Genomic DNA, 72,089 nt, shown 5'->3' with positions numbered 1-72,089 from the left:
ACTAGGACTGGAAAATAACGTCATCCTTGTTATGAGAAGATGAGGTGACTTCTCTAGATAGATCATATAAAAAAATATGGCTGATATTAACATATAGGAGTGTCTATTATCTTATATTTCTTCAAACATCCTTGTTCTTCTATTCTGTTTAGCAAAATGCAAGCCACTTACCTATCTACTGCCTTGTGTATGTTGTCAAGAATCACTCTGCTTATAGAGATTTGCAAATGAATGCATAAGAGAAGCTGTGTCATAATTTGACTCTGTCACATAATAGGGCAAAAGTGGTATGTGCCATCAAGGATGGGGAATTTTTCTGTGTGCTGTGTTGCACACTGCATTAATTCAATTAATTGAATTTTCAGAGTTTTCTTATGCTAACAGGGAAATGTAAAAACACACAGCCTAATGAATAGAAAGACTGCACACATTTTAGCAACTCATTGACTTTTACAATTCATATTAAATTTATTTCAAATTTTAAAGTTAAAACCTTTTAAGCAATAAAAAATATTTAAGGCATTTTTTTAAAAAAACAGTTTTAAAAATGTAAGCAAAGTTAACAGGAGTTCCTAAGTATTTGTTGTACCACAGCAAACAATTCAAGGTAAATGAATGACCTAGATAACTAAATCGCTGCTAGTCATTTAAGAGGAAAGAACAAAGGACTGCAAGCTAAAAGTGAAAGGGAAGGTGAAACAAAGAAAAGAAAGAGAAAATAATTTTTAAAAAGAAGGAATAAATACTAACAAAATGTTATGTTGTGTGTATTAGCTACATTCTATTTTTTACACAGTGTTTTATCTTTTTATCCAGTTTATCAGTGCATGAGTCACTTTATTCAAACCTTTGTTTTCAAATGTCCTTAACTTTATCTTGCTTTCGTCCTGAAATTGGAATGCTACTATTTCACGTGACAAAGTTTCTGTTTATGTGATAGTCTATTACTTGGCTGTGGGCAATTTTTGTCCTCTAATTTAAAAATATGATTTTTCTTCTACCCTTTCCATCCTGAGGCATTTGGTCTAGCTGTATGGTTAAAGTTGTCATTCACCTCTGAATCAAAAGATCAGTGAGAAAACAAAGTACTTCCTGAACTGACTTTACAGGCCAGACAGAAAAGATGACAGTAAGGGAAGCATCAGTCAAAGATAACATTTGTGTCCATGGCTGTCATAAAAAAATATCTTTATATAATTAGAAAAAAAAGCAGGTCCTTCAGTAAAGTTGGCTGAATAATTCATTGTGAATAAATTATCCAGCAGATGTACTCCCCACACATTGCTTTTTGTTTGTTTGTTTGTGAATGATTTGCGAACAGACCTTTTCTTCTGCTAATGTATTCCTTATTTGGAAATGTTCACCAGAGTCTTTGTGAAAATCAAAGATGGTTCCAGAAAGGTATTTTGTAGTAATGTCAGCATTTGGGGTTGGACATATGGTTCATCTAGCTCGGTGTTGTATCAGTGATCACTGTAAGAATGTTAGAGTGTAAGAAGATAAGATAGTCTTCTCATTGAGATTTTTCTCCTAGTAAACTCTTACAGATTGTGAAAACCAGTGATTTTCAACTTCCATGAAGGAGATTGCATCAAGGTTTCTTAGCAGAAGTGTTTGTATATTCAGTTGCCAAGTTACTTTTTGACTCGCTGTGGCTATGATTTTTCCTGTTTAATTCCACCACAGTAAGCAGACTTGCTTTTCCTATTAAATTTGCTACCTGGACCATTTTTCTGTTGTGGACAGTCATACCGTATTCATAGCTTTCATGATGGTCACTCAGCCATGTAGTCATACAAAAACAGGATGAGGAGACCTCAAGGGATTGTCTAGAATATCGTTGGTATCAACTGAACCTGCATGACTCCTAGCAGCTGTTGATTTAATCTATTTTTAAAATCCTTCAGTGATGGAGACTCCATAGTCTTTTTATCAAGCTGTTCTTTACAATTACAAGTTGTTCTTGATGTCTAATTTCAGTCTCTTACTGTTAAGGCTATTCATTCTCAGCTTTTGCCACTGGGCATAGCGAGTAGATTATTGCCTCCTTTTTTTCTGTCACTTTTTACATACTCCAGCCTTCACCCTTTCAGTTTTCCTTAATTTAAACAGCTTGAATCTTTCATTCTTTTTTCAGTGGTCCTCTTTGTAGATCTCTTATCTTTCCTTTCATTGTTCCCTGTTCTCACTCTGATGTGGTTCATGAAGTATGTTGACCAGAGCTGGACACAGTACTCCAGCTGAGGCCCTACAAAGTGGTGTAAAGCTGAAAGATTTGTTCATATTTTTTGCAAGCTGTATTCCACTTACACATCTCAGTATGATGTTTGCCATCTTCAGAACAGCATGGTATTTTTGATCATGTTCAGACTGTAGTCTAGTCTATCCCTTGGATCTCTTTCCAAAAACTGTTATCTAGCCAGCTGTTCCCCATCCTGTGTTTGTGAAGTTGATTATTCTTGCCTATTTCTAATACCTCGCACTTGTCCCTGTTGGATTCAGCCCAGTTTTCCAAGACCATTTCTCTAATTTACAATGATCATGCCAAATTCTAGGTCTGTCTCCTATATATTTCAGACACTCTCAGTTTCATTTCACATGCAGATTTAATAATCTGTTTGGGCTTGTTTGTTTGATTGTTTTGTTTTTTATTAGCTCTCTGTTCTGTTATACATATCATTAATAATGTATATTGAAAGGGTTCATAATCTGGATGGACCCTTTATAGATATCTGTAAATCTGCTTACGCCTCTTTTCCAAGCAAACAAGTCATAGCATATTTAGTCTCCTCCTCTTAAGTCCCTCCTCAAGTGGAAGCATTCAAAGAAAAATGAATTTAATATCTTCTTGTATGGAAACAACGATCTTTGTTCAACTTCTGTGATACATTTTCAGCTCTACGGGATCCCTTTTTTGGGAGTAGGTTGTAAAGAACACTGTAGATATGTTTGTGTAATGAATTTAGATACTATGTAATCCAGCTTCCTGTTTCATTCTTAATCTTTTTTCCTAAAAAGTCCTAACATATTAATATTTGTGTATCATACAGAGCAATACGGATGTTCTTAGAGAACTATCACAATGACTCTTGGTCAATAATAATTAATTTAGATCTCCATTCACTCAGCTAAGTCACTGGATGCTGTTTACTGTGCTGTTTGCTGTTGCCCTTGAATCTCTCTGATTAGTCCAAGTCCAAGCTACAGCAAGACAGCTGCACAGCTCAGATAGCTTTCTCTGAGCTTATGTGGTAAAAAACTGTGTTTATAGTGCTGAAACTCTCAAATAAAACCTCTCTCTCTCTCTTTTCCTCTCCCTTTCTCATATACTTAGTCATAGTTTATTACAATGAAATGACTACTTTCAAAGGAAAATAATAAAAATGAATATTACATAACAACAAAGAAAAGATAATGATCAAGTTAGTTTTCCTGATATGAGAAAAGATCCTCCCAATATTTCTAAAAGAAGAAACTATCTTCAAGTACAGTTACTCAGTTCAATCAGGTTACACGTGCATTTAGAATTAGATTTATTTATTTATTGACAAATTCTGTTTGGATCTTGTCCTGAAGGTTGCAAGCTGAGTGGTGCCTGTCACGTGTGGGAAACAAAAATACATACTGTCTCCATAACGTAGTATATGCCACCAATCAGTGTACTTTAAAATCTAACACTAACTAGTTATGGAGTAAAATGAAGAAGAATTACAGGAGCAGTGAAGGGAAAACTCCACTGTTATTCAAGAGTTCAGGATAAGGTACTACATACTGGACAATCTGCAACATATAACTAAACACATAAATTAGCAAAAGTATTATGTATATAAGTATTTGGTTAAGTTTGACATTATCATTGCAGAGCTTTTACAGTAGGAATTAAGGTTCATTACAAAAAGCACAAAAAATTTTTGAATTATGTGAAAAGTATTACCTCTCCACAATAACTTTTCCAAACAAACTGTATACGTACAAATGTTTAGATCTTCTGTCTTTTTATTTAATAACGTTCATAGTAAATTGCTGTATTTTCAGAGTGGCTGAAAATACATTTGATTCTTTTTTGAAGTCAATAGTGGGCTTAAATTACTGGTACAGATTTGCAATATCTTGTTAAAAGAAGTTGCTAAACTGTTTTTGTATCTTTCTGTCGGTGCCTTCTGCTTTCTCATGTCAACCTTTTATGAAGTGTGTCTGAGGAAATCAGTGAGTTTGCTTTCATTCAGGGAAGGTTAAAGCCAAAGTGCTAATTCTCTACTTTGCTTTCCATCTGTTTTCAAAATCCCTTCCTCTAAGTATTTGTTCCCCTGGGAAATACCTTTTGATACGATATCCCAAAGGAATAAACATCACTACTGTGACTCTTCTGGTGCCTGTATTGGAAAGTTCTTCACATTCAAAAAATAAAGAAGTTGTTGCGCTACCATTCATGTTACCTGGCTACTCTAAAACATATCATCTCCTATATCTGGATTTTTTTGGCCATGACCAACACAATGTTTGGCAGAACAAGATGAAAGGATCATTTATCTTGATGTACTGCCTCTGCTGTCATCAGGTCCTTCACACTAGTATCTTCTATATTTGCCAACATAGATATTGCATCTCAACTAACTAATTCACTTACAGTAGCTTCCATGAATATGTAAGAGAAAATTAGTATATTCTGCATTGAATGACAGCTTTTCAAATAGCTTGTAAGTGTGAGGCTCATCTGATTAAGCACAGATTTTTACCATGAAACTACATCTAAATTAATGATCTTAGCCTTTCTTTATACTTAGTGGACAGTAGTTCTTGGGACCTGGTATGAGCAGCCTAAAGTTAGAAATATGAATATCCCAGGGTAAATCACTTTTTGTGAGCTCAGTAAGCACAGTCTGGCTTTTAAGGAGAAAGAAAGGATGAATGTCATAACAAGACATTGTCTGATATGTACTGAAAATCAGTATACTTTAGGGGGTAGTTTTAAGCATAAGTGTACCTGTAGATGAAGAAGTCTTCTTATGGAATTCACACACTATTAAAACCAAGCTCATGTCTGAGTAAATTACATTAACACACCTGTATTGATTTACAAAAAGAAAGAGTTTATTAAGTGCAAGATGTTACATCATGGTTTAGCCACATTTATTACTTTTAGGTAGACTAGTTTTATTTTATAAAACAAATGTAATAATTGCACTCTGTTTTATCTGTGCACACCTTATTTGTAATGATTTCTGAATTGTGTGACTGTATATTTCATTAAATTAAATGAGAGTGTTTGTTCATGTCTATTAATCCACCTGAGTCCCCAAACAATAAGTGATATTACTTTAAATATAACTATATAAACTCAAAATTGTCATTGTTTTTAAAAGAAAGTCTCAGTGTAGAAGACTGCATAGAGGGTTATTGATCATTAGAGAACAAGTCTTAAATTCACATTATAAAAATTTTCAGCGCTGTTCTTTCTTTTCTTATGCATGCTGTTGTGCACCAGCTTCCTACTTCATTGGCAGTGACATTGGTTTTAAATTCCCTCCGTTTCAGAACCACCTTGCAATAACATTTTAAAGCATTAATTTCAAGACTTATTGATTATGACTGTACCAGGTTACACAGGTCTGGTGAATAGTTTGGAATAATTTATCCTTACAAGTGCAACATTTAAGAGGTTATAGTTCACCTTTTCAGAATGTAAACACTAAATGAGTTGCTTTTTCAGAAAACAAACAAACAAACAAACAAATTAGAAGATGTGAGTTGTAGACATCTTTGCATTCCTGTGACTGATGATCACGATTAATCTGTGTTCATGTTACTGATCCTGTTATCTTCCATTTGGGTTGAATTGGGCCCTGCCACTGCCTCACTGAGAAGCTGGTAAAAGCAAGCTAATTCTGAGACTGCTCCTCCATGACAAACACTACTTGTAATAGGAGAATTCAAAAAAAAAAATTAATGTGAGTTTATACTGAAATAAACCAGCTCTATTAATCTTAAGTGGAAATGAGTGGAATGAAAGGAGAATCTCAATGCTTATGACTTTGGAAACATGACTGAAAGCACTATCACTATTATTAGCAGTAGAAGCTCCAGAACCATTGAGTGCTACATCAGTAATAACTTATTTTTAGAAATCTCAGTATGTGTGAGGTACTAATAGACTTGATTTATTCTAAGAACTTCGGAATGATTTGGCATTTCCTTATCCATCCTTGGCAGCAAACACATCAAAAATCCTCTTATCAAGGACTGAAGGACTACTTTGAAAATACTTTTCAGTATATTGTACATAAGAATCAAATAAATATCTAAAAATTTCAAAAGTTAATTTAAAATATAGGCATGCAGTATCTAAGAAATATTGTTCAGGTGAATTTAAGAATTTGACTTCAGAAACCAAATCAAGGATACTTCAGTTTAAATTTGTTGTTCATTGCTTTCTTGCTTTTCAACATCAAACAAATATGTCAAAATATTTCACTGTGATTTTAAGGAAGAGTCAGATCAAAAAAAATGTTGCCATAAGATGATTCCCTCCATCTCTTTAGCAAATGTATTTATGACAGGATTTACTGGGTTTTGGATCATCAAATTCCCTGGTAAACACTGAGTATTCACTCATGTAAAGTGAAGCAAACACTGGATACTGATGTAATCTATCACTCACCAGCATAGTATCTATGTACTAAAATCATAGCTTTCTATGTGCTATTTGTCTGTTTCCCCATGGCTATAAATTAAAAGAAACTGAATTCTAAAGATAAACGTCTCTAAAATGGGTAATCCAGTGAACAACCAAAAACATTAAAAAAATATTTTCTTTCTGACATGAAAATGACAGAAAGGGTGAAGTTGTGAAGGTGTCAAATTCATTGTGAAGTCACCAGCTCTGAATGAGACCATCCCTGAAGGAAACAATTATATATGAAAACTTTTCTAAAAATGTTTATTTTAAAGAAATCATCAATATGCTTATCTGTGATAAGAAATTTATTTCAGATCCACAGCTTTTAATATACTGATTGTAGCAGGTAACTTTTTCTAAATTAATAATTTAGTGCAAGAAATAATACAATAATAAATAAATAAAATCCATCTTGGTCTACCTTAAAATTTAATATGCTTGCTTCATAAAAGTAAGGATTCTATGGGACGCTCCTTCAAACTACAAATAATGTATGCTGGCACACCATGTAATCTCAATGGTAACATGTTTGTTTACTATCCCCTTTTAGTAGAAAATCCCCAAATGCAAACAAATTTCTGACACTATCCAGTTCATGTAAATGCAAAATCTTGCTAGAGTGTCATCTTCCAAAATGCTCTAGTATTTAATCCACTCTGCCTGTTTAGTCATTTTTATGGAAATGCATCATAGCTGGTTTTCACAGCATAACTAAACTATATTTTACTTTGAATCTTAAATATCATTGAGTAAATATATTAAAAGGAATGCCTTGCACTTGATAACTGAGCAATCAAAAATGGAATAAATGGTGTGTCCAGCTAGGCACATTTTATTTCTTTGTTTTCTAATCCTTTTGTTGTGCTTCATTTTGTAAGTCCTCCGTACGGCTGAATAAAAAATGTTATCAATAAAGGCAAGCCATTAATCCACCCATGACAAAAATTAAGATATATTTGTCCTTTAAGGCTGACTGCCTCTGTTCTGTTCAGCTATGGAGGTCAATAACCTGTAAGTGTTTAATGAATATTGCTATAATGTTACTTTCATTATTGAATTAGAGATGGCTTTGAAGAAGACATAATGGTTTGATCTGTTTTGTTTTATATTTATTCAACTTTAGAAAATGTATGAGTTATATTTCTTCAGTTAATATTTTGAAAGAACATGAATATTTACATAAGATTTACATAAGAAAAAACATTTTAAATTAATAATAAATAACAATCTTTCTGTCTGTTAATGAAGACATTTTTACTTTTGTGGATCCTAGCAGATCTGAAATAGATTTATTACTGTAGACTATTTCACAGCCCTAGGATTAAATTATTACCATGTGATTTTATATAAATATTTTATATATTCATTATTTAATGTTAGTTAGTCTTTATTATAAGTAGATTAAGAAAATGGAAAGACCAATTGAAATCACAAAGATGTCACTGGTAACAGAATAAGAAAAGTTCAGACTTAAGTTCCATTCAGAAAATGAACTTAAACCCAGATATAGAAGATCTGTTCTTCAAAGCACTTAATGAAAGCTCAGAAAGGCATAAAACAAGCTGCATCAGTTCTAGCAAATGTGCAGTTAACATATCTGAGAACAGGTTTACCTCTAGTTGAACACTTTTACAGTGGTCTAAAGAAACTACCCTCATTAGCACTGCTCTAAATATATGAGGCAACATATGGAAGAATTATTCTGGTCCTCTAATAGTCACTCCAGTTGTACTGAGAGACAAGATGTTGGTGTCTCAAATTGCTCTAGATATTTACACTGCTATATATTTTGCAAGTTTCAGCAAAGAAGAAAAAGGAGGAGTTACCCTTTCTTCTGCCTCCACAAGTATATGGATTTTGAAAGAATAAGTTACATAGTAGTATTGATAGCAGTTTATTATAGTAAATATCACTACACAGGGGTTTTCTACAGAAAATCTGACATGACCCACTTTTCCTAGCAAAGCAGACATGAAACTAAATTTCTTAGAAACATCAGTTGTACAATTCAACTCTATCAAAAACCTTCTTGTCTGCTGAAAGTGAGCGATTCTTAAACCAGCCATTAGATAATAACTTAATTGTACAATGAGAACATACAGACATCCAAATTATATTTTAAAACCTCCTGTACTGTCAGTTCATGTGCAAGACTGCTTAGAGCTGGCAGCATCACAGTACAGGGCACCAAACAGATACATAACAGAAGATTATACATATGTTTAAAGTAAGCGTGTACAGTTCTCACTTCTTTTGTGTTTTCCAGAATTGCAGTTCTTTTTTTTATCTTTTTCCTTTATTCTCCAGCAATATATCAGATACAGGTTAGCGTAACTCATGGAACCACACAGAGGGATCTGTGTTGAAGCTATTACTGTCTTAGGCAACTCAGCAGTCATTTCTGTTCTTTTGCTTATATCACAATTTCATGGTTATATTTGTGTTTAATAGTTTTTTTCCTTGAATTAAAGTTAAGTATGTGAAAATGTTATTCTCCAACATGAGTCAAACTATCCTGAGATAAATATGCCTCGTAAATAACAGACATACATGTTTCCACTAATGTTAGATTAGAAATACAAATAAATAAGCAAATTAAATCACAGGAGAAAAGGAAAAAAAGGAAAAAAACAACCAATACCAAGGAACAATAAAATCAGAATTACCCTTGCAGTGGTCAGAAGGAGGTTTTACATACTAATATATCATACCTGCCCTCCAAATGTTATTACAAACACGTTCAAAGAAGAAGGAACAGGAAAGACAAAAGAAGTGCAAGGTCTCAGATACTGTTACTAACACTTCAACATTTTCATAACAGTTCTCCTGTTGACCATTGGATGTGTGTAATTTGAGTTAGAAAAAAATATAAATGGATATGTATTTAAAAAATGTTGCCAAACTGCTAACAAAATTAATGTGAAGTTCAAATTTGTGTGCATGTGTGTGAAAGGATAATAATTGCAAGCCAGTTTCTCAGCACTGTGACAGGTCACCAATCTACTCTTTGTGCAGAACTGTCTTTTAGAAATTGCTGTTTTATTTAGTAGAATATTTTCTAGCTGTTATGGTTGCAAAGAAAATATTTGTGATGTGAAAAGGGTATTAAATAGAGTAGTGTCTTATTTCCAGACATAACGCCAAGTGAGGTCCATTCATCAAAGAAGGCTATTAACCTTTATACCTAGAGCCTCACTTGTCAATATCCTTAACTTTCATTCCAATGATCATTTTATCAGAAAAATCTGATTCTTTTAGTCCCTCATTCCAGACTGCCAATCACATCTGCTGAAACATCTAGCTTTCTTGATGGCCTTCTTAATGTTATATGCTGTAAACTTAATGATCTTAAACATATGAAACTGTGGAAGAGTATAATTTAGACTGAAAAGAATAAGATAAATAACACTGCTTCTATTTTTGCTTGGTACTGATATTATTTTTTATATTGCTATGAAGCACCTTCATATCTGATTAGTCAAAATCTTCTATTCTTCAGTTAATGGATTCTGTCAAAGAATCTAGTCTGTCATTTTATAATGCCATACAACTCAAAATCTACCACCTACATATAAATTCAGATCCCTACAGTTTACAAATAGAAATGTGGTTTATACCTAAACATGCAACCAACTTCTACTGTGTGAAAATAGCGTTATTCTTTCTTAATGTGCCTAGTCACATCTTTTATTGTCATATTTCTTCAGTGCCTGGGCTTGTTTTCTCTTTAGATACACATATCTCAGTAATTCTAATCTGCTTTCTGATATACTTTATTCAGTCTATGGCTATTTAACCATTCTCAATTCATGGGATTGAATTCTACTTGTCCTAATTTAAGAAAAGGGATTTAGTGAAGCTCGTACATTTAAATTTAGGTGTCTATGGATAGTCTGGTTTCCTATTTTAGTCCCTGGAAAGCTGGATCTCAGTTTGATTGATCATGCATATATTTCTAAAGCCATTTCAAATACCCTGTGTTATCCATGGTAGATATGATTCAAGATACAATGGTATGAAAACTGATGCTCTTCTGCAGTTGATACTCTTCTGCTGCATGCCAGGAATGATATGCAAGAGCATCTCAAATAGCATTCACATTTAGGTGATTGAAATAGGTACCTGTTTTATTTAAGCATTGGAGTAAGAAAGCAATTAAACTGAATGAAATGAGATACCTACTATAGGAGGTGATAAAAGCTCTTTAGGTCCTGCTGGCTGTATTGACCATCTCTCCAGACTACAGTGGATGCTTAAGACACCTAGGGCACATAAGCACAGCTACACTGCATAACCATAGGCAAGCTAAATCTCACTTACGCTGTCTGATTCTTTTTTCTTCTGCAGACTCTTCTCCCAATGCCATTCTCCTGATATTTTTTTTTTTACTTAACCTTTTCCTCCCACAATAATAATCTTTTTGATCTATCTTTTCTCACATTCATTTACCATAAAAATAAATACTGATTTTTTTTTTTTGTTTCCATCTATTTTCCTTCCCTCCTAGTTTTCTGTTGTTAATATCCTTCTCACACAAATTGCCATAGGTGTTATCCGTTTGCTCTAAGTTAAATGTTTGCAACGTAGATATCAGCTCTAGAGATCCAGCTTTGCATCCCTTTGTAGTCAGTGTAGAAAGGCAAGCACTTTTAAAAAGTGGTTCATTGGACTCTAAGCAACTCTAAGATGATAATAATTATGATTCCAAATGCCTGTTTTTTTTCCACTAAGTATTATTTAGGAAAATTCTTTGTGAATACAATGTAAGAGCACAAGTTGAACAAGTTCTGGAAAGTTAGGGATTTTTCCTCTTTTATCAACATTATTTACTGCTTAAATCACAGATGAACAATCTATTTCTAATTTAATGACAATTATCTAGTAACACATCCACCAGTACTTTACTTTTATAGATACAATCACAGTGCTTGACTTACTAACCTCATGTGTGTTTTAAAACATTAGAAAAAATGAAAAAAGAAGCAGCACTTGTGTGTTGTTTGTGTGTATTTTGCTGTTTGTTTTGGCATGCTGAAGAACAGAGGAGCCCAGGGAAACCTCACTCATCCTTTGCAAACTTGCCACTTTGCTGCCAATATTTGATCTCCAATCTTACATCTTGTTTATTTTGTTTGTAGTGAATTATCATTATGGCATTGTGCCTTTTGAACAGACTTCATTGATATAAAAATGTGCTCTGATCAGGCCAAGTGAAAAATATGTAATATCTTCTAACAATGATTCCAGTGAGAGTTCTTTTAGGACCCTTTTTGAAAATAAAGAGATGGTCATAATTCCAAACCAATGAATATTCAGCAGTATAGCCATTGTTAGTCCAAAATAGCTTGCAAGTTAATAAGAATGAAAACCAGTTCTTGATAAGCTTTTGATTATGATTCTTGAAGTGATCCAAGCAATTCACTCAGAAGAACCAAACTTGTAATTTGCTTACTGGACTACAAGTGGGCATACATCTCTTGTGGCAAATCCCAGCTAACATAGTGAGTAGTTTTAACAGTGCAGAAAACATAGGAAGTCATACAAATTGTGTGCAGAAGAAAGAGATTACAAAAAGATGTTAAAAACAGTGAAATCATTCAACACAATTATTAAGGTGTATTGGTAATTTCTATTTACCCCTATGTAATGTACAGTTGAGAATTCAACAGGCAGTTTAAAAAACAAAAAGCCTCAAATCCCTTTTAGTTTGTTCGAATATACATTGCAGTTTGCAGTGATGCATTAATCTACTTCCGCAATACACGGTAAGCATATGTCATGGAATATATTCATTTAGTTTTTAATTCAATGTAATAATTCAATATTTTTTCATGTTCTATTACTTTAAGGAGACTTTTCAAGAGGTTTGTGTTTGACCCACACTGTCCGTGATTCAGGCTGATTGTCACATGCTCTGGTTAAAGTGCAACCAGTGAACTCTAGTGATATGTAATCTGGAAGCATCCCTTAGATTAAGGGAAGGAAATGTCTTTTTTTTCTTTCCCCCTTAGTTAACTTATGCTCTGCTCCAGACTTTCTTGTCTCATCTCCTCGGTGATGCACAATGGAGCAGTGAGGTTATGGCAGGTGTTGTCAAAACCATTGCTTCAACCCCAAAAGAGGATGGTGATACTGTCTTTATCATACCTAAGGATAGAGATGAAGGTCACAGTTCAGTCTGATCCCAAGTATTTTGGAGAGAGCATGCATCTACTTGTTACAGCCTGGTTACAGACAGCTGTAACGATGTAGAGAAAAATGTAAAAAATCAAAACCATTCTTAAGAAAAAAGCACACTTGTTTAGAATTACCTTTACATGTACCTATATGCAATTTGTGATTAGGCATCACTGATTTACAGATAAATTATGTATTTACAAGGATAGCAGGAAGCTTTCATTCTAGTAGCTTAATAGAAAATAAACTATATTACTTTAAATTCATGCTCTAGGTTTTAGGACAATATCTGTCTGTCAGTAATTACTCAGATACTTGTATGGGGAGTAAATAATTTCATATTTACTATCTGTGAGATCAGGGTGTGTGTGTATGTGTATTCTTCTGAACCATCTGGCACCAACTGACCTCCATGGAATGACCAGTTAAGCCAGGCAGTAGAGTGGCTGAGCCAGGTATATGAACCCCTGGGGACCAACACTGTGTAACATCTTAATTAATGACCAGAATGATGGGCCAGACTGCACCCTCAGCAAGTTTGTAGATGATACAAAACTGAGAGGACTGGTTCATACACCAGATGGCTGCATTGCCATTCAGAGAGACCTCAAAATGATGGAGAAATGGGCTGACAGGAACATGAAGTTCAGCAAAGGAGAATGACCAGTCTTGCATCTGGGGAGGAATAACCCTAGGCACCAGTACATACTGGGGACCAACTGTCCGGAAAGCAGCTCTGCAGCTCTGTGCCCTTGTGGCAAAGAAGGCCAACTGCCTCCTGGGCTGCGTTAGGAAGAGCATGGCCTGAACATTGAGGAAAGTGACCCTTTCCCTCTGCTCAGCCCTGGTGAGAAAGATCTGGAGTGCTGGGTCCAGATCTGGGCTTTGAGTCAAAGTTCTGTGAAGATGATTAAAGGACTGGAGAATCTCTCCTTGAGAGAGCTGGGCCTGTTCAGCCTGGAGAAGAGAAGGCTCAAGGGGGTCTTATACATGTGTACAAATACTTGATTGGGGAGTAAAGACAATGGAGCCAGGCTCTTCTCAGTGGTGCTCAGTGACAAGACAAGGGGAGATGAGCAAAAACTGAAATTCAGGAAATTCCACCTAAATATAAGGAAAAGGTTTTTTACTATGAGGATGCCTAAAGACCGGAACAGATTCCTCAGCGAAATCATATCGTTTTCATTGTTGGGGATATTCTAAACCCAACTGAACATAGCCCTGAGTGACCTGTGGTAGCTGTCTCTGCTTGAGCAGGGTTTGGAGTAGTCAATCTCCAGAGGTGCCTTCCAACCTCAACCATTCTTTGATTTTGTGATGATACAATGAGTTTTAATGATAAAACTGATCTATCTTTTAACACTCATTGTTATTGTCCTATCCACAAACAAAAAGAAAGAAATAAAGAAAGCAACATGCAATGTATTTTTTGATCTGAAATACAGGGGTAGACTTCTGAAATTTTGATGCAAAAACTTCCAGTCAGTGCAACAGAATCTTGTCTGGGAGTTTTAATTGATGACAGTAACAAAAAATCATTGTAATGGAATTTTCTTCACCGTAGCCTGTATGGTGTTGTGCTTTATTTTTGTTATAAAAAGATTGGTGATACCACTTCACTGTTTTAGCTACTGCTGAACGGTGTTTGCACAGTGTCAAGGCCTTCTCTGTTTCTCACTCTGCCCCCACCCAGGGTACAGACTCAGGGTGGGCAGGAGGTTGGGAGGGGACAGAGCCAGAACAGCTGACCCAAAATGACCAGAGATATTCCATACCATATAACAACATGCCCAGAAATGAAATGGTAGTGGTAGTGGGAGTTTTTCCTAAAGTAGCCATTGCTTGGAGACTGTCCGGACATCACTTAGCTGATGGAAGGCAGTGATTGATGGCCTTTGCATCACTTAGATTGTGGGGTTTTTTTATTTCCCCCCCACCCCTTCACTTATTAAGTTGTCTTTATCCCCACCCACAAGTTTTTCTTGATTTTGCCTTCTAGTTCCCTCCCCCATCCTCCTGGGGGAAAGTAAGAGAGCAATAGCATGGGGGCTTACTTGCTGGCTGGGTCGACCCACCACAATCATTTAGATCATTTAGAATAATACAGATATGAACTCACATAGTAATAAAACAAGAATCAAGGCTAAAAGCAACTATTGTAAACATGTTAGCATTTGAAATTCTGCCTTGTTAAGTAAAGACAGAAATACCATGAAGGTTTCATGACACATGGAGCTGTATTTTGTAGCTGCTAGAGTAAGATTAGTGATATAAATGACTCTCAATCATTCAGATTATTTAGATATCATTCACAAAATTACAGCAGTTCCAGACTTGTGCTGTTTGAATATCTTATGATAGTATCTTATTTAATTGACTGCACACAACCTAAAAGTGGCAGTTTTGCAAAATTGCTTTTCATTTCACTTTACGTTTTTGTCTGAGAGGCCACAGAGCCATGAACAAAAGGGCAGTGAACATGGTTTGAAGAAAATTACAGGAGACAGTCTTACTTCTGCTATCATCCGAGTTTTACTGGTACTGCCTAACACTCATGGGGGAAGCAAATTCATTAAATAGGCATGAAACTTACGTATTACTTAGCATGAGCAGCCTACTTGTTAGGTAGGGTTGATTTGTTTCTTTTGGTCCTCTCATGCCTGCACTCCTTGCATCCCCCTAAATCACCTATTCCCTGAAAGGATGTGCAGCTCAGCTCGACTATGCGCTCATTTGTTTGTCTTCACCTGGTGCCTGAGGCCAAAGGACTGAGTTGCATTTTTCAGTTAAGTGCAATTGCATGTGAGAAGTACAGCTATGGGTCCATCAGTTCAGGACAAAGCTGGTTTTGTAAAGTAGATTTCAGATCAAGTATCTTACAGCAGATTTTTTTCTGTGTGAACTTTGTAGATATTCTGGTTCAAAAGTCACATTAAGAATATTTGATGATAAGAATATTCATTAATGCAAACTACATTGCTATTGTATATAGGCCAGATAACAGCACAAAATATCCTATTTTATTGAAAGGCTGGACCTGATGCCAGCTTTCTAGGCACTGCTAGAAATGAAGACAAAGGTCTCATTTTCAGAAATGACAGAACTATCCTAACCAGATGCAGCTGGAACAGGACTGATTTCCCAGAGGCTACTTTAGCATCCAATAGTTGAAATTCAAGGCACGCTTTTGAAAATTTGGGCTAGAAGATACTAACCCCATTTGTCCTTGGTCTTATATTTGGACCTATCGCTGAGTAACATGTAACTGGTGGGCAGGTGTAGGACTGTTTCTTTATTGATGCTGCTACTGTTCCCTAATCCAATAGCAAAAGGCACATGTGCATCAGCTCCTGAACACTGCCCTGGATGTACTAAGTATTCACCACCCTAAACGCTAGTTTGTGTTCAGCTCAGGATTTATCAAGCATTAGGTACTTTGCTTAGAATGAGCATTCAGAGATTAATTTTCCCATTAAAAGTAATTTAATATAAACACTTTGTAGCATTTGGGTAAATTCATTGCTTTTTCTAAGTCTTCTGCCTAACTGACTAGACTATATGAGACAATTTAAGAAAAGCTATTGTATGAGAGGGCAAATCCACTTATAGGAATTCAATTCTTTTTAGTCACCTGTATGTTCACAAGACATTTTTAGATACCTATGCAGCTCTTACCGGTAAATTTGAAAAATTCAGGACCAAAGAGTTTTTTCTTGACAAATGGTTAAGTTTTATATTTCACCCTTATAGTCACTCCTACCGAGCTTCCCTCAGTGGTAATGCTGAAATAGTTCTGAACTAGTAAAATAAACCTTTAAAAAGTTTCAAGCAGATTTTCTTGATTTAAAAATGATGATTTATGATTATGTGAGCTAGGTTTAATATGCATTAGGAATTCAAATGCTGTTGCAATAATTTTTTAGTAAAAGCTGCTTTTTAGAACTACCTTTGCACATTCTCTCCACAAGCAATAATTCTTCATCTATAGAGTAATTTATTTCTTCTGGTTTTAATATGTTACAGATGAATGGTTGTATGTCTTTCCTGTTAGAGCATTACAAGACAGGCCACTTTTGCATTAGGCTGGTACTACAACAGATACCTGTGGTGCTCTTCATGGTTCATGTGGTACTAATTTAAATGGGAAGTTGCACATATTTCATTGAAACACTTGGTAAAGCCAGCTTTCACAGAAGGGTGCAAATGATGGACTGTTCTCTGTGTGCAGCTGAACTGCTCTAAATGTGTCAGTGAGGGTTATGGATCATTTCATTCACCCATCAGCTCTGGTCCGCTGTGTGTACAAATCACAGTATAGTGTCATCCAACAGAACATTCCTGACAATACTAGAACATTTATAGTACTGCCATTTTTAATAGGAGTTCTGCAACCCTGTTTAAATAGTATTACTTCTTTAACTCTTTAAACTCTGAATTGGAAGTGATTTTTGGTTTCCCTCTCTGTTAGTTGTGGTGTCCCTGGTTTGGACTCTTTGCTCATTTTTCTTGGCTTCATAGCCACTGGGAAAGGAAATAAGAGACACTCAAGGTTAAAGGTAAGTTGCAGCTAGGACCTACATTCAAGAAACTTTCAGTCTCCATAAATGATATGTTATTTTCTGTTTTTTCCTCAGGAGTGATCTTTGGATAATTCAATATCCCCTGAGCATACAGTCCCTTTAAATATCAAACAGTCCACCTTCATTCTCTGTCAAGAATTGATTGAATTGATGATAAATGTTACCTGATTAGTGAACCCTTTGTCTTTCCATTGTCAGGATGAAAAACATTTTTGACAGTGGCAGTATAGTATTTTCCCATTACCTAGACTTTACAGTTGAGAAAAGAAAGAAACTTGCTGAAATTTAAAAAAAACTTTGTCAGTGGCTGCTTCTTATGGATGGGAGAAACTATAGCAAGAAATTCAGTATAATTATGATTATTGTAAAAGCAAAAGCATGTATTTGCATTTAGGGAGTGTCCAACTGTTTTAGCACTTAATTCTTTTATCTTCTGCATTAGAATCAGTCCTTCCTAATCCTGCATAATAGACTGACAGAACTTGCACACAGAAATGCTACTGATCAGACATACAAGTATACACATTCTGGCTCCCTTTTTAATGTAATTGCAATTCAAAATCAAGGGTTCTGAGTATGCATTTTCTCCTGAAGAACTGGTGACTTATCTAGATGCAAGGGAGATGTTCACACTGGTGAAATTAAAGTATCTTACTCAAGATACTGAAGTTATAAACTCTTGTTAAACCAAAACCTATAGTCACAGGAGATTGACAGGCTCCTAACTCAGACTTTCAGGTTTCTCCATGGTCTATAGGAAGACTTATCATCTGTGCTAGGCATCAAAACTAGCTGTTTAAACTTACACAATGTGAATGTCTCCTAGTTGGCCAATTATAGATTTAGAAGTCTGTATTTTAGAAATAGAGTTTGAGATGTTTTAGTACTCAGCTTGACATCTGGTAACTTCCCAAATCAGTTTATTATGTCATAGTCCTTCAAAACGGGGCTAATTTTGGACCAGTGTTGCTTCACATACCTCCTTTCTGAGTTTATACCAGGCACTATCGTTCTGCATATCTCCTAGATACATGGGAAGTGCTCTGAAAGCATCACTCTTAAACAAAACAAAGCAGAAACCAGAAATAATTTTTGAATTGAACAACATGGGATTTTTCCTGAATGTGACTAAAAGTGCAAATCCATCCTGGCTGAAGATAATAACAGCAGAAAAATTTGTAACACTACTAACCATTTTCATCACTTGAAAGCAAAGATCCTGGATCATCTCTGGCAAACACTGTACATGTAAGGATATTAACCACTGAACAGAGTTACTTATTATCCAACTATCTACATTTGCATTGTCTTTAGTGTTTCAGACAACCCTCCATGCTCATGCACATTACCAGTGTACCCACAAATAGGACCATGACGTCTTATGTATTCTTTTATTATTATTTTTAATTTATCATTGCTAAACTTTCACTTAGCTCCTTCACAGAAACTGAATATTTTCAGTGCTTTTAGGTACCACATTAGAGATAGTTTTGGGGGGGCCACTCTCCACAGCCACATAATGACATCTTTCTTCTCTCTTGTGGGATGCAATGGCAGCTCAAGAGCTTAATGAAATAGGAAGAGGTGGACCAAATAAATTTAACTCCTTGTTCGGTTGTGGGATTATGTTGCTACTGATGATTATGCAGATTTCAGAACATCTTCAAAGGTAATTTTTCCTGTGGTAAAATCTACTTACTCTATTCTCATATTTCATGTCAGGGTAAGGGCCAAGTTCTGCGAAGTTTGAGCAAAATTCCTGTCATGATTTTAAAATTAGAGATAATTAGTATGCATTTTATTTGATTTAGGAGTATGGTATAATTACTCCTTGCATGCTCTTAATCCAGCAATAGCTTTTGCTTCTAAGCTTTTGATTTTTCTGTACATTTAAAGTTAAACACTCATTTGCTAAATATATTTGAAAAAATTCACACTGTAAAAAAGAAAGTTATTAAGTTCACTGTGAGGACAGTTTTGAATTTAGTTTTCCTCTTATGTATATGATAGAAAGTTTTCTCTCACTGACCTCAGTGAATGCAAGTGAATTACTATTTTTGCCTATGTAAATTAATGAAACTCCATCAGTGGTATCAGTAAGCCTGTCAACATAAAATAACTAAAGAATTTGACCATATTTATGTCTTTTGGCCCTGTGAGATTATTACTGGGTTTTTTTTATCTTTGTTGGCAACATCTCTCCTCTCAGAGCTAGAGGGCAAGGGTCCACTCTTGGCTTTTGCAGATATGCATGCTATGTTATGGAGACTCTCCAGCTTCTCTGTAAATAAACCCTAACAATACCATTCATCCCTTCTGTAAGTGAAAAGAAAAGCCATTATACTTTCCAATTTCTGAAATTAAAGTTGACAGACAATGGTGATATGCTCTGAATATATGATTGAAATTATTTGTGAGATTAAAAACCATAAATTACTCCACTTCACACCATGTGTAAATAATGTTTCTTTGTGCCCCTTCATTCAAGACTGTATGTTTGGGAACAGTCACTTTTTCTTTAAAAAAATCCATTTGTTAAAAATGAGACATGATTTCTTGCCAGGGAAGCTGACAGAGAAAAAAAATATGGTGATGGAGAAGATTCTTTTCATCTGCTTCTGAATGATCACTGTGTGATGCTGCTTCCTAAATTCCCTAGCTAAAAGCCAGCCTCACTACAGAAAAATTACTTATATCCATTTCCCAAATTGAGTAATGGCAAGCAGAGATTCTTGGAATATGTCTACACCCCACAATGAAAGGCTGTGTTAGACGTACTCTAGCACACGCTGAGCAAGCTGGTAAGTCTGTATAGCAGGGATATAAACGTGTCACGCAGAAACTATAAAACCACATTAAAGTAGCATAGCCCTGACAGACAGGACTAATAAGCCCATATGCAGTGCCTCCTGCTCCAAAGATAACCCACTCCCAAATTGCTTGGGTACCTCAGTGTGGGACTTCACACACAGACAGTCTTGTCAAATGCCACACAGGAATTTTATTCTCTTCCCTGGTTTCTGCTTATGGCTTCATCTTTACACTTTAGATCAGTATAGCTGGATATTTGAAAGGCTGTACAGAGATGGGACAAATCAAGAAAAGCATGAAAGAAAATTTGGCTGCAGGGGGAAGTTCAGCACTGCTCGCTGGTGCTTCTGCTTCTAAATGGCAATCTTTTTCATGGGGAGCTCCTATTTAGGAGACTTGCAGACTGGTGACAACTATGATTTTTCCTAAAGCAGCTTTTTGTTTGTTTTCTTCTACTCAGTGTGTACACATGTACTGTGCACCAAGTAATTGACCTATGTAAACCTGTGGAGAAACATGATTGCCAGAAACACATGGTTGTAAGAAATTTGACATTATCTTGAATATGTTGTAGTGATTATTTGACAAAACAGCAGTAATACAGGTTGTGTTTGACAAAAACAATAATGATGAAAAATGTGATTACAACTTTAAGGACCAGGCTACATTTCACAAATACTGATTGCTTAATTACCACTTTCCCATTGACTACTCTCTAACAATGAACATTTGTTTTCAAGTGAACATTGCAAGTTTCAAATTGATTAGCAAAACATTAAATGAGTTTTCCTTTTCCTGTTTTACAAGTGTTCATTTTTGAGTCTGAGTACATCGTATTCCTACATCTCACATGGTTATGCAATGTGCAGGTTAGAATTAGTGGAATTCCTAAGCCATGAGAGAATTGCAAACTCTTTTCCCATTGATATTCCACAAAGGAAGTGAACTTGGAAACTAATGTGGTTTTGGGGGAAAACCTGAATAGAGGCCTTAGTGGTGTTCAGTTTTCAGGAGTTGGCATGTTGTTCAGTTTTGTCCAATTATCAATAAATAAGAGGGATTAGCTGCTGGTAATGGTGCAGTGGACAAAAGATGCAGGTCACATGCAGTGAATTCAGAAAAGTGAGAGTGTACTTAGGAAAAAAAGCTTTTCTAAATTAGCAATAAAAAGAGATGATTAGGTTAACTGTTTAGTTTCTAAAGTAGATAAATCCTGATGATATGAATTCGCTGCTGAATTACACCCTGAGTGATATGTCAAGGTTCATCTAACTTTCATCTTCTTACTACAAAATAATCATTTAGCTCTTCATCTAACTTGCTGCACAAAAAGCCAAGCCTTTGGAAACCGATGAATATGACCTTGAGAACTGAAACCAAAAGAGAAGACAAACAGAAGTGAAACTTCAACTGGTTAAAATGTAGATTAATGACTTTAGAAGTTTAAATGTCACTCTGTCTATTCGCCTGAAATTTGTCCTGAAACAAAGAGTAAAAATGCTCAAGTCTTTAAGTATAGAATGTGAGCTTTAATGGAAGGTGTTCAGTACAGAAAGCATGTTGATTTATGTTATGAATAGTTCCCCAGCTTTTATATTCCCTCTTTCAAGTATCAATTTAAACAGTGAGGTAATCAAAGTTAATTAAGAGAAGTTTGGTATTTAGAGTTTAGAGATGCAGATGCTTTGAGACTGATATTTTACACTGTCCAGAAATCTGAGAAATGATAGATCAAGAGTGATTCATACTCACAGATTAATTTGGAGGCTCTGAGCTGGGGGTGGAAAAGCACCACCTACTGTGTACATGGACTCCAGTATTCAGTAAATCTTTGTCACACTAGTTCTCCAAACAAACAGCAGTGAAGGACACAGTAAGACATATAAGTGCTCAGCAACAGAAGTTTTAGAACATTATCTAAAATCTGACATTATACATTATCCCATCAACTGATAAATCCTACTGGACAACACATTCCCTATAGAACATTGTACACAAGGAGTTTCAATCCAATTCACTATATGTCTGAATGAATAATTTGTGGGAGGAGTGAGAAGAAAGATTATAGTATTTGCAATATATTTTCATTTTAAAATGCTAAGTCTTCTGCAAGCTGGCCTGCTGGATGCTCTCAGTTTCTCCTCAGTACAAGGAAATTGATATTTCGAGTTAGTTTAAAGCCCTAGGTAACATGACAGGCACAGAAATGTCCACTGGTAGTTCTGTTGTTAAAAATAACCAGCTTAGTCAGCTGCCTCTTAAACATTCTTTCATCATGCTTGTGCTGAGGGTGCCAGAAATGGAGATACCTCTGTCTGCTTTGTCTATTAGTTTTTGTCAACAAGCAGGAAAAGAAGGGAAAAAAAGACATGACTAGGCAGCTTGTTCCATGAAGAAAATAAGCCCCCAGGATCCTATAGATATTCTTTGCATGCCTTCTGTATTCCCAGCATAAACATTTAAAGTTTGAGGGCGTAGAGCAGATGAGTTGCTGGGGATACTAGAGCACAGCTCCCCCGTTTCTTCTTATGGAGCTGACCAGAGCCCCTGACATTTAGGGGCCATGCTGCTGAACTTCCAGGAGTTTACCACTTTCTCAATCAGCTACCATATGGTAATAAACCCAATGCACATAGCAAAGGATGTTGTTCATTTTTGATTAGAGGAGGTTGGAGACACATATTCCATTTTATGAACTAAAATACCTGCTGCAGTTGGCTTGTGGATTGTACTTTTCTCAGGTATATGGCCTGGAAAATGGCTGATCTGTGCCAAGTAAGTGATGTTTATCAACTTGCAGCTTTTTATGAACGCAGGGGAGAAAAATGTGTATAACAGGATTATAAAGACTTGAATCAAATCCAGACAAACTGTTCTTGTTTTCTAATCTGCAAACACATAAATACTGTTATAGCTCTGAAAGTAGAAAAAAAGTATAACTTTCCAAATAAAATTCTATTAAAGTATGTAAAGTTAATTAATGTAATAAATATGCCTGTGCTATATTAGGCAACAAACCTAACACTATTATCTCTTCCTATTTTCTTCCTGGGTAACTCAGTACATCAGTATTCTAAGGCCTTGAACTACATACAGTGCACTCACTTAACTATCACCACCCAAAGCCAAGTATTTCAGCAATGCACAGCAGTGAGTTATAAACAAAAAGTGATTATGATTATATTTAGTAAAGTTTGGAGCCAGGATTTTCTATTGCAGTTTTATAGCAGAAGGTAGTATAAATTCCTTATTAAGAGGCTATAATTGCTGGAAGTGGCATACCATGTTTGCTTTACGAGACTATTATTGTTTAATAAAGGTAGTAACAGAGGATATGACTGAGAAAAGTTAATGACACACATAGTTAAGAACTAAATCCTCTATAAAGTCTGCAGACCATGTCTTGTGATGTCAGCTAATCTTATCACTTCTTAGTCATGACCCACTGGCTTGTAGAGATAGCTAACTGATTCACTAATGGGGAGCGTAAATCCTTGGACTACCTTAAAAAGGTGGATATTCCATTAATTATCCCATGTATTTTGGAGAAGAAAAAATGTCTTACTTAATAGTTTGGGATGGATAAATTGCTTTTTGTCTGAGTGTCAACAATTCAAAGACTTGTCCTTTTTCTCACCTTCCTCTCTCCTCGTAAGTAGATTCACTTTTTACAAAGTATCATGCTTGAGACTGCAGCCAATCATCATCAATATCATCAATATCATAATTCTTTTTTCTTCCCCTTTTAAGGAACAGAAATACAGCTCATCATATTTTCCAGTGGTTTTTGGTGCTTATGTTAGCTTAACCGCACCAGCTAATGATCCACTCTAATGGATTCTCATTGTGCAACATTTTCTGCCACCAAGCCAGTAGGACTCTGTTGCGAACAGCGTAGTGCTCATTACAGGTAAAGGTATCCAGCTCTGGAGTTGCTACCAAAATGTCTCTCTCACTGGATGATGGTGTCACTGGGAGGCTGTCTCTGTGATCACGCACAGAAATGAGGGAAAGGGAAGGCAACATCAGTCTGCAAACCCCCATACTTTCGGAGGGGTCAGGGCACAGTTTGGTGACCTACAAGTACAAAACAGAAAAAAGAAGAGAGAGCTGAAGTGTCTAATGAAAGTTGTTTACATTTCAATTCATGTTTTTATCCTGATTGACTGAGAATTTCAGTCATATCAAATCCAGACTTTGTTTCTAGTGGCTCCTAAATCTCAATACCTGAGTAAGTTCTAAATTCAGTGCTTCCACAAAGTTTCCCAAACATTATCCTCACTAATGGGATGCACTTCATCAGTAGTTTGATTACTCACTTTCTGTTATTCCCCATTTCCAGATGTGCTAAATCTGACCCATACCTTTAGTAGGCTTGCTGTTCCAAGTTTCACAACATTGATTTTTTGAATTTAATTCTGACTGACATCACGGAACAGCACTAAAATGTCGTTCAATATTCATTAAATAAGATATCTAGTACATTGACAATATTTTAGTGATTTTGTGATAGCGACACCAATAATCTATGACTAGATTTTACCCTGTCTTGACAGGGAATGCTGGACTATATACCTAAAAGGAGATGGTCCATCGCTCGACTTTAGCTACTGCCAGCCATCTCTGTGTGGGGAGCAAAGGAATAGAAATGTAATTTCTTAATTTTTATTGTTGTTATTGTTGAATCTGAGAAGTTATTAAAGGTTTGTCGGGGCTCCCCTCTCCCTTTTTTTTTTTTTTTTACTACACTGTTTGACACTTCAGTACCAGTGGCTAGATTTTACCATGTTAAGAAATATTAGTGGTCATGCATATGCAAGTAGCAGAAGACACTTGCACACTTAATTCTCCACAATAGTCTTGGCAAGCAGTAGTTATGTTTTATCTTTCCTGTAACTAGACTTTGTTTTTATTACACTACATTTCTATTTACTTCTGAAATCTCCTTGAAGAGCTGGGTTAAATGAAAGGCAGAAATAGGGTCTCTGCTTCAAAAAGTATATGAAAGAAGAAACAAGCAGAGAAAATACATATAAAACAAAAAGCAAGGTAACAGAGACACACTTGTGTTTGGTTCCATGTGCAACACTGTGATATGCATGAGCTTTTCTGCTCATTTGTTTAGAAAGGGACAAATTCTTTTAGGCCAAATTCCCTCTCTTACACAGATGACAATGACACCTAAATATATAAGGGGTCTAATGGAACAGGTAATCTATTTCTGAAGTAATACAATAATTATTGTAAGTAGAAGTGCAGAATTTAGTGTTCTGAGCTTTCATTTATCGTTCATTATTCTTTTATCCTTATAAGTGTTTTCTCTGTGCTTATGGATATTCACATGCATTGTCTGATGTTCTGCTGTATATTATCTAACCTCTATCTTGCTCTAATGCACGGTGTGAAGAGCCAAGCCTAGAGAGTGTAAACAGAACCAACTCAACCAAAGTTAATTCTCCCAGAGCTAAAACAAAAAATGATAGGGATGAAATCATAAATAATTTTCCAAGGAGTTTTTTAATTAAAAAGAACATAAAATTGATTTTAAAAAATTAAATTCAAAATTCAAATTTTTGAGTCTTCGTTAAAGCTGTTCCAATAAAAACAATTAGGCATTTAAGGTTTCTGAACAGCAGCCTATGACCGCACTGCAGTTCATGCATCACCTTACATATCACCTGTCCCCCAAACCCTTGCATCACCTTTATCAAGCACCTTCCAGCATGTGCATTTAATTTGTAGCAGAAAAACATCCCCTAATCCCACCACACTGCATCTGTGTGAAAGATTTGCAAGCTGTGGATAAGCATGCTGTGATTGTTGATACTTGTGAGGCTGGAGGAGAGTAAGGAAGAGCAGAAGGTTTCACAGACCTTTAGGTGGGAGAACCAACACGTTCTCCCCTTATCAGTTAATCAGAAGAACATAGGACTGGTTCTGTGTGACTGTAGGCGAGCTATAAATCACTCCTGCAGCAGTAGGGGCTGCATAAAACCACTCCTGATGCATGTGTGCACAGGACAAAAGGCTCAAATGAAGTGAAAGTGTCAACAAAAGTGAGCAAAGGTTCAGCTCTGAAAGTCCGCTCTTCATCCTTGCATATTCATATAGGACAGTTCCTCAGCAACCTGATTAAAACCTATGGGTGTAAATAGCCAGAATGGTAGAGCTCTCTGCATAGAAAAGGCTTCAACCCAGAGTTTCTGAGCAACTGACAGTGCAAATAAGAGCCCTGCTGGATAAAGAGGGTTAGGTGTCAGATAGCTTTCTATGCAATGGGCACAACTCCCTGGCAAGGTGCAACTCTTTCCAAGCTCAAGATGTGGAACAGGGTGATGGAAGTCCTGACTTGTTGGTGCTCTGTGCTGAGAGGAGATCTTCAGCTCTGCAACCACATAAGATAATGTACCACTATTCTCCAGAACATGAGAAAAGTATTCTTTTTTGTACTAGTGATGTCCTTCTTCCACCCACAGAGCCATGTTTTAGTTCACTGTCTTGTGCTGGTCCCCTCTACTTGTCTCCTGGAATATCTTCTCTCCCTTCTCTCCTGCACAGGTAGCTCCTGGTCTTCTTGTTGAAGACCTCATCCAGGCTGTAGAAAGGGTTCCTGTACATGAGGGATGGAGGACATGAGTGGTGGTGCATGGTCCAGGCCACACTGTCTAGCAGAATATGTGCCATTGGATAGAGGAAGGGACCTGTACAGGTGTGATATCTCCAGACTTCATGTGCATGTACACTACGCTAACAAGGTATAGGTTTTCCTTTATTGTCCCAACTGGAACAGGTTAATTGCAGCCCAGAAGCTGTTTTCAACCATGTGAGCAATCAGGGAAAGCCTCAAAGTACAGTCAGCCTGTTAGACCCAGGCTATGAGCCATGAGGTTTACTTGCTGTAATATATATGCTTAGAGGCCTAAAGATTCTTTGATATAAGGGATGCTGGTATGTATGTGTCTGAGAGAAAATGGAAGTTTTTTCTTTATTTATTTTTTTTCTTTTTCTTTTCCTGAGTTCCCCCTCTTCTGATCCACTGATATGTGAAGACTTATATGTATACTGACATATATGGGTATACTTATATATAAATATACATATATATGGGCTTCCCCTTCTGTGACCCTTTCATGAACAATTTATGGGTAAGTTATATCCCTTAAAATCTCTGAACTTGACCCAGATGAGCATGGATAAAAAAATGAATAACTATACCAATTGGTCTGAGAATCCTGGTTTTGCTAAATAGATATTAAAGCAAAATTAAGATTCAATATTCCAATTGGAATGGTTTCAACCAAAAAAAGATCCTAATGCTGGAAGTCTAAATAATACAGAAACCCTTCAGAAAGACCCATTGTTGTAAAGGGATCTACACCTGTGGGAAACATCAAAGTCAGCATGTCTTTTCCTTTGAACTGCATTCTCTTTTATCCTCCATTTTTTCCTATATATTTATATATAAAAATCCAATATTGTTAACACTCTGACATCTTCCCACCAATATCATGAGTTAATCCAAGTCAGAGCAATAGATCAATGAAATATTCTTTGGGGATAATACTGCAAGCAGAGGGTATTTATTTACCTGTTCCTTTCCAAAAGCATGATGGCAGAATTTTTGAATGTTTCCAGCACAGGTCTGCTTCTACTAAAATCACTATTGCTTCAGAAATTCAGATAAATTTTGACTGCTTCTGAAAATCACACATGAAATTTTCCATTAGTGGAACTTTTTCTTACATAGTCCTAGGACTGAGCAAGGAATAAATAGGTATTATAAAAAATGAATTCAGAAGTTTTTCTTGTTCCGGGAATAACTATGGGTGGAGAAAGCCTGGGTCACATGCACGGTACAAATATATTCAGTGATATCAATTTCCTGAAGTGTTTGCCCAATAGATTGCTCATAAATATTAACATTTGTTCAGCTGTTTTCTCCATGTTAATGGTACCATTTTAGGGAATATTCATAGAATAAAGGCCATATTTTGACAATCTAGCAAGAAAATTATTCTAAGACTTTCAAATATAACATCCTTAAAATTAAGCTAAATATGCATTCCATATCCATAATCCCATTATTAATTAAACAGTATTATTGAAGTGTTCTTTTTCAAAGAGTCTAAGAAGTAAATTGCATCAACTTTAAGCCAAATTCTGCACAAAAAGTAGCAATGTATCCTGAAGGGTGACTATTCTTCTCAAGAAATCCATCAAAATCCCATGTACTTATTTTTTTTCTTGTAAGCACATGTAAACTGATAAAAATAGGAACTAAATAATCAAATGAAGATAAAATTTAAGGAATAATTGCCCATAATGAATAAAAAGAATACAATCTATAAAATCGGTAATACCAAAAGCAGGTAGGAATAATAACAATACCAAATGTATGAATTCTGAACACACTGTCAGAGCTTGTCTGCCATCTTCACATGCCACAGTCTTAGCAGGGCTACTGCAAGAACTTTACAGTTAAAAAAAATCCATAAAACTGTCTGTATAGCAATATTAAGGATGGGAGTCAGGCAAAAAATGTATGACAGTTTTCACTTGTTCTCTGTTTTGAAAATCTCTTTTCCCTTCATAAGGGGTATTTTGGACACGCTAATTTAGAATAACCTTGTAAGCCACCCTGTTGGGAAGTCACACTTTTGTTCAATGTTTGGTTGTGAGCAGTCTATCAGTTCAGATCTTGCAGGGATTAACAAGTGGAAACATACAGAGCATGCAGAGCAGTCTATCATCACAAAGAGAGCTTTTGACTCTGAGAGACTGGAGAAAATGGTATCCTTTTTCATAGGATACCACATACTCTATACTATATTTATTTTATTTCTCTCTGCTAGAGGATGATATACAGCAGGAGCTAACACATCCTGCACACCCCTCTTGAAGGTTTTAATGCACATCTTTAGGACCCTTGTGCAACAGCATGATGACAGTGGCATCTCTGTTGTTACCCACAAGCTCAACAGTGGTCACAAGTGAACATCTCCTTCGTGGTGGCCTGTGAAACACCAATGTTTTATCCATACTAGTAAGTTAAGAGAAGAGTGAGTATTCCCCGTGCTATGCACCTAAGTTGGAAGCATTAGAAGATCCTTCTTACTCTTACTTTCATTTATTTCCCGACTCCACCCCTTCTGTGATATTATAGACAAAATCACCCATGAAGACACAGTCTGTAAGAGTGATACCTCTAATAAACTCTTAATGAGACTTCCTCTGCACTCTCTGCAGAAAGAAAACATTATAAATATAGAAATTCCTTGCATTTATAGCTACCTGTGCTGGCTTTATTTTTGCTCTTCTGAGCTTTAAACAGTTCAGTTTGTGGTTCTGATATGTCTAATTACAGATACATCTCATTCCTTCTTGATTGGCAACATTTTCTTCAACTGAATTCAAAAATGTTGACCAGAAAAGCTTCACTCCTCTAGTGGACTGAATACTGCTCACACATTTGAATGCTTTCACCTGGGGCTCCTGAGGGTGTAAGCATAGTATCCAGTCAGGAGCTATTAAAGTACCTGTATTTCCAAAAAAAGGATGAAAGGTATTTATGATATTTGCTTTATGCCCTTCATGTGTATGACTGCAAGCTTTGTTAACTAGATCCATATATTTCTACTTTGTTGCTATCATTCTGTAATATCTACTGCACTGCTGCCCCTCTGTGCAGAGCTCTGATATAAATCATCTTTTTACTTTTAGCTTTACTGATGTGTATTTATGCATAGTTTGTGCTGCTACATATACACATATATGAAGTAAATATGTACACTTGAAAGGACTTTAAAGAATAAAATCCAAATTACATGAATCAATCTGCATATAGTGAAATCAGGCAATACTTCAAACTGAAAAGAACATGACCATAGAAATCTTTGTAAAATTTTTTTTTTTTTTTAATTCTCAGGAATATATGAAAAAGAACATATACATTTATGGGAATGTTCCTTAGCAAGGATAATAATATAAGAAGGGGAAAAAAGAAGGATCAGTGATTCATTGGAAACTATTTTTTATTCTTATGAAAAGAGAAAGTGAAAGAAAACACAGTAAAATCTCATTTACTCTGAAGAAGCATAGACTTGGCAAGGATATTATCATCAGGATTTGAATTTTCTTCCACAGTTAACTGGATTTCTTTTTGGCTGAAAAGGAATTTCAAAGCATCATTAAAATAAAAAAAATCTTAAAAAAAAAATTAATCTTAATTCTTTCAGAATTATTGTGACAATTAGAAAACACCTTTGGAGGTCAAGGTCAGCAACTTCCTTCTTTATTTTGGATAATCTAGAGGAAAGAGTAAAACAGGTACACATCATTATGCTTTAATACTTATGGATTATTACTATTTCATTTTCTCATGCTTAAAGAATTCTCACTATAAGAATACCTTTAACTAGGAGTAAGCCCTATGGAAGATTATGAGACAGACACATATTTTTCACACTTCAAGCACATTGCAAAAATTCAGAAAGTTTTGTTTAGTGTTCATTTTTAATGTTTGACTTCATTCTGAAATAACACCACCCTTTATCAGCTCCATATCACTAGATATTGTGAGAAGGACAGAACAGAAAGATGATTTTGTGGACAATCTCCCAAAATACAAAATATGATGGCTTTCCCGATGAAAACTTCCTCCAGATTCTGGAGACAGTCATGGTAAGGACAGCTGAGTATGACAATATTTCCCCAATGATGCAAATTTCCAACAGCTGGAACTGGTTTATCTCAGGATTAAGGAACTTATGCAAACTGATGAGCTGAGGAAAAAAATGTGGTTGGGTAAAGTGCTATGTATAATTCCAGTAATTTCAAAGCATTTGTTTAAGTTTTGATTGTTTGTATAAAGTTCTTACTCAGCACAGTTTCTAATGGAAGATCATTTTGAACCAGAGCCAAACTCAGAAGATATTATTCAAAATATCTAAATGGGATACTTGACCACTTAAAAAGTCTTCACTTACAAGTCTTTTGAATCAGGAGGTTGTTTGAAAATGCCTATTTCTTACACACAGCTTCTTTTCAAACCAATTGACATTTTCTGATGAAAAATATTACTGTTAAAGCTTGTTTTGAATGCAGAACTTCTTTAAGTCAAGAAATACAAATTACTTCAGATGGTGCAGAATTTATGTCACCTATTTCTTGAAGAGATTGTGATGGGATATCCACTTCCAGTGTTCAGAAAGAATACTGCAGCAAGGTTTACTTATATTTCATGCATATCAAAGGGTCGTGCTGCTGATCTGCAAGCAGAACTCTTCACTGACATCAATATAGGATGCATATGGGCGCAATTTTATGACCCCCGGTGTTGATATCAATGGTTGCTACTGTTACCTGTATGAACCTACAGCTCAGCCTGATGGGCTAATTGCACTGACTAATAGCAGGAAGTGTCTCATCTTGAGTTTGAACTCAGCACCTGGTTAGATGTTAGGACAGCATTACAGAATGAAAGCTTTTTCAAAAGAACCATTTTTTTAAGATGCTGGACAGCACCACAGATGTTAGGTCACATGAGCAAACATCCTAGGGTCTCCAACAGCAATGTCAGAGCACATAACAGTCACAGAACCTTCAGTCTTTCCTCTCTATAATGTTACTGTTATGGATACTGCATCCATAAAACCTCAGGAGAACAGTTAGATTCAGGAGTAAGACATGACTGGAGCAGATGCTGCACAACTGGAGAGAAAAAAGGGTTTCTACACCATAAAATGTTAGAGTTGGATTTTCTTAATCCCACTGAGAGGTACCTTTTTTTAAGTAACAGCTCTGACTAGAAAATGCATAAAGTACTACCTGTTCAAGATAACCTGGACAATGATCTAAAATTAGGTGCATATATAAATGTGTATACATATATGTAGGTATATGTATTTATGTGTGTATATATTATTTATGTACATAATCAGGTGTTTTAAATAATTTTTTAATATTTTAACCATATCATCATTAGTTACTATCCTGTAAAATTAAATTAGACAGAACATACAGTTATTAATGCAGAATATACTGCTTATCCAATCCCACCAGAATAGTCAGGCACTGGGACTTTAATTATCCCTATTGCAGAGTCTATTCAATCAGTCCCCGTATCCCCACCAACACTACCTCACCTGTCACTTCCACCTAACAGATGCACAGCTCTGCACAGGCACACAGAGAAACTCAGCATTTTCCACAATCAACCAAATAGCCTGAAGTGAAAGACAAACACGATGCCTGAAGCAATATTGCTTGATTAACACTGAATAGTTCTTTAAAGTGATCACATGAACTTTAATCTGAAAGATTGCTTTGAATTGTTAAGGGTGGAATCTGTTGCTATGAGAGTTGTCAAACAACTGTGGTGAATTTAATGTGTAATAGATGATAACCTTTGTCGGTTTTAATATTGAATTCCATGTTACTGATCCTAGTAAATAATCCTTACCTTCCCCTAGTGAATACCTGCAATATCCCAAAGCCCTACACAGTACGCAAAGACATTTTAGTAGAGCTTTTTTCATGTAAAGCACACATACTATATAGATCTGACCTCATCACTGGTTGCCTCAGGCTGTCTCCTGTATACCGTCTGTTTTCTTGATTTTCTCCTGAGGTTGTCATTATCTAAGGTTTGTAAATATTTCAGAAATTTGAGACTTGTATAACAATTGCCAATGCTATACTGCCGTTATACTGAACTTTCAGTAGCATTCAGACGTTAATTTTTCTCTATTTTCTCTATTTTAGTGCTGGATGATACAAACCCTACAATGCATGATTTAGCTGTAATCAAAATTACAATCCACTTACAGTCATTTTAACCAAAAGATTCCAGATAGACGTAGTTCTGATCTCAGTTAACAAATAAACAATATACATTGTTACTTTATATTGTGCTATTTTCTATTTGTCAAAGTGCTATATAGATTTTATGGATATTTTATGCAAGTTTATGCATGAAACTCAGCTGTTTGTAGAAACTGCTGACCTCTCCATTGAAGGGAAAAAATGCAGAACAAAAACTGAAACCTCTTTTGTCCTTTAGAAAACCGTAGGAATTTAGTATGGGTGATAAAGGACACGTGTACTTGAAACAGATTAAAAGAAGTACAAAAATGTTTCCTTCCCAGAATCTTAGTCTATATGAATTTCTTTGTATTAAAACAGCCATCATTTACTGAATATATTTGCTTTCATGTTATTATGTACATATACTTAGCATAGTATCTTGTATAAAGCAGAAACCTAAAGAAGCCCTATAAAATCTGCTTTGAAAATCGTGTGTGGCATGAATTTTGGCAGCCTTATCACCACATTCATTTTTGGAAGTATACTCCAATTTTTATATCAGATCCTGTATTGTAGCAATAATTTACTCTGATATCAACATTAGTATCCAATTTTCATATCAGATTCTTCATCCTAGTATAATTTACTCCAATATTACATTACTATCCATACCTGCCTTGTAAAAGTACATTATTCTACTTTTGTAGTTGCCTTCAATACACTTCTTCTTAACATTTGTTATGTTAAGACTGTAATGATATACCACCAAATGGGATAGAGAGAAGAATGTGTATAGTGAAAAAAAGATGTATTTTGATGATAGGGAGGCTTAAGAGGGTTGATGGATTTTTAAGATCCTGCTAAATATTATTATAATTATTTAATTAACTCATTTATATTAGGATCAGAAAGTTCATTTGCTTTGCACTAATACAAGCTTCACAGATAAGAGGGAGAATTCTTTGAGATTTTGCTTAGCATGTTTTTTATATCCAGTCATGTGGATTTATATACTTTATATGAAACATTCAGAAGTGGAGGCAATAATTTGTAAATGACATGAGAAAAAGAAATCGCAGTATATTTTCTTTTCAAAATATTTAGTGTCTACAATTCATCTGTGAACCGAGTAAATCACGGCTTCTTCAAGTGCAAGGATCGAAACCAATTACCATTAGTGACCATCGGGTGCAGCCGATCCTTTCTGTCCTGTTGCCTGAATCTCAATGATCTCCCAAGTGTGCCCATGCAATTTAACAGGAAGATCAATACACCGCAGCAGTTAGCAGCAGCTCTCTTGAAGTGCTTCACAAAACATGCTACATTTCTCTACCGAATAAATGTCAAAACATTCCAACAGCTACAATTCTTGGGAGAAATTGTTCTTGTGAAACATTATTGACATACTTTAACCCACATTTCCCGCTGCTCTCCAGCTTCCTACAGGCCAGTCAATTCTGATTTGGCAAGAGCCACATCGACACATGTCCCCTGCTGACTTTGTCTGTAGGCATGAAAGATATCACGATGCTGTGCAGAAGTCCTGGGTGTCAGGGGTCAGTGGTCTATCTCTGACCCAAGGTCAAGGTGACAACAACCTGTCTCCTGGGACTTGTCTTCATCTCTAATATGGCCTTGGAAGCAATCAATATCATTACAGAGCTTGCTTTTCTAAAAGACAGTGCCACCTGATCTAAGCATTTCAAGACTATGACTTGCAAGCCTTGTTGCTTGAAAATGTCTTCATTTTCCCATTATACTGAAAAACATCTGTATTAGATCTGGCACTGCCCTTTTTTCATCTGTTTAATGTGGTAAATTAAATTGATTCTTTTCACTTTTAAATGGCTTTCTGCAACTAGATTCAGTTAACCTGGACCTTCCTGGTCTTTTCTTGTATATGGTGGAAGTGTTATACATAGCTCAGTACTTCCTCCCAGCATCCAAGCTCTGTATCAGATTTCTTCTTTTTTGTTGTTCTTGCTCCCTCCTATTTTTCCCTATTTTCCACTAGTAATGACTTTCTTCTTTATTTCTTTCTAGCTTTCAGGAGAGGAAATCTCACTGCTGCATCAATATGCTGGATTTATATATATATACACACACGTATATATACACGTAAAACTCATCCTCAAATATATCTATAAAAATATAAATAAAATGCAACATCCTTACCAATTTTGTCAGGCCATAGAGGGTTATTGCATTGTAAGAAGTAATTACGCACATGAACAAGCTGATAACCACTGAGATAGGCACTTTTATCACCTGTTTACAAGAGCTATGGTAATTTCCAGTACAAGATGTTGCTTTCTTCAGAAATCTCAACCATGATGCCTCAGTACAAAATTCTGTATAGTTAAGGGGTTTTTGATGGTTTTTGGTGGTTTTTTTTCTCCTAAGGAAACAAATAAAACCCAAAGTAAAGCAATCTACGGCAGATCTAAGTGTTCTTTAGGAAGTATGTGTGTTTCTATTAGTTGAAGAGTGCTACAAAAGGCTAACACAATTGAGACTCACATGCAACCAAAACATTGAGGGAAGGAGAAGAACCCATATTATGTTTGTAAAATCACTCAGCTATCTCATCGCACCAGCTCAAAACTGGGCTTCAGATTTCCCCATAATGGACAGCTGACAGTGAAGACTGAAAACAAAGATTTAAGTCAAGAAGATTAAGGTGTCCTTACATCATGCCAGTATGGAGCCCTCTTTTGTCCTACCTAGATTGATAGATAAAAACAAACAAAAAACCCCAAAATAAAACAAAATCCAAAGTCATAAATATTTCTTTAGATGTGAGTTACAGACAGCCTAATATGTCGTGATGTACCCAGCACACTTCTGAGATCTTTCAAAACAGTAACATTTTCAGAGGAGAGAGATACATTTTTTTTTACTCTAAAGGTTACATGTTCCTCCACCGGTGTTAACACACAGGAAGAAAGTGTAGCATAAGGCTGCTCCTCTGGCTTAATCTCAAAGCATAAACTTGACTCTCAGTTTTATGTATAGTAAATGAACCCTGTAGATGCAATTTGGTGGATAATTCCCTGTTAGAAAATACAGATTCTACATCAGCTGTTCCCAGCTGCAGAGAGGAGCCCATGCAGAAGCTCTCCCGCTTCCTTCTGTTCATCCTTTTGTACCCAATTCTCTCCTTGGGTGTACAAGGCCAATCAGACAGTGTCATTCAAGTTGCAGCTGAGTGACAACATTCCCAATTTACACCCTTGTAAGAAGAAAAGGGAGTCAGACTCTTTGTCTACCCGCAGCAATTCACAAGGGTGTTACAATCTCCAGGTTCTGTACCTGCTGCTTGGGGAATTTCAAGAGAAGCAAAAGGGCTGGCACGATCTTAGGTGACTGTGTGTGAAAGTTGGCACAAGACACTCCTGAAGCTGAATATATCTGTAGAGGAAAAGTGGAAAATCTCTTGCTCCAGTGCAAGAGGAACTGCAAAATTACCTCAAATCTGCACCCATGCAGCACTCAAACATTAGCATACAAGCACTAGCTAGATGTTAAGGGCCCCAGCTAACAATCACTTCAGCTGTCAGTGTCTCCTCTTTCTCACATCTCCCACCTGCATAAGCCTTCAGTGCCTTTTATACATGGATCGGTCACCAGTACACTCTGTGCAGCCCATTCTCAGCATCATACAACAGCAAAGTGACCCCCTCCCTATTTACCTGCCAGCTGATGCTCTTTTACACATGAGGCAGTATAACAAGGTGAAAAGAAAAGGAACCTATCATCCCAGATGCAACAGAAAGCACAAAACTTGTGTGTCATATTTTAACATGGGTCTTGTATGGAAGAGTCTGCATAGACACTGTCCCTTAGATCAGAGCAGATGTGGGATGCCTCAGTCTTTTGCAATGCCTCTTCTGAGACATTCAACAGGTGAAGCACAGGATCAAATTTTTGCTTTTGGTACCTTGCTACATCTTGCTGCACCTTGCTGCACTTTGCTTCAACTGCAGTCTTCTGGAGCTCTCACTTCAGTCCGTCAAACCAGACAGCATAACTGCAATGCCTCTTACTTTGTACAAAGTGATAGCTGTTAGTGGAGCATGCTAAAATTTAACCCTACTTTAGGCTAGCTTTACAAAGATGCAGCTGCCTATCGAAAGTCCACTAATGTGAAAATCTGAGTCGTCCTTTTCCTCCTTTATACCTTGAATATTCAAAAACTGTCTAGAATAATTTCATTGCTGTTTCTTTCTTTTACAAACGCTATAAAAGTAACTTCTAGTGCGCAATTGGTAATATATGTTACAGACTTTTTCTCTTCTCTGAAGCAAAGGCAGCTGTTCTCCTTATCCTTCATATTTATTTTCCTCTGCATTGACTAGGGAAACTATCCAGACCTGTCAGGACAGAGATTACCAACTCAGGAAAAAAAAGAAAGGTAATTTTATGAAAGAGAATTAAAAGTTTTCTTTGTTTCTTTCCAATTTCAAATGAAAGAAGTCTTGTCCTTCCATTGAAAGAAACTTCAGGATATTCCTGTCTGGAAACAACAAAATATGATTTAATTGGGAACTTATACAAGTTGGTGGATATAAGTGCAATTATAGGACATAAATAAGGAAACTTCAATATGCAGTAAAATTAGGCAGAAGCAGCAGATTTATGTTAGTGGAGAAATCTGGATTGTCAAATACATTGGTCTGTAATGTTAGTTTTATGTTATGAGAAGAACTTTTTAGAGAGATAGAGGAAGGTAACAATGGAAAGTCTGAAAAAGGAAACCATTTAATAGAGATTTCTACTTTGAAAAAGTGACATTTGTGGCTGACATAGGAGCAAGGTATTTTACACTGCATCTTGGAATGTCATGTGGTGAGGGGACCTTTACATTCTCTCCACAAATTGATTGCCACATAACAAAAAAAGCAGAATGCATACAGGTATGTATGTTCAGTATTTCTTTAAATATATATATCTTTATATCTCAGAGGTTAAATAAAATGTAACAAACATTCCGAGTACAAACATCCACTTCTTCTCTGCTTTGGAGAACTGCGGGAAACAGTGAAGTCATCTGTGGTAAGGAACAGTCATCTCTCCCAGCATTAGCTGGAAGAAAGTTATTGTCTGTTTTAGCATTCTCATCATATATTTCACTCTCAAGACAGGTTGGGAATGTGTCTCCTTATCAGGACCATCATCATTTGTATTTTAAGACTAAAGTAGTTTAGTTTCAGAATCTAAGAAGTTACTGAGACATCCAGAGCTAAGCTCCATTAAACTCTTTGACCTAAACCCTATGAACAGCCATTAGTTCAGCAGGAAGAACATTATTGTGCCAGCACACAGTGTGAGTACAAATCCTCTTCCCCTTCTGCCTGCCTGCCTTCCTCACCCTAAAGTATTATGTTTTATACAAAAAAGCAGAGAACTATGTGAGGCCCTAATGGATTATCAAATGAAATATGATCACCAATGGTTATGTATTATAGTTAATGTTTCATTAGTTGCAGTAAGATCAGACAAAAAGGTTGGCTTTACTCTGTGGTTTTCCAACTTTGGCTCAGTTCTGCAGAAATTCATTGTTAATTTACCTCCTTGTTTTTCAATTGTCTTTCTACTTTCTCTTGTCTTTTGTAACACCCCACACCCCCACCCCCCCCATCTTCCTTATAGAAACTGGATTTTTTTACGGGAGACAGTGGAAGGATGATGGAATGAATTACATGGTTCATGAGAAGGACATTGCTGTCTTGATAGTGGGTGACATAGAATAGAATGACCCTGATGCCATGAATCTTGTTCGGGAAAGGGAATTGTGTTTACCTCTGATTTTTCTGTGATAGTTATCAGTTGAGGGTTTTCCTCTTTGTGGTGAACAAGTGTGAAAGCTCCTTTTAGGTGCTCTCTTTCTTTTCACAAACCCTTATTGTGGAAAAGAGGATCTTGGTTTATTCCACAGCTGAAGTGAACACCACAGAATTTTGTGTTGACTGTTTACCAAACACCCATCTGTCATGTCCACCTTTTGCAATTCACATTTTCTTTTCTCAGCACTAGACAGTTGCATCCTTTTGAACCTGTTGGGGAAAAAATTCAGACTTCACCATTCAGACAGGACCTACATCCATTCCAAGTGATAGGTATGTCACTTCTTAGTCTGCTGTTTACCTGCAGGAAAGATCAACACATGTAACCTGATGATCCCTAAAGTAAATGTTTTTTGCATTCACCATCTACATCCTGAAAACTGGACAATTCCGTGCTAGTGACACCAGGAAATGTCTGTACTCATGCAATCTACTATTCAAGCAGAGTATTTCTCAGGAAATCATCTAATCTGTGTATTACTTTTTTATCCTGTATTACAATGGCATTATACAATTATTACTACTTTACTGCTGCAGATCTATTAATGGTGAGAAACTGACTTCAGTTACAGGACTTTTCTTCTGTGTCTGTTAAGTGAGACTTGGGCCTGATTTTAATACAATCTTCTCTAACACCACTTTCAACAGGTGTTTCCTATTCTGTGAAGTGGAGAAGCCACAGCAAAACTCAAGAAAAGCAATCTGCACCCTGCCCTGGGACCCCTAGCTTTAATCAGGTCCACAGCATTGGGAACTTTAGTCATTTGTGCTTGGCAGTTTCTTATAAACTTGTTTTTTAAGTCAGCAATTGTGCTTCTCTATAAAATGCAGAATTTCAGAATTTGAGACTTATCACCTGAAAGCTCAATAATAGCCTGCCCTTTGAAATATCACCTTGTTCTGGATACTAAAATTTAATACTTTACTTCAATCAGAAGGGACATTGGCCTATGATGTTGTCAAGACCCATGATATAACAGATGCAGAAAGGCTGACAACAGAACAGCATGTTGCTTGTAAAATCAAGCAAAGGACTTTTCTCTTTAAAAAGAACTAAGACAGCAGGTATTTCTCCTCTTTTAACTGTTTTCAATGTTCAAATATTGTTTGAGTAATAGCATAACTTTGTAAATACATAGCTTTCTTCACTGTGAAAGACTGTCTAGAAAGGTTTTCTATGTCATTATTCCTAAAAAATATTGTTTACAAGTATCCGATTATTTTTCAGAGCATTCAACTGGTCAACACTGAGCAGTAGGTAGAGTAACAGATAGGTAGAATGGTGTTTAACAAATCATTATTTGAAGCAATGGTCCAGTGTGATGCTCTTTTCAACATTTCCTTTTCTACAGTAACTGGTTTTGTTACCAAAGATTGAGTACATTTCAGCATTATTTTTGAGCACTTTTCTTAATCCATTCAGTTAGCAATGTTCCACTCCAGTGCTGGTGACAATACAGTTGCTTCAGCAAACGATGAGGTCGGAGACATTTGCTACTGACTTCAGCAAAATAATCAGTTAATCAATTGAAAGAAGAAAAAAAACAGTTCTGTACTCATCACCATAGTATTTAACTGTCATATATAAAATGAGAGTCACATCAATTAGCTTTGTCTACTCTCTCTCTTCTCATCCTAAAGACTGAATTTCCCTGGTCTCCCTCTCCCCATTGCCTGTGGGTTAAATCCTTGGTGTTCATTCTGAGGCAGTCATTCCATACTGTCCTGAGCATGAGGCAAACTTTATTTCACAATTATATTTACCAGATAGAAATATCCAAGCATAATCCACAATCTATGCATAATTTCAGGTTCTTAACCACATTCTCACAGGGAAATTATGCCAGTCCCTTGGTCAAGCTGGGAGCTGGATTGAGAAAGCAGGAAGGAGACCTCATTTTTTGAGATCCTAGGTTTCTAAGTAGAATCCCCTGTGCAGCTCCAAATCTGCAGTTTATGGTTTTGTGCTGCAATTCTTAATGAAGAAATGCAGCTCAAAAAATTGTCACAGGGAGTGGGCAGCATTAAAACCTGCCTGGCCTAGGACAGGTTGTCCTTTCCCAGTAAATTCTTTTCTGACCCTGACAAAGCAGGTAATGAACTAACATGTAGACTAGCCAAGTGCTTCTGCTCAGCACACACACAGATTCTAGCTTTCAGTGAGCTCCCATTTATACTGGATTATACAGCCAGATAAGAGGAGTAAAGAACAGGTCAAGCAACTTGCCTTTGGTCACACAGCAAGTGAGTGGCTTACATTCCATCTGATGATGATTAAACAGACATTAAAAATACAGGAAATTCAGAAGGCTGAAAAATCACATAAGTGCTTGAAAGTACAAAACCTGACTGTTAAGAAACTCAATCTTTGCTTTGCCCCTGCAGCACTAACCATTTCCAGTTTCAGTTCTTTGTTCTTTCATATCTAAGTCACATATTATTTTTGGATCAAGATCTTTTTCTTTGTCCTTTCAGAAGTCTAAAGTCTCTGGCTACTGAAACCTGAAGGAACCAGTATACATATACAAACCACAGGTGGAGTGCTGAAAATGTGCATGGGATATTGGATTTCTGATTGCTTTAATGCTTACTGTCTTTGTTACTATACGTGATGCTTCATCAACATGCTCACCTTTGCTGTTTTCTAGTAAGTGCTATAATTTAATGATCTGGTTTTAGGGGTTAGAAAGTTTGTGTATGTAAGTACACTAACTCTGTGTTTAATGACACTTGTATAAATGCTAGCACCTGGAGTATTCCGCTCAGTTTCAGCAAGGTACTTAAGCACATGCCTAGCTTAAAGCAAGTGAGCAGTCCCATTGAAGTTAATTAGACTTCCCTTGTACTTAAAGTTAGGCATGTGCTTAAGTACCTTGCTGCATTAAGACCTTAATGAAGATTGGGGTATAACTGCCTTTGTTGCAGTGTGTGTGTGTAATGTGAGTCATTTAGTGTATTCAGTGCGGAGCTGGGAATACAGTAAAGCAAAGCAAAGTACAAACACGGTAAGGTTAGGTTATAGCTTTCTAGGTGTTGTGGTCACTGCTCACACTCAGCTGCTTATTTTAGGTAACAGCATCTCCCAAGGGCTTGTTTTCTATCTCTTTTTCTTCTTCTTTTTTTTTTTTTTTTTTTTTCCTGCAGCCACCAGGACTCACAAGTAATGTCTTTGTTGTGTTTTAGGGGTTTAGGTGCCAATATTGATAGATATTGATTTCAGGAAGTTCTCTCCTGGCTGGTTTAAGGATGTGCATGTGAGTGTTAACATCTTTTCCCTGGGGGACTGGATCTGAGGCCTTCTGAAGTCAATGGGAAGGTTCTCATCAGCTTTAATGGGCTTTGGATCAGGTCCTTAGGAGGTGAGAGAATTTCTTTGAGACCTGTGTTTTGTATCTCAGCCAGAAGTCAGCAGCACACTGCCCCTCAACACTCAAGAGGAGAGCTGGATGAGGAAGGGAGTGGGGAGGAGGGTGAAGGTACACCTTGGACTGAGCAGTTGCTTAAATCACCACCAGTCATTTCTGTAGCACCTGTCAATAAAATAAACTGTGGAGATTTCTCACTGAAGAACCGACCCAGTCCCAAACTAACTCATGAGGTCTATGTGGGTCACAGTGCAAGGTGATATGGCTTCAGGCCAAACCTGGAACTTTTTTCTTTGTCGTTTACTGTAAACAGAGATACTGGTTCTGCTTTTTTTTAAAAAAGAAAAAAAAAGAAAAAAAAAGAAAAAAAAAGAAAAAAAAGAAAAAAAAAGAAAAAAAAAAGAAAAAAAAGAAAAAAAAAGAAAAAAAAGAAAAAAAAAGAAAAAAAAAAAAGAAGAAAGGAAAAAAGAAAAAAGAAACAAAAAGGGAAAAAAAAGGCAAGGAACTTTACAGGATACAATAATAGAAATAATGAAAGCAAAGATACAGTCAGTAGCAGGTAGTTTATTTCTGATTCATGTTCTTGTTACTGAGATGAGAAGTACCATTAACAGCAACTTCCAATAGCTTTACAAATAAGAATCCCGGTGCCAATCAAACAATGGCTGCTGTTTAGAGAAATGAATCCCGTGTTTTCTATACTTGTACTCTTTAACTACTGCTTATTATCAGATGTGGTATAAGGTGGAAGAATTTCTTTTCAAATTAACATAGCAAACACACCCCGACATCAGTATAAAAATAAGAAAATTAACATCTGTACAGCCAAATCTTATTGGATGCATATAAGTGTGGCTTTTGGACACATTGCTTAAAGACTAAGTTAAACCAATCTGGAAGGAAAGCAATACCAATATTTGCTTGAACTTTTTTTTTTTTTTTAAATTCTGTTAATTTTGAGGAGGGTGAGGCTTAAGGATGGCAGGAGAGAACACTATGTACAGGTCATGAATGCTGTGATTTGAACAAAGGAAGAGGGGTAGTTTGAAAGCATTAAACATATATAGAGCAGCATACATTAGACCCCATCAGACAGAACCTTTAAGATCCTGAATTTATCAAATGACAACATTCATTTTGTACTATGTAGAAGACAACAAGAAAGTCAGCAACTTCATGTGCTGACATTGCAGTAAAACATGTTTTTAATTAGCTCACACAGAGGACACATTGAGGAAAAAGTGACATTTCATTGAAGAATATACTATTAAACACAACCCTCCTTGACCTGCCATTTATCAGAGTGCAACCCAAAAGTCACATGACTCATTCTGTCTTTCTCATTGTCCTTTGAACCCTGGAAATACATGGTTCATTTGCAGAGACATGGGATCCTCTTGGTTTCTTGACACACAGTAGTATCCGCTGCTTTTCTGTACAGTGGTAAAGCATCTCTGATGGAGAGCAAGAGACACAAATCTTTATAGCATTGCCCGATTTGAACACTGAAATAGCTGCATGACAGACAGTTTAATTATTGAAGTTACCAACTGAGAGGACATGGGGAAAAAATGGAATGAAAAAAGAATCTTATTTCAGAGCAGTGCCAGATTGTCCTCAAATTAGAAAAATGAACCAAACAGAAACAAAAAATAAAAATAAACATAGAGCAACTAATTTAGGATTAGTGTCATGCCAAAAACATGTTAGACTTTGGCTACATGCAAGTCTAAAATATCTCAGCCACTTTTATTAAATACACTAATGGAAAAGGTGTGCCATATTAATATCCCTATTCAGACCTCAGAGATAAGGGAAAATGTGAATACACAGTTTTACCTAATTTTCTGTGTATGTATTTAGCACATGCTAAACCTGGCACTGTAGAAAAAAAAACAGGAGTCAAATATATCCATGATGTTCTCCTCTCTGTATTTCATCGATCTCATTAATGCCCCTGGAAGGAGATTTCTGTGGTTAAAGCTCAGGACTGGAACTCAGGGGTCTGTTGTCCAGTCCCTAATTCTGCTAAATTCTCCTTCTGAATCTGAGCAAGTTGGTGAGCTATTAGTTCTCTATCTATAAAATGGGGATAATAACACTTTCTACCTCAAAAAGGGGTTGCGAGGGTAAGTCTGCTAATACCTCTAAGATGCTTAGATATGAGGGTGACGAGTGCCGTAGAAAATCCTATAAATAAATAAAATAAACTGTGAGAGCCTGAGGCACTGGAAGCTGCTGCCAAGGCTGTGCATTTCCACACTCCCCTTACTGTGGGAGATGTGGCTCGGAGCCAATATGCAGTCTGAGAGCAGCTCCTGCATTACTGAAGTGTGTGTGTTGTTTGTTTATTTGGTCTTCACAAAGGGTACCCACCACATAACAGAGGTAACCACAGTATGTTTAAAATGGACTGGTGCTGGAGCAAGAGGGGAAAGAGATGTGGTGAATCTGCTATGTCTAGTTTTGGTTGCTGTTGATTTGGTTTTTTTTTTTCTTTTTTGGGTGACAAATATGTTTCCTGAAACCCTTCAGGACTCTTTTATTGCTGTGGGCTGGTTCAATCACTCTTATTTTCATTGGGATTTCTGTTTGTTTGTTTGCCTGACAGACTGTGCTGGCAGCCATCAGGTCCGACGGGTCAGCCCTGCCACGTTGCTGGGCTGCCTCAGCCTGTCTGTACCACAAGTGGAGCCAGAGCCAGTGGTGAGAAGTGTTTTGCCAGCTTCTTTGGCGGAGTTTGGGAGGAGGGTCCTGGCGCTGAAGTGGCAGTGCAGACACAGAAGAAGGGAGCTCCCACACAGGAGACGGCATTTGCTGTAGTGGCTAGTAGGGGACCCACCAAACTCCTTCTTTGTTTGGCAGTTTTACCCCCCTGAATGGGCCTTGCTAATTGGTGAGTGGTCATCATACTGCTCGTACTCTGAGCAGCCAAAAGACTATGTACATGCATGGTGTCTGATTTTATTGGTGGCAGGATTCCCAACTTGTAACATCCAAGTGACTGTGCCGAGCTGACACCCTACAGTAACAGGAACATCATACTGCTAATACAGTCCCAGAGAGGATTAATTTTTCAGAACCAGTTAAAGCAGTTCCTGGCATCAGCTGGCAAGTGAAAACCCTTGTGAGAAGGGAGAAGGGAGTAGCAGTGTAGTCAGGTCATTCTTGTGGAGTCCCTCTAGAGAGATCAGAGAAAGGGCTACAAGATCCAATCCCATATGCTTGCTGAGGAAATGCTGGTGGTTTGGAGCCAAGTGCATGCCCGAACGGATACATGCATGTGTGAGTGTGCTTGTGACATCTGTGAGTTTCTGTATAAACTACTGCACGACCAACATCAATTATGAAACAGGAAAAGAAGAAACAAATATGCTATGATAGGGCTCTTACGTATGCTGAGCAGCAGGGCCCATGCTTTGTCCCAGGGGAAGAGACCATTGCAGGAGCTGTGCAACAACACACTCTAGATTAATCCAAGACAAGGACGAATTGATAAACCAGAGAGGAGAAGAAAGATCTTTCCCCTCTCCCCCCGAAAAAGGTTTCTCCCAAAAATGTCTTAAAAAGCAGATGATGTTCCCTTTCAGCACTCCTGAGAGGCTGAAGGTTGAAACAAAGTTCTTTGCCTTGTGGTAGTGAAGGGGATGAAAGTCCAAGAGGAGTGAAAATAAGCATAGACCAGGTGCTACAGTAAACAAATAATCCATGGTTAACCTGCCACCCCCATGCTGGGGCAGAGAAAGGCAATTAGCAGCAACAGCTGGGGCTTGATGGGCATCTCTTCTCTGAGTTTCCCTCAGCAGCAGATACTGCTGCCCTGCTGCTGTTTCCCCTTGCCCAACTTGCAAACCAAGAACCAGGAAAAAGCAGCAGGCCTAACCCCTCCCCTTCCATCTCTGAAATCCCAGAAGAGGAATGACTACCTGTGGGAGTATCCAGCTCCAGGCTTCTCTTGAAAGACAGGAGGAGGCAAGAAGAGAGAGAATTAAAGGGAGAGGAGACAGAAAGGAGCTAAGAGAGAAGGGAAAGAGATGCACTGTGACTGAAGAGAGACAGAGACTGGAAGACTGAATGTGGAGCAAATCAATGCACAGAGAAGAAAAGAGAGCAGCATAGAAGCACTATCATGGAAAAAGGAAGGGGAAAAGAAAGAGCTTGTACAAAAAAAAAGGAATGAGAGAGTGACATGTGCAGTGGGACATTTGAAGTGAAAGCAGAGGAATAGGACACAGAAGCAGAGACTGTATTCTATGTAACTGGCAGAAAAGTGGGGCTAGAGGGTGTTCAGGTCATCTTGTTGACAATCCCCTTCCAAAAGTCAAGATCTGCTTGTCCACTACTCCCCACCTACTGGGTGTGTGGAGTAGTGAACAATCTTCACCTACTTCACCTACTCCCCACCTGGAGTACTGTGGTCAGCTCTGGGGCTCCCAACATAAGGACATGGACCTGTTGAACCAAGTCCTCAGGAGGGCTATGAAGATGATCAGGGGGCTGGAGCACCTCCCTTATGAGAACAGGCTGAGAGAGTTGGGGTTGTTCAGCCTAGAGAAGAGAAAGTTCTGGGGAGACCTTATAGCAGCCTTCTAGTAGTACTTAAAGGGGGCCTACAGGAAAGATGGGGAGGGACTCTTTAACAGGGAGAGTAGGGATAAGATGAGGTGTAATGGTTTTAAACTGACAGAGAGTAGATTTAGATTAGATATTAGGAAGGAATTCTTTACTGTGAGGGTGGTGAGACACTGGCATAGGTTGCCCAGAGAAGCTGTGGATGCGCCATCCCTGGAAGTGTTCCAGGCCAGGCTGGACAGGGCTTTAAGCAACCTGGTCTAGTGGAAGGTGTCCCTGCCGATGGCAGGAGGGTTGGAACTAGATGATCTTTACGGTCCCTTTCAACCCAAACCATTTTATGATTCTATGATTTGTTTAACTCATTCTTAAAGATTACATTGTATCCACCACAGTGTTCCTGTATCCACCAAATTGTCTCTCCACGCCCCAGACCAACCTGCAATAACGCTGCATTGTTCTTCTGATGTTTAAGCAGAATCTTTCTTGTTGGATTTTGAGTCCATGCCTTCTTTTCAGAATGATCAGGAATATGAGGAACAGGTTATTCTCTCTTCTCTGAAGACTGTACCATGATTTCCTTCTTTATTTTCTTTAGATGAACTAAATATATTCAGTCTTTTTTGGAGCTGGTCCTAGGCCTTTGATCGTTCTTGTCAAAATGATCCACATCACTTCTGAAGTGTGGTACTTGGGTATTTTGATTAATGCTTCCACAATGTTGAGTAAACAAAAAAGATTATTTTGTTTTCAATATTATGTATATTGTTTCTTGCATGTACATCACAGAGTAAATTTTATCTTCTCCTCCAAAATTTGACACTCCTAACACATGTCCAGCCTGCAGCAAGCATGACCCATATAGCTACCAATTTCTTAGAAAAATTTCTGCCTGACTAGCTACACTCTCATCCTGTATTTATCGATCATTTCTCTTTTAAGTAGTGGCTTGCACTTGTCCTTCTTGAATTTCATCCTCCCTCCCCCTTCACTTTTCCAGACCATTTTGCAAATCTGTCAAGGTCATTTTGAAGTCTAAGCCTTTCTTGCAATGTGCTTGTGGTTCTTCCTAGCTTCCTGCCATTTGCGAGGTCAGTAAGGATATTTCTCTATTCCATCACTCTGTGTGTGTATGTATTTGTATGAAAGAAGAAAATTAAAAGACTGAATCATTCTTTGTGTATCCAATGTTTATTTATGTGGTAGATACAGGAGGAGATGACAGATATCATCTAAGGGACAGTGGTGCTCCACACCATTTTCTTTACTCACTAACATGGTTCGTACTTGAGGAAACCAGCATATAGGTTACTGGTTTATGTTGCTAATCTTAGAACGCATTGCCTTACTTCAGTTTACCTTGGTAAAATGAAATTAGGGTAAAGAGCAATACATATATATGCACATACATGTATATACATATACCTAAGTGTGCATGCATGTGTACATGTATACATATGTAATTGTTTCTTAAATTGTTCATGATACAAACAATTAATGAGAGCCAAATACACTAATAAAACAAAATTAACTCTTTGGAGGGACTACCATCTTTCAATGGAAAATTACCATAATTTCTGACACATCAATAGGACACCGTCTTTCAAAACCACACTGTGTCTTTTTATTCTGCACAAAGCTGAGACCTGAAAATGAATGTACTGAGGCCTATTTCCATTGCTTTTGAGCACAGGCTTTTTCATTTACTTCTCAGCATAACAGTTGGACTGCACAGAAGCACTGGAGCTTAACAAAAAAGACTCTCATCTCAGACAAAAACTGTAATTATCACAGGGGAACAAATTAAACAGAAAACCCCGCTGGAATGAGATTTCCACATATTTAGAGTGTGTTAATACCAATAATATGGCACATACTAACAATAGAATCTTTTTGTGGCTTTTGTAGTATCAGATATGAATGAAAATATGTATGATTACACTGCCTCAAAAGAAACAAGATGCTCAAACTCTTTTGTGAATTATATTTTAAATGTTTAGGAGGTGGGGAAATTAATTTGAGAAACTTTAGTGTATTTTGTTTATAAGCGTTTCCATTTTAATCAGTACTGATTTTTCAAATCATTATGGTATTGATCTAGGCAATGAAAAGAATTAATTTCAAATATATTTGCTATAATACAGCACGTTATATTCAAATATACACTTTATATTTATTTTCCCACCAGTCGTGTCATCTGCCAATCATGTATCTTAAATTAGCTGTCCATTACGTTAAGCATCTATGAACAAGGTAGACTCCGCATATCCATCATACAGCTAACAGTATTTTCCAATAAAGTAAGAAAAAACCCCAACAATTAAAGATATATATAAGATCAAGGTATTAATAACAGAAACTACAGAAAGAAGTGTGACAGCAGATTTATTCATTCCATACATCTTATATACAGTAATTATTGTCTAGTTCCATAGTATTATCACAGTCTTAGGTAACACATATGTAAACAGGGATGAGATTTAGTTTTACTTCAAAGTTCAATGATCCTTCCCCTAGCACTATGTGTCATATACATCTCTTTTTCTAGAATTGGAAACTATGGCATCCTGCCTACATGTGTGCACATATATTTGTGCATATAAATCTCTTTTGTGTGCACAGAGATGAATGTTGCAGTCTCTTCATCTGTTTTCAGATGCACTCAGTCCCTGAAACATTAACTTTTAATCATAGTGTAGTTAATACCACTCACTTTTAAAAATAATTGTGATAAATTTAACATTTTCTTTCTTTTCATTCCTTTTAAAATTATCTTACTGGAACAAGAATGAATTTCATGTTTTCATTGAAAGAAATAAATTGTAAAGATCTGTACACAGCAATCATTTTTATGGTGAAAGTATCCTGTTTGAATCTGCACAGACAGTATTTATGCTATTTTCTTTTTCAAGGACTTATCTCTGTAACATTATTGACACATTCAGATCAATACATTTAAAGGTTTCTTTTTTTTTTAATATCAAAAGCAGGAGTGATTTGTATGTTTACCTTGATAATATACACTTGTCTCTTTAAGGTGACAGCAGATGGTCCAATAAGAAGTGGCAGAACTAAGTGCTGAAAATATAGCAGCCCATCTCAAGCTCCCTTAACCGTAAAATCTATGAATTTATGCTCAACTGAGCGATAAGAAATAGTCATGAAATGTCCAAGGGTGAATCAGGGTGGTTGGAAGTGTACCTATTTCCTCTGCACAATGAGAAACCCTTCAGTGCATTATCTAAATGCACAGACAATATTTAGCAGCTTTATTTACCAATTAACTGTTTCCATCACACTCAGACTGTGTACATCACAGCGTGCTGCTGAGAATTGCTGTACTACTTTGCCTTCCAGGTTTCTGTGGACTGTTTTGTTAATGCATGTTTCGTAGCTCTCCAAGGTTAGTTTAATTCCACCATTGCAGCATGAATAGTTTGATAGTCTGGGGATTAAATCCTCAGAGAATGTAAGTCAGCGCAACTCCACTGAAATCCACGTGGCATCACAGTTTGCATCACAACACCATCACATCCATTACTTACAAATAATTTCAGGTTATGTGTGATTTCCCAGACTGGATTTTATTCTTTGTGTCTGTATCTCTCTCTCTGTCATTCCCTATACCTCCCATTATAGGTTATACTCTCTGCTTCACCTGTTCAACAATGCAGACCTGAACAGAGCACTAATGGTCTGCTATTTTAATCAGATGAAGAAACCACAGAAGAAAAAAAATACTTTAAGTCATGGATTTTCTTCTGAACTGTGCTATGGCAGCTCCATGGCCTCATCCTCAAATGTCTTCTGATATTGAACTGGTGCTGATTATAGATCTGTTCCTCTACAGGGGGACAGCAAAACCCCATTACCTGGTGTCTGATCTCTGCCATATCTGTTTTCAACATCCTTAAGCTTCCTGGAATGCAAAACCATTGCCAACATCATCTAGTTCATCCTTGGACACACAAACCAATAAATTGTATATTTTGAACAGAATAAGTCAATATATTTTCAGAAGAAGCTCAGTCAAAGTGAACATATGATTTGGTGTGAGTAAAACAGGCAGACAGACACGGCAGATCAGCATCCAGAGAAAGAGAAAGATGCCATAAGAGAAAGGAATACTTCATCATCCTTTTCTGTCAAGACATTATGGTCCTGGCTATGATGTAGCATGGCCATTTTCTGCATAAAGTTAATTTAAGCAGCCTGGGAAGGATTATTCCCCTGCAAGAAATAATTCCTGCTTATTCTCCAAGCTGCCAGTGTATCAGGGGAAAAGAGCAGAAGCAAAGGGAAGAGGCTGAGGCTGACATACCTAATGCACTGTATCAGTCTTCAGTCCAGGAATCTAAACTAGCTGCATGGTCAAGACTGTTACAGTTATTTTACAGATAGATAGTCTGGGAAACAAAGAAGTTTGGAGGCTTGAACAAACTAAAAAAATCACAGACACTAGGGAACACTGGGTCTCCATTCTCTGCTTTCTGGAGGTAGGAGTTGGAGACAGAGAGAGAGAAAGAGAGAATATGCATAATGTATTTTATATGCAAAACACAGTACAGTATAAAAACAAAGATCACTCACAGTTTTGCAATACATATATATAGCATAACATTAAAGAAATTACTCATCAAAAAACCACAGTGATTACACAATAAAACATTTTGAGCAACAGAGATATAGCTTGGGCCATTCTCCAATGAAGAATTTTAAATTAAGTAATGCAATTATTTTGACAACTGTAATTCCAGTAAAATTAAAATTCTTGATGTTGTACTTCATCATTAACACATGGTTACAAGAGCCATATATGTCTCCCTTTATATTTGTTAATGAAATGTTCCAGAATCACACAAAAATATCCTAACTTTCTGTAGCTGCAATTTACTCTGTACTTTGCCTATTTGCCAGCATGTGAAAGAACTAGTTTTGAGTCTACCTTTGTGATTTAGACTTGCATGTAGCGTTGTATGGGGTAGGAGAGTTATCAGTTCTGCTCTTTGGTGGTTGTGCTAGAGAAAAACAGATCTGGGAAAAGCTAAGGCTCCTCTTGAGCTCTTCACAAAGAGTATTGGATATTATCCCATCCTACCTCTCTGTAAATGACCAGCCCTAGGTACATGTCACACTGCTGGGCATGGCAGGGCTGCCACACCCGTTGCATGCGATTCCTGTGTGCCCCATGTGAAGTAGCATTATCAGAGCTGAAACAGAGGCTGAAATGGCTCCAACCCTCCCATTGTCTCATGAAGGGAGTCCAACAAACCAAGTGCTGCAGAAGCAAGTTGTGGAGCTGCTCTTTCTCTCTTTCTTGCATTTCCATTCCCTTATTCCTTTCCAGGACTGTGGCTATTTCTAGTGCGAGTCCTAAATGAAGCTTTTAAAAATACTCTAAAAGCTGTGCAAAGCCATATTCTATTCTGCTAGATAAGGAGAAAAGGAAGCTTATTTAGCTGGTGATCTTTCACTTTTAATGAGTTTTTAAATGAACCAAATTCTGTCAGCCAGGTGATGTACTAGCTGTGGAGGGTGCAGGAGAAAGAAAAGGTCACTTTTGGTCCCCTTCAAGGTTCACTTTGCAAGTTTCTAAATTCCAGTTCCAAATTTCAAAGAAGGAGGTACTCGGGATGGAAATCTTGGGGAAAAAATGGCCAGAGGCTATGTGAAGAGCCTGTGAGTAAACAAGGGAGATGGAGGGGGAAATCTTTCCCATATGTCAGCATAGAAACATAGTTCCTTTTCAGAACACCTGAGGTACCAACAGATTACACATCCTACTCATCCTTTCCTTGTAGGGGTTGGGGCAGAGGTTGGGAATGTCTGTAGGATGCGTTTTATAGTGGGCCACAATTTAAAAACACTATTCCAAGAAAAACAGCTGTGATCCCAACAGAAGCAATCTTCCTACTCAAGTGTCTTGATGACATTACAGTACATATATTTAAATCACTGAAGGTGTGATTCTATCCTTCCAGCTGGAGTGAATACCTATTTTCCTGTACTCTGCCTCATTATTAATTGCATCTTCATTCTATGCAACAACAGACAGCAGAGACCGTTAGGACTGTCAGTTGCTGCTGCCTGGCTTATTACAACACTGTTTTTTCAGACCAGATTAACAAATGGAAACTGACTGATTAGTTTAACTTCAGTACTTTCACAGAGTACCTGAAAATAATTTTGAAAATTACAATAGGTATTTTTAAAATAATATATCTCTCTATTGGGAAGAATATAAGGGAAGATATATAACTATTCCAGACCAAAGACATCCTGCTCTAACAATCTGGAAGACAATCTGTGGGACTTCTTTGCATGGAATAAAGTGAATGGGCATGAGACAAACAACAAGGGGATACAAACCATCTACTCACTTAACTTCAAATGTTATAGAATCTTAAGAACAGAAACTTGTAAAACTACCTGTCTTTTATACTCTAATCATGTATTAAAAACACATGCAGAACAAATAAAATGAAAAACAGCTTTGTGGGGATTTTTTCTTCCTTTTTTATCTTTCAACATTTTTAGAGGCATTTTAGGCATTTAAGACTTAGTATACCTGTGACAATAAAAGCTTTTGAGGAGTTTTAGATTCCTAGACAATCCATGTCTTCAACCACTTCGGAGATCCAGAGAAAAATTCTTGTGAGTTGAACTGTGATGTTCTTTCCAGGATCCATTTACTGACAAATCAATTGTACTAAGTTATATGTTTGGACTTCCATTTTTCCATGTATTTTTTTGCAGTTGCAGGGCTTGGGGTCCACTGGGCCCTGGACCCTGTTTTTACCTCTTGCTCATACTGTTTTCTCTCAACATTCTAATTATTTGCAGGGGTTAGTCCTCTGTACCACCCAGACATTGCCACAGCATTAATTTTGTGCTTTCCTGCTCCTCAGCATCTGTGGACTTGACTAGTCCTAAGCTCCCTGATTCCCAATATGTGACTAGTGCCAGTGGTGTGGGTACCCACCAAGAGTTTCATTTGGGGAGCATGCAACAATGTACTTCTGGACAGATTCATAGCATCTTCAGAGCAAACTGCTACTTATCATTTGTGATATGCATCAGAAAGGGTAAATCCCAACATCTTCCACTGGTGGATTTCCTAAGCATTATTCTTCTTCAATGTCCCTTTCTTCCCACCTGGTTCCCTTCCAGCTCTGAAGAATAACAGCTCCCACTTCTTCCACAGCTTGTCTGCAGGCTGGACTCCTTGGCCAAATGCAAACGACTGCAATGCAGACAGCAGAGAGTCTCCAGGCACTCTATCAACCTCTTCTTGGCTCCTAGCACCTCGCACCTAGCACTCAAGTTTGGAGTTCCAGGCCTGTTTGCAAGTTCACCCTTGTAAACAATGAATTGGGTAACGTTGAAAAAGATTTTTTTAATTGCTGGTCTCTCCTCTTCCTTAAACCCAACTCATCTTCACTGAATACTCCCATCCTTTCTGCCTCTGTTTTCTTCAGGGACCTCTACCTTTGTTTTTCTCTCATTCACCACATCACCTGTATCTTCTGCAGTTTATTACAGTTTGTTTGTCAGACAAGCTTAGTCACACTGGCTGAACCTTGCCTTTCTTAAGATAGGCATGTAATTTCATGAGATTCTTTTCTGAACAGTGTCTCATTTTCAATAGTGACTACCTTTAGCAATTTACAGCCCCATATTGTTGTGTAAAAATACATATCAGCCCTCTTCATACAGACAACAGACTTCGGGTTCCTAATGCAAAGATATTCTTCCTCTGGTTTCATGTAACCTCTGGAAATACAAACATTTTAGTCCTTCCTTCATCATCAGAGATCTCCTCTGGGACTGAAACATGCCCCAGGTCTCACTCGCTGCCTGCTGCAGTGAGACACACATTACAGAGACCGGTGTAACTTTGTTCTGGTGATAGAGGTCAGCCTAGAAGAAATTTGGCTCGTGGACAGCTGTGCTTTATGGAGATAGCTGACAACTTAAGGCTTCTGTTCAGGATAGCCCTGGAGTGAAACCCAAGCTTAGGCTCCATTGAAGTAAAGAGCTCGTGTTCCTTAATATGGATGAATTTTTGCATGTGCTTAAGTGCTTCCCTCAACTGGGCAAAAGAATTAATTGTCTTTTTTTTTTTTTTTCTTCCAATATATAAGCTTATTTTCTCCTGTCTGTCTGTCTGTCTCTCTATTTGTTTTGTTTTATTGTTCACTTTTATCTCAGGTATTGTTCACGCTGTCTTTTATTATTAATTTTTCCTATCACTTTATTACATGTTAGAAGTGAATAGAAGCGGATGCTGAACTCACCTGGTATTTGCTTTCAGAATAGGCCATAAAATAATGTAATGCTGTGTAGAGATTCAGGGCATGTCTTCAATAGAAGATAAAGATTTTTTACATCTATCAGTCCAGGAAAATTAATGTAGCCTCTGCTTGTCTCTCTCCACCTTGGTATCCCTTATTAAACTCAGGGCAATTACGATCTGAACATTTTTAGTATGACAAACATCTAGGATCATCTGAGGTTAATGTCAATTAATAGGTTGTGGCAGTCATGGAGTAACTAGCAATTTGGCTGAGAACATTAAAGAAACAAGGAAGCAGAAAAAGATAGAAGGCGATTATATTGTATCACTTGGAAATCAAATATAAAGGTGCAATAAATACTAATACTCATAAAGGAATCATTGCAAGTGATATTCCATAGCATCCGTCAGTCCGTATCATTATGTCACACTGATCACTGCAACATATGAACTGCAGTATGTCTGTACCCTATATTTTGTCAAGGAGTACCGCTGGGCACGTGGGGACTGTCAGGGTCTGAAAAGGTGATCTGTCAGAAAGATGTCTGTAACATTATGCAATTAATGCTGTTTTAATGAGACTTGGAGTAATTGTTTTGCAATTCCTGTATGTATCAGTGTATGGCTGTGCAATATCTTAGAAGACTTCTTGCTTTTTATCTTAGGTACAGTTGAGCCAGATCCTTGACAGACATAGTTTGCTATAGTTCTTTTGACTTCACCAGGTTTGTGCCAGTTTACACCAGCTGAAGCTGAGACCCAAGAGATTTTATATCCTCTGAGTACCATATATCCTGGAGAAACAGATTTATGTAGAAGATGGTTTTCACCTGGCATAGCATACTCTAAAGGAAAGATGAGAGACAAGAAAACAAGCTGTCTGCTTTCCTAAGTTAGAACTTTCTCTATTCCAGTCAGGGATGTAAATAATAAAACATTATGTAGAGCATTTCTGCCCATTATTGGGTCAATTTTAAATAAAAATCTTAATGAATACACATAGAAAAGTTTTATGCATTTTTATACATATGAGGTATAAAAAAGAATCACATTGGATCTGATTTTTCAATTAGGCACACATAAGAGCTTAACAAAAAATGAGTGTGAAAATTTGTCAAATTTATATACATTTACCATGATTTCACATATAGTGGAGGATCATGAGATGTTTCCAAATCTTACTAGGCTATAGAAATAAAAAGTGATTTTGTGAAAAGTATGTTATCACTAATGTCACAGTAACTGTACCCACAAATCAGACACACAACTGAGCATACAGTATATACTAGTAATAAATTTGGATTTCAAAAAATTAGTTCCTGCATGTAACTATTTGGTCATTTACATATTATTTTTATGTGATGTTGAAGGCTATAGCTCTCATATGATATTTTAAAGCTGTCCAGTGTCACTGCTAGCTTCCTCATGCACCCACATTTGGGTAAACGAAACATATGGTAGGTTGTGGAAAAAGGTAAGAAGAAAATCCAAAGTAATATAGAATTATGTGTATAGAAGAAATACCAAACCCTTTTGGATCCTATCAATTATATTCCAAAGACTTTTTCCTTCATTTTTGAAATTCCTCCTTTTCTTTCAGACAGTATTCGGGTGCTGCCTAACAGCCATTACTCAGTGTCATTCCAATGTTCTCTTACATCTTTAGTGAGGTTTCTGTTGTTGTTTCATTATACTATTACTATTATCCTGTTTATTGGACTTTAAGAGTTTAAGGCTTACCACATTCTAATAAACTTTTAAGAAGACGACTCTAAATGTTTCTCTTTTATTTGGGTCTAAGAATGAGCTTGCATGAAGCATTTTCCATGTGTAAATTTCAAGGGAAAATCAACTAATTTGGTACTCCATAGCATTTAAGAAAGATACAGATCCTCTATCTCTGATAAACTGGAAGCCAGACCAAGAGTACTTTTAAATAGAACCAGGGAGTCATATTGTACTTTAATGGCTGTTTATTAGAATAGTCTGCAGCTATCCATGTTTTGAGACTTGTTTTAATTATAAGGCTATGATTAAACTGTGGAATGTGGTGAATGCCATAAAAAGAAAACACCCTGAACACAGCTCCTATGTATCCACATGTGTTTGAATCTTAATGGAATACATCTGTTCTTTTTGTTTGAAGCTGATATTTTAAAAGAGCAAAACAAAAAAGAAAGTGAAAACATAAATTGTGATGGAACAATGAAATTCCATTTCATCTTACCCAAGAGGTAGCTTTTATTAATGGCCACTTGGTAGTGGAAAGTAGGGAGATAGTATGTGGATTATTTTAAATTATTACATATCTTCCTACTTAGAATATAAGTAATTACATTAGTACAGTTGACTACAAAAACAAGCAATAAATCCACATTAGTTTGTTGAATCTGTGTTAGTGGACATCCTTGGTGTGTAGTTCAGATTAATATTTATAGCTCTGCATGAATTTCTTGTACTTGGCTCTGTAAATTTAGCTTGGAGGACACCAACAACTGTGCTTAGTTTTGTGATGCAATGAAAAAAGTCCGTGCTGATTGAAGTCCAAAATTATTTTCAAATATAAATGTATATTTGTGTTTCTGTCTTTCCAAAGTGGCTGAGCTAAAAAAATCATTCCAAGTTTTTTAAAAACCTCTCAGCTTCAAGATACGGTGTTTCTACATTAGAATACGAAGGATGACATTCAGCATATATGTATGTAATTTTTTTCAAAGCAAAAAAACTCTTCGAACTTTCATCTTAAAATCTAAGGCATGGTTAAATCTCTCTGAAAGATTCCTCATTTTTTCATTAGAATTCTGTCTTTGCATTCTTAGTTTTTCACATATTTTTAAATGCTATTTGTAGTGGTGCATTTCTTACCCCTCCCGCCCCTCCTTCTTGGGCTGCTTGGTGCTAGGTGTGATTCCACCCATTTCCCCTGAGCTATACACCAACCTGTGGAGATAAGGACTTCTAATGTTAAGGTGCCCCCTTAACAATTGCCCCTCCTGATTGCTCGAGCCTGGCTCCTGCCCCTCCCAATTGCTCGGAAACTGTTATAACAGCTCATCATCTCCTAAGGGCCTGGCACACCTGTGCCTGGGATGTGGTCAAATGGGAACAATAACAGAGTTGCACATTCATCAAATTCTTGTGCAACTGCTGGAAGGCACCAGAATACTTAGTTGTTCGAGCTGAGCATGAGAAAAAGGTATCTGACAAAAGTCAGTTATCTTGGACCCTATAAATTGCGACCATAAGGGAGACCCTTTGAGCTCTCCTGGATCACAGCGGGCCTGTGACCAGCACCTCCCCTGAGCTGGGACACCTCTCAGGTATCAAAACCCTTAAGGTGTCGTCTGCTGCCAGAGCTGATGGAAGGCCAGGGCGATGTCCACCCGCTCGAGTCTCAATTATTGCCCGTTGACGAATGCCAAGGCATTTTGATATTTACTCTAATCTCGAGAAGAGGGAAATTTTACTCTGAGCTAGCTTCTCTTTCACTCGCTCTCTCTGCTTACTGGTGTGTGGGTACATACTTCATTCTACTGGATCCGAATACTTTTGTTTCTGTGTGTGTGTTTGTACGTTTTGTGTTTGTGTATGCACGTGTACATATGTATAAATTAAGGTACTGTAAAGTAAATTAGTGTGAATCTTGTCATTTTAGAATCTGTAAATAAGTCGCTTTTTTAAATAACATCTTCTAAATTATTTTGTAAGTGATCAATTGCTGTTATTTATTAATAAAGCTAAAATTCCTGTTAAATCATTACCATGTTAATGCTTTCATCTGTGACACTACTCTAAACATTTTGCTTTTCCCCAAGTTTAGTGTTTTGAATTAGCAAGACAAGTCTACTTTTTTTGTCTTCTGTATTCAGAAATTCTAAGATCTTTTCAAACTAATCAAGTTGACAGCATCTTACCTTATACTGGGAGGTATCTTATATTGGAGGTTGTTTGCAGAAGCAAAAGACACCAGTACTGGGCACAAAGGCCAGTAGTACTCTAGTACCAGCATAGGGATGTTGTATTTAATACAACATACCCATAAGGATGTTGTATTAAAAAAAAAAATCTCATATGAAGGAAGATGGGATCTTGAGGCAACTAGCAAATTATCCTCCATCTCCTAGGATTTTGTGTTATAATCGTTATTGCAGATAGCTAGAATTTAGGAAGAAAAGCATGTCCTTTGATATAAGCAGAGGTTTAGGAAACATTTTAAACTAATAAATGCTCAGAATAATGCATGAATTGCAATGCTAATGTATTACTGGCCATTAACATAAAAGATATGGCCCAGATAAAGTGAAGTAAATGTTTACACCTAATTTAAGTAGACCCCCACAAATGTTTTGAAGCCAATGGACAACACATTTTAAAGCTAGTGTCTGTATTCCCTGTTCAATCAACAGAAATACGTAGGTCTCTCTAAGAAGTGATGGTGAAAAAATCCTCCTAAATTATTCCTAATTTAGAAAACTACCTCTACATTGTCTGAAAAGTGAATGAAGTGCAGGAAGTACAAATAATTCATTTGCAGTTGAATAATCTAGTATATAGAAAAATAGTCTGAGAGAAACAAGCATGACAGTAGACTAGATGGTAGGTCAAATGACATCCTTTAGAACACAGTGTAGTTTGTCCCAAGAGCAATTTATAGATAATACTATTGATCCTAGCCCCCAGAAGCAAAAGTTTGAAGAGATTCCAGTTTCCAGGGTGTATAAGGATGGCCCTATTCCTTAAAAAAAGAGAGGAAATTTTATATTTAATAACTGAAACTATTTAAATGACACTCCATTAATCTTAATACTCCTTAATACCTCTCCTTTACTAATGTATCTCTAATTGGTGGTAAAATATTTTCCAATTCACTATTTCATAAATAGTGACAGTTCCTAGGCCAATGCATATTTAAAAAATTATATAAAACTGAGAAATTAGCAGCAAACAAATCGCAAAAGATGTTAGTAGTTGATTTCTCTATCTTTCAATTAATTGAATGCTCCTTTTTCAAGATTTTGAAAGTCAAATATCCAGCTCCATCCCAAGCTTGACTACATCATTAGTAACCCAGCAGATGCTGGTTTGTCATTGCACCATGTATTTTATATCTATTACCTTAGTGAAAGTAAAATATCACTTCATGAGTTTGTCTATTTATTTAATCATACCGTAACATACTTTTTGTTGCAAACACTGTATACAACATTTAAAAAAAAAAAAAAAAAGAATGAGCAGTTTAATAAAGTTTGTACTGAACTACGTCCATGTAGGATGCAACATTTTCTGAACTGGGAAAAAAGGGAAGTAATGCCATGGTACACTAGAATTTTACTTAGTTTTACACAGGGGTTTTTTGGTTTTGATTTTGTTTGGAATTTTGGTTTTAGTTTTTTCTCTTTTTTTTTTTTTTTTTTGAGTAGCAGTATTGTGGTGGTTTGACCTTGGCTAAATGCCAGGTACCCACCAAGTCACTCTATCACTTCCTCCCCTTCCCCTTTTTTTCTCAACAGGGCAAAGAGGGGAAAGAATATAAGATAGGAAAAAAACCCAACAAACCCTTGTGGGTAAAACAAAAGCAGTTTTAATATAAGCAAAGCGAAGCAAAGGTCTGCACGCGGAAGCAAAAAAAAGAAAACAGATTTATTCTCTACTTCCCATTAACAGGCGCTGTCGGGCCTTCTCAGGAAGCAGGGCTCCAATACGCGTAGTGGTTGCCTTGGAGGACCAAGGGTGGCCCCACCCCCTTCCTCCTTTCTCCCAGCTTTATACTGAGCAGACGTCATATGGTATGGAATATCCCTTTGGTCAGTTCGGGTCAGCTGTCCTGGTTGTGTCCCCTCCCAAGATCTTGCCCACCCCGTCCCACTGTGGGGGGGAAATGTCAGAAAGAGCCTTGGTGCTGTGTAAGCACTACTCAGCAGTAGCCACAACACCAGTGTGCTATCAACACTCTGCCAGCTCCCAACATAAAACACAGCACCATGAGGGCTGCTACAGGGGAAAACCAATTCTGGCTCAGCCAGACCCAGTACAGTCTCCACCCCTTATTCCATACCATTTACGTCATGCCCAGGTCCCACATAACACTCATTTATCCATTCCGTAAGCTTTCTTCACTCTTCCAGATGTTCAGTGACTTGCCTCCCATCTGTCAAGATGGATGTTCAGGACAGGAGCAGTATGTTTGACTGTTGGACTCCAGCACCGGCTAGGTTTGGGCCATCATCACACATATCTGGTTCACTCTTCATCGTTCCTACTTCCTCCATCACTTTGTGCAACATAGAACAGCCCACAGATTAATTTCCCCCCAAGGTTAAATCTCCTTGAGGCACACACTGAGTAGCCCCATTATCCCGCATTACCCACCAAGTACATCCAGGTCCCTGAGCAAAAACAATCCCACGAGTGGGCTTGCTTTTTCCCAAGGGAGGAGCAATCCACACTGCCTTCCCCAGCCATTTCCCTGTGTGTACTACAGGGACCTTATCTCCTCCCACAGTATGAAGGGGCTTTGTTTGGACAGGACCAGGACGGTTAACAGATCCTCTGGTGTTAATTAGCCAAGTGGCTTCTGCTAAATTTATATCCCAGTGTTTCCATCCCCCATTGTCCAATGCTCTCAACATAGTCTTCAACAGTCCATTGTATCTTTCAATCTTTCCAGACGCTTGTGGGTAATAAAGGATGTGATACACCCACTCAATGCCGTGTTTCTTTGCCCGGGAGTTTATACGATTATTTCAAAAATGGGTCCCATTGTCTGATTCGATTCTTTCAGGAGTACCATGTCACCATAAAATTTGCCTTTCAAGACCTAAGATGGTATTTTGGGCAGTGGCATGATTTACAGGGTATGTTTCAAGCCAACCAGTAGTTGCTTCCACCATGGTGAGTATGTAGCGCTTGCCTTGGCGTGTTCGTGACAGTGGTCCAATATGGTCAATTTGCCAGGCCTCACCATATTGAAAACTCAGCCATCGCCCTCTGTTCCAGGGAGACTTTACTCATGTGACTCGCTTGATTGCAGCACATGTTTCACATTCATGAGTGACCTGTGAGATGGCCTCCATGGTCAGGTCTACCCCTCGATCACAAGCCCATCTGTACGTTGCATCTCTCCCGAGATGCCCGGATGTTTCATGGGCCCATCGAGCTACAAATAGCTCACCGTTGTGCTCCCAGTCCAGGTCCAGCTGAGCTACTTCAATTTTGGCAGCCTTGTCTACTTGCTCATTGTTTTGATGTTCTTCGGTGGCACGGCTTTTGGGCACATGAGCATCTACATGACGTACCTTTAGAGCCACATTTTCCACTCGGGCAGTGATGTCCTGCCACAATGCAGCAGCCCAGATGGGTTTACCTCTGCACTACCAATTGGTCTTCTTCCACTCCTGTAGCCACCCCCACAGGGTTTTAGCCACCATCCAGGAGTCAGTGTAGAGATACAGTACTGGCCACTTTTCTCGTTCAGCAATCTCTAGGGCTAGTTGGATCGCTTTTACTTCTGCAAACTGACTTGACTCGCCCTCTCCTTCAGTGGCCTCAGTGACTTGTCTTGTGGGACTCCACACAGCAGCTTTCCACTTCAGATGGTTTCCTACCACACGACAGGATCCATCAGTAAACAGAGCATACCGCCTTTCATCTTCTGGTAACTTGTTACCTTTTGGGCACGAGATACCTCCTCAGGCAGTGCTCCAAAATCTCTACCTTCTGTCCAGTCCATGATCTCTTCCAAGATCCCTGGATGGTTGGGTTTTCCCAGTCGAGCTCGTTGTGTGATTAACACTACCCATTTACTCCAGGTAGCACTGGTTGCATGGTGTGTAGAAGGGATGTTTCCTTTGAACATCCAATGTAATACAGGCAATCGCGGTGCCAAGAGGAGCTGTGCTTCTGTACCAACAACTTCTGAAGCAGCTCAAATCCCCTCATATGCTGCTAGTATCTCCTTTTCAGTCGGAGTGTAGTGGGCTTCTGATCCTCGATATCCCCGGCTCCAAAATCCTAATGGTCGACCCCGAGTTTCACCTGGTATCTTCTGCCAGACGCTCCATGTGAGGCCATGCTCCCCAGTTGATGTGTAAAGTACATTTTGCACAGCTGGTCCTGTCCGAACAGGCCTAAGAGCTACCGCCCGAGCTATCTCCTGTTTGATGTGCTCAAAGGCTTGTTGTTGCTCAAGACCCCACTCAAAATTGTTCTTCTTTTGGGTTACTTGATAGAGAGGGCTCACCAGCTGACTGTAACCTGGAATATGCATCCTCCAAAATCCCACAAGTCCTAAGAAAGCTTGTGTTTCCTTCTTGTTGGTCGGTGGAGACATAGTTGCTATCTTGTTGACAACATCCATAGGCACATGACGGCATCCATCTTGCCATTTTATTCCCAAGAACTGAATCTCCTGTGGTGGTCCCTTGACCTTGCTTTTCTTTATGGCAAACCCAGCTCTCAGAAGAATCTCAATTACTTTTTGCCCTTCCTTGAACACTTCTTCTGCCTTGTTGCCCCACACAATGATGTCATCGATGTACTGTAGATATTCAGGGGCATCACTCTTTTCCAGTGCAGTTTGAATTAGTCCTTGACAAATAGTGGGGCTGTGCTTTCACCCCTGGGGCAGTCGATTCCAGGTATATTGGGCACCCCTCCACGTGAAAGCAAACTGTGGCCTGCACTCTTCTGCCAAAGGAATTGAAAAGAACACATTGGCAATATCGATTGTGGCATATCACTTGGGTGCCTTTGACTCCAGTTCATATTGGAGCTCTAACATATCTGGTACAGCAGCACTCAGTGGTGGCGTCACTTCGTTCAGGCCACGATAGTCTACTGTTAACCTCCACCCTCTGTCAGACTTTCTCACTGGCCATATTGGGCTAATAAAAGATGAATGTGTCTTACTGATGACACCTTGGCTCTCCAGCTGATGAATCAGTTCTTGGATGGGAGCCAGAGAGTCTCAGTTTGTGCGATACTGCCATCGGTGCACGGTCCTCGTAGCAATTGGCACCTGTTGTTCTTCAACTCGCAACAGTCCCAAAACAAAAGGATCTTCTGAGAGGCCAGGCAGATTAGACAACTGTTTGACCTTCTCTGTGTTTACACTGGCCACACCAAAAGCCCATCGGTATCCTTTTGGGTCTTTGAAGTACCCCCTCTTGAGGTAGTCAATGCCCAAGATACAAGGGTCTTCTGGGCCAGTTGCAATGGGATGTTTTTCCCACTTGTCCCCGGTCAAGTTAACCTCGGCCTCCAGTACTGACAGTTCTTGACATCCCCCTGTCACTCCTGAGATCCAGATAGGTTCTGCCCCTCTATAACTTGATGGCATTAATGTACACTGTGCCTCAGTGTCGATTAAAGCCTGGTACTTCTGTGGATTTGATGTGCCAGGCCATCGAATCCACACTGTCCAGTACACCTGATCATCCCTTTCCTCCTCCTGGCTGGAGGCAGAGGCCCTCTATTCCTGTTCTTGGTCAGAGTATTCACTCTGGAGACTCCTTCATCAGGGCCAAGGGAGGTGATCTCAGTCTTCCTGTATCTGAGAGATCGCTGATTACTTTCTTGCGGTTTCACACCAGCTACATTAACAACCTTCTTGGATGTCTTCTTCTTGGCAGGGGTCTTTCCTCGCAATTCATGTACACGAGCTTCCAACTTAAAGGTGGGTTGACCATCTCTCTTCTCTCTTCCTCATGTCCTCCCCCTAGTCACGCAGGAAGAACCAAAGTTCACCACGTGTCATGTGCCTCGGTTTCCCTTTCCCTCTGACTGGGGTGGAAGAGAACTGATTTCTTGGGGTGCTCCTGACATCCAAGGTACTCGCCTGTAGAGATGAGGAGGTACCAAGACTCTCTTCAAAGTTCAGAAGCCAGGAAGAGACTGCCTCCACAGTTGGTGAACATCTTAGTCCTTCTCCCACATCCATTTCTGGATAGTACTTTGCAGCCAAGCCGGCAGCCAAGCCGGCAGAATATGAGGATGGCGCACCTTTAATCACCTTCCTCTACATGGCCCGTGTGCACAGGACATCCTCTGGATTTTTAGGGGCTTCATCGTTATCTGGATCACTATAGATGACTTCAAGCACTGCTAGTTCTCTCAGGTACTGCACACCTTCATCTGCAGTAGTCCACTTCCCTGGGGAGTTGTCCGTAAGATCTTCCTTGAAAGGATATCTTGCTTTAACACTTGAAAAGAGCTGTCTCCACAGACTGCAAATTCCTGTTTCTTTTCCAATTCCCCTTTCAATTCCTCGATCTCTAACAAGGGAACCCAGCTGTTGGGCTTCCTTACCTTCCAGTTGTTGAGCATCAGCCCCATTATCCCAGCATCGAAGCAGCCAGGCAGCAATCGGCTCACCCGGCTGGCGGCTATAGTCTTTCCGCAGATCTCGCAGTTCTGATGATGTCAGGGACCGGGTAGTTTCTGCCTCCTGTTTGAGTTCTGTTATTCCCTCTTCTGACCCCTTTGCTGAAGGACCAGCTTCTTCCTCTTCTTTCTCCTCCCTCATTAATCGAGGGTATGGATCTGTTGTTCTCCTTGTCCACTGTTTCTTTTTTACTACTGGGACAATCTCTGCTGTTGTTGTTTTTGTTTGAGTTCCCATCTCAACCACAGTCCTTTGACAGCACTGAACTGCAGCTCGATAAGCACAGGCCAGGCCCCAGTACAGCGCTAGGAGTTGCTGATTTTCATCGGGATAGACAAGGCACCCTTCTATCAGGTGTTGTGTCAATTTTGCGGGGTTGCTTGCCTGTTCAGGGGTAAGATCCCAGGCTACAGGAGGAGATAACCGTCCTAGGAATCTGCCCAAATCCTTCCACTACCCCTGCCACCCAGGGACAGGCCGCCTCAGGGCACATTTTGGTATTGGCTTACCCAAAATTTGCCTTCTCTTACACCAAAAACCTACCGAGCTCCACACAGCCCACAATAGGCGAATAGCATTAATGAACAGTATCAAAGAGCTAACATAAGGATTAATAAGTACTTCGGGGTCCTGCAGAATAAAACCACTCATGATGTTCCCAATTTCTTCCAGCATGTTTCCGAGCTTAGCAAAATAAAGATAAGCAGAGCCATAAACAAACCCGTGACTAGAACAAGGGCTTGTCGCTTAATAACTGCTATAGCTATAGCACAATTAATATAAAACTGTCGTTGTCGAGCCACACGTTGGGTGCTAAAAAAGACTGTGGTGGTTTGACCTTGGCTAAATGCCAGGTACCCACCAAGTCGCTCTATCACTTCCTCCCCTTCCCCTTTTTTTCTCAACAGGGCAAAGAGGGGAAAGAATATAAGATAGGAAAAAAACCCAACAAACCCTTGTGGGTAAAACAAAAGCAGTTTTAATATAAGCAAAGCGAAGCAAAGGTCTGCATGCGGAAGCAAAAAAAAGAAAACAGATTTATTCTCTACTTCCCATTAACAGGCGCTGTCGGGCCTTCTCAGGAAGCAGGGCTCCAATACGCGTAGTGGTTGCCTTGGAGGACCAAGGGTGGCCCCACCCCCTTCCTCCTTTCTCCCAGCTTTATACTGAGCAGACGTCATATGGTCTGGAATATCCCTTTGGTCAGTTCGGGTCAGCTGTCCTGGTTGTGTCCCCTCCCAAGATCTTGCCCACCCCGTCCCACTGTGGGGGGGAAATGTCAGAAAGAGCCTTGGTGCTGTGTAAGCACTACTCAGCAGTAGCCACAACACCAGTGTGCTATCAACACCCTGCCAGCTCCCAGCATAAAACACAGCACCATGAGGGCTGCTACAGGGGAAAACCAATTCTGGTTCAGCCAGACCAGGGTGGAGACAAACTAAAGATTTTAACAATGTCTTAACAGTAATTCCTGACTACATTTCTGAAGTGCACAGAGATTTTTTCTGGCTTTACTGCTATTAATTTATGTGCTGGTTTTGTGTCAGTAATTTGAGATGACATAGATAAGAGAAGCAGCTTCATTCATGAAATCAAATTCTGCTTGTAAGTATGCCTTTCAAGAAAAAGGAAGATCTGTATTTCTTCTAAGTGTTTGCAGGTAGTGCATCTGTGTTAACTCAAATAATGAAAGCCAGGATTGATGATAGGCTGATTCAGTGTAGCTCTTGCCAACAATTTTCAGAGATTAGGAGGTTGTTGGAAAGATATCAATGAAGGTTTAGGGATCACTGTCTGAAGTATTCTAAATTAACAGCTAATGGATGTTTTTAATAGCTCTTTTATAGATGAGTGCAGCTGAATGAAAACTGACAACAAGAAAGCTCAGCTTTGCTTAGTATGAGCTTTAACTTTTTTTCACACATGATGGCCTGCCTCTGCACTAGCTTTCTCACTTTGTTTCTGCATAGGGTAAAAATGCATTTATTTTATAGTTAATAAACATATCCGCACACACTTTAATCTTTTTTTTTTTTTTTTTTTTTTTTAAGTACCAGGGGTTATTTTCTTCCTCAAATACTGCATATACACAGTGCTGCACTACTCTCTTCCAAAGGTTTGTTCATCCATCCTGCTGTTTCTGGCAAAGTTCACTTCTTGCAGAAATGGTGAACAGATATGAAAAAAAAGAATACTCTTTGATTATAGCTGGTGTAATCAAGTTGTCTGACCTTCTTGGTGCACAAAGAGACCTGACTTGAGTATTCAATATTCAATTTCAGTGGCCCAAAGAGATGCATAAATATAAGTGAGACAGAGTTCATATGAAAGTGTACCAGTGGGACAGAAAATAAATGTCTTGAGGTTGTGTTTTGCAGTAGAGCTCATAAGTTTCCTATCGTTATCTCCAGTGATACCAACTGGCTGTCAAAAGACAGGGGTTTTTGTCATAGAATAAGGGGAGATGTGACATCATTGTTTCTGTCTAGTTCACAGGTGTTTGAAATTATCTAAGTGTTTTAACTGTCCAAATTTGACCAACAGAGATTCAACTACCTCTTCCAAAAAATTACTCTACTCTTTTTTCACTTCTGTACTATGAACATATCAGATGAATAAGCAATGTCATTTTCAATTTTTAATTTATCTTTAGGTAGACAAAATGTTCAGCAGCTGAGTATCTTTTCCTCATCCTAAAGCTTTACTGTTTATATACAAACACAACCGGAAAAATATCTATGTTAAAAACATACACATCCTTAAAATGGACCTGACTTCAAAGAGATGCCAGTTTAATCCCGTTTTGGAACTATTTGTCAGATTGGAAAAACTCCATTTCCACTCATGCACAGGCTGTGCAGGGAAAACAATGTTACTGGATGTCTTTGTGTGGATAACGAAGTCAAACTATATTATTCCCAGCGACTGTAACCGGAGCTTAGACATCTAGTCCTAATGTGGACACTACATTTAAACAATACATTTTGGTGTCTGAATCTGGAGTGGAAACCCACTATAGAAAACTGCAGAGTATGTATTCATAAAATAATAATGATTTTATTGTATTTTATCTTGTACCATCCCGACACATTCTGTAATGGTGCATTCCAAGAACTAGCTAATATTGATTGATACCATCCCACAAGATCATAAACTTACAGCCTTCATTTATAAAAGTTGTTATGAAAAGCAAGAACTTTCACACTCTTAAAAGCTTTCTAGATCAAATAGCTGTGTTTGAATCTGAGTGACATCTTGAACAGACATAGGTACAGTATATAAGGAAGCTTTACAAAAGATGTCAGTCTTTATTATCAAGTCTAATTGGCTTATTATGTCCCTTTTTTGTAAGAAGCCACTAACTTCTTAATGCATTGTGGGCAGTAAAATTCTCATCAACAGATTCTGTGGCATTTTTAAAACTTTCTTTGATTCAAGCGACAAAAGAAAAAAAAAATGAAAAAGCAGAATTGGTCCATATTGAAAAGAAAACTTTTTTTCCCCCTGACACTATCACAGTAAACAAAAATTGAAAAATAAGATCTTATTGAGGGAATGTTTTTAAATGTTTTTTAAATTTTTTATTCTCAAAAATACCTCAGTAATTTCATACAGCATCAGTAGGGATACGACAGCAATGTGGGCAAGTGACTCCTACCCCAGGAAACTTTCACATAGACACAGGGAAAGAAATAACATTAGTATAATTTGCATCTTCTTCAGATCTAATGGTCATCATTTTTCTTTCACTTTGTTTTGTGCTTTTAACATTTATACACATTATTGTCAAAGTTTAATATAATGATAGTGCTTTCTAAGGCAAAAGACTGACTTCTAGATGATAGAGTTCTCTGACCCAAAATGTGAGTCATTCTTCAAAAAAATGTATCTAAAGTATGAGAAAATAATAAGTCCAGATACAGATTGCTTACACCTAGGGAAAGTTAACTCCTCACATTTGTATTCTTATTCTAGCACCAAATATTTTAAAAGTAAAAATTCTTGAGGCAAACAAGAGCATCAACATTTTTAATAGATTCAATATTCCCATCACAACAAGCATTCAGGAAATTTCACCCTTCAGAGTGGAGAAGAAAAAGTGCAGTAGGGAATAATTTTAACTTATAACTGAGCAAGATGTGAATGAATTCCCATCTTAAGCTCCATGATTGAATGCCATCTTTGGAAGAATGTATGTAATGTCTTTGCAGCTACACTTACTACCTTTGAAACTAGACTTTCTGACCTCCCCATATCTTGCACCTTTCTCATATTATTTTCCTATCACTTTCTATTAGTTCAATTGCTCTACATTAATGTTTAAAAAAACTCCTATATTTGTAATGCAGATTTTGTTATTACTATACTTCTGTGAACCATTCAAACAAGCTATGAGACAAATACCTTTCAATAACTAATTAGTGACCTGGAGCTACTAGAGGCTACTTGTAGTTGACAAGAGAACTTCAATAATTTAAACAAAGAGCAAAAAGAAATGTTCCTCATTATGACTATTAAAAATAAATAATTTACATTTCTAAGCAAAAAATACAAAAAACAAAGAGGGAGTTTCTTCAGCTGCCACCTTTTCTTCAAAGAGAACACAACATGATGCCAGCATCTTGTAGTGTAGTCCTTTAAGGAACTGATAAAGGAGGCAGTTTCTTACTAGCTTGTGAACTGTGATAGCTGGGTTCGTTGCTGCAGCCAACCCAAAAATTTAGATTCATGTTCATCCCATTTTAGGCATTTAACTGCTTAGACAAAGACTGGACTTGACCTAAGCATCTCCTGTTGACACAAATGCATGGAGGACAATTAACATGATTCATATCAGTTACACACTTGTATTTTCAATCCTATGAGATACAGTGACAGACATAAAATAATAGTTTGATTCATGTTGAAAAGCATTGAGTTTTGGCAGAAAAGAACAAAAAAACCTTAGATCCAATGAAAATCCAGTTATCTGTCAGATAACAGTTTTGATTAGCTACTTCAGAAAGTAGTAAATGATGATGGAGTTCTCCCCTATCCAATGGTGGAATATGCCTACAATCTTTTCTTCACAATCATTCTCACATAGAAAACACCATGTTACCTTAGAACTTTTGTAAGTCTGGGTTTGACAATCTTGAACACATACAAGAGGATGAAAAACACAGCAGCATGAGACCTCAAGTTTGTTTCAAGAAGCTTGCATCCTGTATGTTTTTCAATGTTAGTGGAAGTCATGATTGCACATACAGCTCTGCTGCAGTTGCTGTGTTCTTGGCATGAACCTTATTCCATTATGTGACCCACATGAAACAGGCATCCTGATCACTTAGGGCTCTGAAACTCAGTGATGAAGCACTGGCTGTACTGGAGCTTGAAAAAACATTCACTGGTGACCACAGAGTCCTGGGGATAAAGTGACACACTGGCAGCAACAATCCTAATGCTTGAACAAAAGGGTCCTGTTTTTGTAGAAATTAGCATCATCATGCACAGACTAATCTATAGTGTCAGAAATATTTGTGGTGTCTAGAGAGAACCTTGTATATGATGGAACAGTATCTCTTATTATAGCAAGTTCCTGCCTTCTCGAAGGAACACCTAATGGGAATAGATAACTTGTCTATGGTCACAATGCAGCTGAGAATGCTCTTTCAGGATGAAGCAGTGCAAGGGTATAGCAGAGATGTTCAGGATGATGCTCTGGTGACTACAAATCACAGACGGCAAATGGATGACATCTGTGACAAAAATGACAAGGGTGACTTGTCACCACTGAACGGCTGTGCCACAGGTTCTGCTGGTGGGTGATGCTCACCCCCTTGTGAACTGGTGTGAGGAACTTCTAAGACAATGATATTTCCTGGCAGAAGGTCAAGTTTTTTCCAACCCAGAAATTAGCAGTCCCCTGCTGATCACATATTGACACCCATAACCCTCAAAACACCACAGGCATCTTCCAGACCTGGGCCTTGCTCTTTGTGTGTAAGGCAATGTAAAAAACACAGTTGGTGCTGTCACCAATGGAGATGGGGAGCAATCGCAGTCCTTGAGATGTGCTAGGTAACCAGCCCTGTGGAAAGGACCATTGCATTGTCCACTTAGTGGCAGCTTTACTTATTCCTTCAACTGAAGCATCCTGGAGCTCCTAATTTCTCTTCTTACTTTCTTTGATGAAGATATTGTTGCCTAAGTTTGGCATGGATATTCTGGCATGCCATCAGGCTCTGCCAACCTGGGTCACTCACATAAGGCTGTATGTTGGAGTCAGGGGTAAACTTTCTGCAGAGAAATCACACGCAGGGCAGGTATAAGAGGGTTTGGAGACTGTGACAACGCATCCCCTCCAGCAAGAAATGCAGCTTGTCTGAAGCAGTCCAGAGGCTCTGCAAGGCCTGCAAAAGTGCTGCCAGATGAAGCATGCTCATTGGGCCAGTCATCAAGAACAATATAACAAAGCATTGTGGGCATGGTCATTGCTATCACTGGGAGTTGTAAGCATGGTTTGAGGACATTTGTATTATCCAATTTGTATCATCAAATTAAAATACTGCGGTGCATAGAACTGGAAAATGGTATCTGGG

This window comes from Strix aluco, chromosome 2 (assembly GCF_031877795.1).
Source record: "Strix aluco isolate bStrAlu1 chromosome 2, bStrAlu1.hap1, whole genome shotgun sequence".
Lineage (NCBI taxonomy): Eukaryota > Metazoa > Chordata > Aves > Strigiformes > Strigidae > Strix > Strix aluco.
The sequence above is the reverse complement of the archived record's forward strand: the minus strand, read 5'-3'. Positions refer to the sequence as shown.